The sequence below is a fragment of the Benincasa hispida genome, chromosome 9 (genome assembly GCF_009727055.1).
Source record: "Benincasa hispida cultivar B227 chromosome 9, ASM972705v1, whole genome shotgun sequence".
Classification (NCBI taxonomy): domain Eukaryota; kingdom Viridiplantae; phylum Streptophyta; class Magnoliopsida; order Cucurbitales; family Cucurbitaceae; genus Benincasa; species Benincasa hispida.
In genome coordinates, this window is record NC_052357.1 from 18,611,005 (window position 1) to 18,681,932 (window position 70,928).

Genomic DNA, 70,928 nt, shown 5'->3' on the forward strand with positions numbered 1-70,928 from the left:
AATAGAATTGGATTCGCCATGACGTTGTTCTCATTTGGTGCTCCGTTTCCAAGCTGCTCCGCCATATCTTCTTTATCTGGTTGTTGTTGTTGGCGGCTGTTTCTGAGTCTTCGTCTGAAAGTCCTCTCAATCTCCAGGTCGTAATTCGCCAAAGATTGAGAGCTGCAAAGAAATCAGAAAAATTACCGTTAGCACATTGATTTGCCGAAGACCCCGACAACGGCGCCAAAAACTTGATGCGTTATTTTATGAGGTGGAATTATAGGTGAAATGTGATGATGAAAATGGGTTGAGCAATCAAGTTTTCTCAGTGGAATCTAAGTGTAAATCCCACTGAGTTCCTGGTAAGTCCAGGGTCGAACTCAAGGACTTGGGAAAGCAATATGCATTGGTAATTTCTCAGAAGATTTGCGGTAACCAAATAAATCAATAATTGTTGGGATTGTTGTTTGCGGTAATAAAAATAAACAAATGCGGCAGAGTTTCGAAAAGATTTGATAAAACGAAAGATGTGATGAGCATGCGGTGAACGGGTTGAGAAGGGTTCGGCTAACACTTCCTAGGATGCGTTCATGTTATGCGACCATGGTACATACATACAATAGCAAACCATCTCTCGATGCGAATGCTACAGCTTCTAAGGCTAGAACGCATGTGATATATGCGATGAGTCTATAGAACCTACACATAAGCCTCTATTCTTATCCATGCGATGAAAAAATGACACACACACAAATAAGGCGACCACATAATATCATAACCTATCTCTAGGGTCCAAATAGAGCTTATTTCTAAGTCCCTATCTCTTGTTTATGCAGATCTAATCTTGCTCTCTCGAGTCTAGATTCTAATCTAGCTCTCTCAAGTCTTAGGTTCTTTCTTTAGACTCTCTCTCTCGAGTAGCTCTAAAAGGATGTTGGGCACGACATAAAACAAGATAATCGCAAGTAATAAATATCCTAGGTCATGTTAGCTCAGTTTTTCTCAACTCATTCGACAAGTTTAGCCACTCATGTGTGCTAAGAGAGTGAACAGATGTACAATAAGAACTTCCATTGTATAAATATAAAGTTGAAGTAAAAAATAACAATACAAGGAGAAAATAAAGAGCCTGGTACCAATCTCTTGCTTCTCAGGCTTTTACACTGTCTTTTCTACACTTGTTTAAAAGATAATTTCGGTCTCGTGAGAGTCGGCCTGCTCTCTACTTTCTACGCCTCCGGGTTCTCTCTGAGTTGCCCTGAGCGATCTTCCGGCATCTCTACTCTTGTCTCGCTCCGCCTTAAAAATAAAAGAAAACTATGAACATGGCTAAAGCTATGAATTGCTGAACTGGTTGAACCGAACCCCTTTTCTGAAGGATGCATTCGGTATTTATAGAGCTTCCAGGGTGAATAGTGGCTTCTCTCTTACGATTGCACAAATGGGATGGCTTTAATTCTCTGATTGATGCGCCGAATATTTGTCATCGAAAAGCTAAGTGTACTTGTTATCGGCTTGTCAACTTAATTCGGATTTGACTGTCATCAAGCTTTCTGTCCTATCGTGATTAATTATGCTTTTTTCACCAGATGTGCCCACCAAGTTGCGTCGGCTCTATGCAGCAATCCTTCTTGAGCAGATGTTTGCGAACACAAATCACCGCAAAGCCTTACGGTAATGCTGCGTTCGACCGTTGATTTCTTGTGATCGCGCTTTTCGCCTTGCATCAACGCATATTCTGCATAAAAATACAAAAATTAACTGTTTCTATGCGATGAACGCATATGATCGCAATGTTATAAACTTAATGCTTTTTGGACGAAATCTAACATATTTTATCAATGAAAATCTTCATTGTTTAATAACTTAGCACTGTAATAACGTGCATTTCTGCCCGTTATCAGTCTTCCAACTTAAGAGTTTGAGATCAACATATAGTAGTGTAAGTTTGCTTGCTTCCCAAAGAAATACTTCCCCGATCTTTTATGCAGCAAGCATATTCCTAAAACATCCTTTTGCTTTTCTAAACATTCTTATCTTTCAAATTCAGAAATGCATTAGAAGGTTCACTCTTTCTAAAATCTCTTTTTCTAGTATGTTATTTCTTAATGTTCTTTCATTCGTCAATTCAGGTAAATCACCTTTATTTTGATTTTCCCCCAAGGGTGTCATGCGAACATCTAACTACGAGCAAGTAATCTTCACGATTAAACTCTTATCTAAGCTATATATTTTCTTTTTCCTTAGGCTTAGACATTGGAGTTTGGGATGTTCTTATGTTATTCTTAGCATTGGTCTTTATTACCTACCTTCGTTTTGGCTTGCCCCTATGGGTATCATGCGGACATCTAACTATGAGTAAGTGCCATTCACAACTAAACTCATATCAAATTGGTTTTCCCTTGCACTGATAGCAAAGTTTGTTATTTTTAAATAAGTTTTTATATGTGTGAAATTATGAAAATAATCTTTATGAAAGTGAACGCATCAACTCGAACTTCTCCCCCCAAATTTTGTAGGCCAGCAAGGTTCTTATTGCTGAAAGAGAACTATAAGAATGCCTTAGAAAAATTTCAAAAAGAGGTTTGAGGTGAGGCTTGCACGCATGGAAAATCAAAGATATGTTTCTTAGAGAAGTTTCTAAACATAATTTTAACGCTTATCAAAATACCTTTTGAGTCATCTAACAATGGTATAGTCATCAAGGTATCAAGGCAGAATGCAAGACAAATAGCAACTAAGGCAGCATAAGGGAATTTTCAGTACAAACACAAATAGAAAAATATTGATAATGCATTCATAAAAGAGAGAATTGCATTCAATTCATAATATGATCATCAGATACAAAAGCGAGAACTGAAATTATAAAAGAAAGAAATAAACCCAACACCCTCAAATTTAATCACGAGGCGCTGCATTGTCCTTGCGTTCAAGAGCAGGGTCTTCATCCATAAAACCGAAGGGGATCAAGTAGATGTTGCAACAATAGAGAAGAGGCAAACATCCCCATCAGGACTTGACTGATGTATTTCATGGCAAAGTCAAGTTGGTCTTGATTTCTCTACGTCTGTCAGTGCAAATTAATGCAACATTCTAGCGCTGAAGGGTTGCTTGTTGTAGATGAAACGCTTCGAGCGATGCGACTATTGGTCTAAGTTGGTATTGGATGAACTTTTTAAGGTCATTTATGTTAGAGCTGGCGGCAGATGGTATTGAAAGATTTTGAGTGAAGCTCAAGTGTTTACTGCGACGTTCATACATCTTACCCACTAGATTTTGCGAATTATGGGTATTGTTGGTTCCAAGCCTAGTTGGTTCATAGATGGCTGCAAGGGGGTTAAATGTGGTTGCCAGAGAGTGGTGAGGCGAATGTAGAGAACTTACTATCTCACCAATTAGGTCCCTCTGTGTTTCATTATGGGCTTTTGGACCTATTGGCTCATAGACAGAAGGTAAGAGTTGGGTTTGGAGGTCTTGAGGTAGAAGAGGCAAGTTAAGGTCTTCTTCCTCGTGTTCAACTTTTTTAGGGAGTGAGGGAAGGCTCAGGTCCACAAATTTGGACTCTTTGTTCTCTAACGCAAGTTTAGCCTCAGATTCTTCATTAATGGAGGCTTCATTGCTTTGCTCCTCTTCTAATGTCTCAATTCATTTTCTTTTCCTTTCACGTTTTGAAGGTTGAGACTTAGAGGTCTTGGGTTTTGGTGGAAGGTCTGGTTGATGCAGCGATCCTCTTAACAAACACCAAATTAAATTCAAGTCCATTAGGCTTTCAACCTTTTCAAAGTCATCCTCCATAGGAATGCTAGCTTGCTCACACAATGCGAAAATCAACCACAAAAAATATAACTGGCTGCGTGGTTTACCCTTGACGCTCTTGAATTGTTCTGCTATGACCTGTCAACGTCAAGTGGGATGTGTTGCATGATGCAGTATGTGGCCAACACCCTTTCCCTCGACACTGTTTCATCATGCATGGTGGGCATAATTCTGTTCTTGACAACATATAGCCACATCTGTGTGTCTGGAATTAAGTATTTGTTAGCTAAAGTCATAACGCCCATTTGAGAAATTTGCCAGCTGCTTTCAAGCTTTACTATGACTCGGACCGCATGATCCAAGTGATGTGGAGTGGGTTGCTCAATGATGCGGTTTCCTTTAGTCTCTGGGTTATCTTTTTTGTTGAGCACTTCATTAATGATCCTAGGAGAGAAAAGAACTAGGGTGTCGCCAAAAACTTGATGCGTTGTGAATGTGATGAAATAATGGTGTATATTGCGATGGTGGTGTATGCATTGCACATGCAAGTTTTCCTAGTAAAATCCAAGTATAAATCCTACTAGGTTTCCTGGTAAGTCCAGGGTCGAACACAGGGACTACTGAGACAATATGCAACGGTAAATTTTGATTCCTTTGCAGTGACAAAAAAAACAATAAGTTGGTTAGTATGTTATGTAAAGTATAAATCCTATGCGATGGAATTGAGTAAAGAGTAAATGACAACGAAAGCTACAAGGAGTATGCAGGGAACGGGTTGAGAAGGGGTTTAGCTAATATTTCCTAAGATTGCATTCAAGTCAGGTGATCATGCTATACACACACAATAGCATGTCATCTCTCAATGCAAATGCTATAGTTTCTAATTTTAGGACGCATGCGATGTATACGATAATGTCTATAGGACTTATGTCTAAGCCTCTATTCTTGTCTATGTGATACACACATACACAAGGCAACCGCATACTATAATATCCTATTTTTAGGGTGCATGCGATGCATGATGGCAAACAGAACTTATCTCTAAGTTTCTATCTCTTGCTTATGCAGTTCTATTCGGACTTTCTCAAGCCTAGATTCTACCCTAACTCTCTCAAGTCTAGGTTTTTTCTTGAAACTACTCTCTCAAGTATATCTAAAGGGTGATGGATGCATACATAAGACAAGATGATCGCATAAAATGAAGATCTTAAGTCATGCTAGCTAAGTGCTTCTCAACCCATTCGAAAGTTTAGTTACTCATGCACATTGTGGAGAGATTGAACAGATGTAGAGATGCAAATTCCATTTTATAATTAAAATCAGAATACAAAACGACAATGGAAAGTAGGGATAGGGAGCCCAGTAGCAATGTCTTGCTTCCCGAGGCTTTTACACTGTGTTTTACTATACTCTGCCCAAGATAATGTTCTTGCTTTCGTAAGAGTCGGCCCTCTCTCCGTTCTTAGCGCTTCCCGACAGTCTCTCGAGCTAATCAGGAATGGTCTTTCGGCGTCTTCTCTCTTCACTCGCCTTCGCCTTCTAAGTATAAGAATTACAGGTTGAAGGCTATCTATGATCTATCTTCTATGTATGTGGCAAACTATGTATATATCGAATTAGCAAAACTAGAAATCCGAACTTCTTTAACGAAGGTGGCCTTCGGTATTTATAGAGCTTCAGGGTGAAGAGCTTTTCTCTCAAATGATTGCAATGATGGGAGGTCATTAAATTTATGTCTGATGTGTCGATTAATGATCACCAAAAAGTTGAATGTACTTGTTAAAGTGTGTCGTTAACGACTTATCAACTAAATTCGGATTTGACCATCATCAGCTTTCTGTCCCATCATGATTTATTAAGCTTTCACATTGATGCGTCATCTTTATGCGGCCACCTTCTTAAGCAGATCTTTGCGAGCGCATACGATCGCATAGCTTTGCGGTCGCAATCCTCTAATGTGCTCAGACGCTGAATTCCTTTGATCGCAATTCTACTTTGCACCAATGCATTTTCCTGCACAAAATAAGAAAATTAGCTATTTTAATACGATGGGCGCATGCGATCACAATATTCTCAACTTAATGCGACTTTGACTTACTTCAAGATCTTTATTGTAGCCAAGAAAATAAAACTATAAAGAAAGATGATGACATAGCTTAACTCTATCATATGATTAATTATATTATTAAATTTTCTTGATCTCATCGGATGTAGTTAAGGATTTTATTTTGTAATTTTGAAAATTATATTCATTTATAGTTTATGTATCTCAATAAAATTTCTATAATCCATGCAATATTTTACCATGCATACAATTTTTTTAACAATAAATATTTAGATCTCTTATACATTATTAAATTGTGTACCATTTCTTTGTTTTGTCAACTAGTTCAATATGCTTGTTCAATTTATATATCAATTACATTATACAAAACTTCATCTTAAGATGCAATCATGGACTTAAACCCTATTATTACCTAACAATTTATATATCAATCATGGATTGACTAGCGAACAAAATTATATTAAAAAAATATTTTTATTTAAAATCTTTTGATAAAACTGTTTTAAATGTAATTTGAAAGTGTTTCAAAAACTATTTTAAATACTTGCCAAATACTCAAATGTTTTTTCAAAATGATTTCTTTAAAAAATAAAGACTGAAAAAGTCAAACAAAATATATTCTAATTTTTCAAGACTAAATAACTCAATTCACGCACCAAGCACTTTCTTATTAATTCTTTATGAACAAAAAAAAAAAAGTCATAATTTGAAAATATACATATAATAGATACTATGAAAGTACCCAAAAAAATTTAACTCACTCTTGATCACGTGACAATATATATTTAATAATTAATATTATAAGCCATTACTTGTCTACTAGAAGCAACTCAATATTATGAGGATCTTTGGCCAAATTTTATTAAAAAGGAACTTAATATTGTATACATTAAATTTTTTACATAATTTTAAGTTCATATTTTCAAATTAGCCCAGAATTTTTTTAGTTAGAATTGAATTACCATGGGAATGAACGATTAATAAAATTAATCGAAAAATAAACTGCTAATATATTGTTTTCTATTTTCCAATATTGAAAAAAAAAAAAAAAAAACCGGTTCTAATACTTTAATGAGTTTGAACTTTGAAAAACTTTAAATCGAAATTATCGGAATTTTCTTTATTGACATTGAAACACATTATCCAAAATCGAAAGGGAAAGGGATATGATAAATTTTCCTTTTTAATTTAGAAAAAAGTTAAAATGTTTAAATTTATTTTCCTAGTAGGAAATTGATTCTCTCTACTATAAAAATAACTTTATGCCTTTCTCTAATATTCGTATTCGTTTGAATGAAAAATTTTGGTGGCTATTCTCTCTACCATTATTTTTCTCTGCCGTGATCGCTTTTTTCTTTTTTTCTTTTCGCCGACGAACTCCGCGAAGCACTCCGTTGAAGGTATAAACACTTATAACCCTAGATTATATTTTCTCATTGCATTCTTTAGTTTTCAGATTTGTTGATTGTTTTTTTTTTTTCCATTTGATTTTGATCATTGCAGGCATTGTTCTATATAAAACGAAGGGATAAATTCGTTTTGATTTGGAGATGTCTAATTGGAATCGAGTGAAGGTTTTGGGTAGAGGTTCTCATGGCACGGTGTTCTTAGCAGTGCCAATTAGTGCACCTTTTGATTTTGTTGCTCTTAAAGTAGTTTCGGTAGAATATGCTTATTCACTCATGATAGAAGAAACCATTTTGCTCAATTTTAATGGATGTCCCGAAATTATTCAACGCGTTGGGAGTGGTATCTGTTTTGAAGGGGACTCTCTTGATACTGTTACTTACAACCTTGCCTTGGAGTATGCTGCCGGAGGTAGTTTAACTGACTTGATTAGGCGACGGGAGAAATTGCCAGAGGTTGAGGTCAAAGAGTATCTCAAAATGATTTTAAGAGGCCTTTGTTGTATTCATGAGCGAGGGTATGTACATGGCGATATCAAACCAGATAATATTCTTGTGTTCCTTGATGATATTGGTAAAGTGAAGTTGAAGATAGCTGACTTTGGGCTTTCCAAGAAATGTGATGAGTTTGAGGAAGTGATGATATCCACTAATGCCAAACCAAGATTTAGAGGAACACCAAAATATATGTCGCCAGAATCCATTCTTTTCGGTAAGATCAACACTTCACTTGATATCTGGTCTTTAGGTTGTATTTTAATTGAAATGATTTCTGGAAAGCCGGTGTGGAGTGATTGTAAAACTCTGGGACAACTAGCAAAAAGAGTTGTGAATCAAATGGATTTACCAGCAGACATTCCAGATGAATTATCAAGAGAAGGAAGAGATTTTCTTTCAAAATGTATCGATCAAAAGTCTGAACAAAGATGGACGGCTAATATGCTACTCAAACATCCTTATCTTAGAGAAGAATATGAAGTTGATGAATTGCCTCCGACTCAGAATTTGCAAGATTTATCAGATATAGAATGGTTCAAAGAAGAGGATTTTTATGAAAGTTGTTTTGAGCTAAAGTCTCAAGATAAATGGATAAGTGACATTGACTTACTTCAAGATCTCTATCGTAGCCAAGAAAATAAAACTATAGAGAAAGATGACGACATAGATTAGCTCTATCATATGATCAATTATATTATTATAATTTTCTTGATCTAATTGGATTTAGTTAAGGATTTTGTTTTGTAATTTTGAATATTATATTCATTTATAGTTTATGTATTTCAATAAAATGTCCATGCAATATTTTACCATGTATACAATTTTTTTAACAATGATTCTTTATTAAACAATAAATATTTAGATCCCTTATACATTATTAAATTGCGTACCATTTCTTTGTTTTGTCAACTAGTTCAATATGCTTTGTTCAATTTATATATCAATTACATTATACAAAACTTCATCTTAAGATGCAATCATCGACTTAAACCCTATTTGCAATTATCATGTTTGGAGTACTTAAAAAATATTTTTTTTCATTCTCAACTTAAGTTCATTTGATCATTTCACATTTTGACATTTATTTTTGAAATAATTTATAGAATAAAGACTGGGTATAGGGACTGGAAGTGAAATTTGATAATGAGAAAAAAAACAATAAATTAAAAATACGATTAAAATCACACAATAGACGTAATGCAAAAACATATAAGAGAAAGATAATGAGGTACCATATATATTTTTCCTCATTGGTTCTATGAAATTTCTAATGTGGCAATGCGTTTAAAATTTGTTGGAAACGTGAGTACAATGAGATAAAATTACACATCAATTATAAGATGTTGGCTATATTTTAATTTTTTTCTGCATTTTTTGGGCAAATTCAATCATGAGTTATAATGAACGATATGATTTTTATGTTTGGAGTGCAAACTATTTTAGACTTGTATTAGTGCTATTTGAAGTTATGATCTTGAGCTTCTTCAATTTTTAGTTTATTCTTTGAAAGACGATTATTTTTAAAAAATCTAATCCATTGCTCGAGATAAAGTTTTTAGAAATCTTAGAAGGACTCTTGCCTTCTTCATATGCCATGCAAGTAAAAGACTTAAATTTCATTAATTTTGGAGTGTTGGTTTTCATTTGGACCTAAAATATAAAAGTGTGTAAAGTAAAAGGCGAATAAGATATATAAAAATCAGACGATATTTAAGGGGAGCTCCGTAGTCCGTACCCGCAATATCGGGTTCCAAGGGTTCCCGCCAAACAACGCCGCCGTGTTCGTTTCTCAGACATTTTCCCGCCACTCATTTTCTCACTCTAAATCCCAAAATCACTCCATTTTCTTCAATCCCCGAACGCCATCTCTCTCTCTTCCCTTCTTCGTCGCCTCGAGATTCATCGAAGAACAAAAATGTCATCATCTCGTCGATCCAGCAATGGCCGATCGCCGTTAGTTAACCAACAACGCCAAATCACTTCCTTCTTTACCAAAAAACCCGCCGGAGACAACTCCGCCGCGAAAACCCATTCTATTTCCAGCTTGAATCCAAGCCCTAGCCCTAACATTGATTCTCCTCCGTCAGTACAGTCCAAGCGGAAGAAACCTTTGTTGGTTATCGGCGGCGGCGCTGCACCTTCTTCGTCCTCTTCCGGTCCTTCTCCTATAGCTGCCGTGAAGGAGAAATCGCACGGCGATGGGGTCGTTGGGAAGAAGATAAAGGTTTATTGGCCGTTGGATAAGACCTGGTACGAGGGTCGTGTGAAAATGTTTGATGAGAAGGCTGGAAAACATCTAGTGCAGTATGACGATGCGGAGGAGGAGATGTTGGTGTTGAGGAATGAGAAGATTGAGTGGATTGAGGAAAGTGCGAAGAAGTTCAAGCGATTGCGGCGGGGTTCTTCATCGCCGGTGAGTGCTGCAGTGGTGGAAGATATGGAGGATTTTAATGATGGGGACGACAGCGATGACTCTAGAGATGAAGATTGGGGCAAGAATGTGGATAAAGAGGTGAGTGAAGAGGAGGATGTGGAGCTGGTGGAGGAAGACGAAGATGGGAGCGAGGAGGATGGAGTGGGAAAGTCAAGAAGGAAGCCGGGTGGGAAGGTGGAATCTAAAAAGCGTAAGATAAGCAATGGCGAGAAAGTTGGAAGTGCTCCAAAGAAGAGCAAGAGTAGCGGTGGAAGTGTGACTTCTGGAGGGTTCCAGCTTTCTTCAATGGAGACTAAGATTAAATCTGAGAGTGAGTGATGAACATAAAATGCTTTAAGTCATTTCTTGTTGCTACATTATGTAATGCTGTGTATAATTCCATGAAGTACTTTAAACTATTAGATAAGTGTCTCCACTTATTTCCTGAGCTGAACTTTGTGATCGTGTTTCATTTGGTAGCAGTTACTGCTCTTACAGCCAGACTGAAGTAATTGAGAAGAGAATTTGGAATTATGCAGTAGCCTATTTTAGTCTGTTGAAATTATGAACCTTCTTAAACTCTGATTTTCATATGAATATTGAAACTTGAAAGTATCTGTCTCCCTTTTGATTATTTATGTATTTAGTTAAATTGTTCTCTTCCGTTGCTTATCGTAGACCTTTTTCCCCCCTCACCTCTTCATAGGAGCAAATGTATTAAATGGAATGAATGAAATTTCAAGCGATGCCTTAGAAAGGTTCAATTTGCGAGAAGCTGAAAAGTTCCGATTTTTAAAGGAGTAAGCTGTCTATATATTTTTGTTTCTTACATCTACATCATTTTCCCCATTCTATTTTGAATATCTTTTACGTGATTAAGAAATAAGAAGAAAGTAAAGATTGGTTCTCGCTAATCATAAGACAACCTAAAGTTTCATATCGCAACTGAGTTTTTCCTGACCATTTTGGTCTGTGATACTCACTATTTCACATAATACCTGGATCCTGAAGCAGAGATAGGAAGGATGCAAACAAAAGACGTCCAGGAGATCCCGATTATGATCCAAGAACTTTGTATTTGCCTCCACATTTCTTGAAGAACTTATCAGATGGCCAGGTACTTTAGTGTCGAACTTCTTTCTCGAAGTTTCTGGATTTTCTTGGTAGGCATGAATTTCCGTGAGTTTCTTTCCTCATTAATATTGTGTGTGTAGAGACAATGGTGGGAGTTTAAGTCAAAACACATGGATAAAGTTCTGTTTTTCAAGGTTTGCCTCTATGCTTCACTAGTTAACTTGGTTCATGCTAACTCTGTTGGCTAGTAATGCTCTTCTCATATATATATATATATTCTTTTTCTGAAGCAGATGGGTAAATTTTATGAACTTTTTGAAATGGATGCACATGTAGGAGCTAAAGAACTTGATTTGCAATATATGAAGGTAAGACAATAAGTTATTTATCGGCGAAGTTACATATCAGTAACCAGTCAATGTAATTGTATCAGTATACGTGCTTTATGCATAGGTTGTATTTTCCTGAGGCATTTCTTGTATGAAGTAACCAATTTTCTTGCCCTCTTATGTGCATGATAAGATGTTTGCAATTGTTTCTCTAGTTACTAACTAACGTTTTTGTCTTAAAAAAATTGAAAGGGAGAACAACCTCATTGTGGCTTCCCCGAGAGGAATTTTTCACTTAATGTGGAGAAGTTGGCAAGGAAGGTTAGCTGTTTTTCCTCTTATTTGGGATTTATTTTTCCCGCTTATTGGTTTGATAAATCTTTTAAAAGCTTTATGTTCCCAAGGTGACATTTAACTTAGCCTGCCTTGGCAGAGCAGGGTTATCGAGTTCTTGTCATAGAGCAGACTGAAACTCCTGAACAGTTAGAGAGACGACGTAAGGAGAAAGGTTCTAAGGATAAGGCATGTATACATATCATAAGTTGCCTCATGTATTCAATTTAAGTAATTTCTTTCTATCCACAAAGAGTAAGAATCATGGACTCTCCCACCCCTTAGAAGTTTGATGCTAGGAATGAAACTCTTGAGGCGAGAATTGAGATCATAAGGCTATAATACTATTTGTTGTCTTGTCTGCAGGTAGTGAAACGTGAAATATGTGCAGTAGTCACAAAAGGAACACTAACTGAGGGCGAGATGCTATCTTTGAATCCTGATGCTTCATATCTGATGGCAGTAACTGAAAACTCCCATGGCTTGGAAAATCAACAAGCAGAACGGATTTTAGGGGTCTGTGTGGTTGATGCGGCCACCAGTAGGATTATCCTTGGGCAGGTAAAATGTTGAATAGAACTTAAGTTCTTCACCCTTGTTTGAGTTTTTCCCCCTTATACTGTGGAAGATAAGATTTGGTGCTACTTAACCAACATATATTTAGGCATTTTCTTTTAAGTAATAGAAGGGAATCTATTAGAAAACTACCTCTACCTGAAACTATATTGCAACATGAGAGATGAATTACAGAATGACAATAGCATTTTGAGAGGGCTATCTCTTTCTTAAAGTTCCACAATGGACAATACCCACCATCACCTCCTCTAAGATCCTTAACTCCTATTTATCACCAAGGCCTCCTAACTAATTACCACTATACAGCTTGTAATATCCTACTAATATTCCCGTTATATCTCTTACTAGTACTCTCACAGAATCGTGTCTTGACTTTTGACTTCTGAGACTATTGTGGGTCTTGATTAATTGAATGAGTTGTCTATTTTGTATCGGTGATTGTATGTGCATAGTATGGCTTTATCCTCTTTTATTTAGTAATTTCATGCTTTGGTGTCGCATGGTATTGCTAGCATTTTCACCAAGTGATGATATATGATAAGCAATGTGCAGCAGAGTACATCTAATCAAATTATACTTTTATTAATTTTCTGCTCTTTAATAGTTTGGAGATGACTCGGAGTGCAGTGCTTTGTGCTGTCTTTTGTCTGAGCTTAGACCAGTTGAAATTATTAAACCTGCCAAACTGCTAAGTCCTGAAACTGAGAGGGTGCTACTCACTCATACAAGAAATCCTTTAGTGAATGAGTTAGTTCCATTACTGGAATTCTGGGATGCTGAGAGAAGTGTTCAAGAAGTCGAGAGATTGTTTAAGGGCATTGCTAATCGATCAGTCTCTGGATCCTCAAGTGAAGCAAGTTTACTCAATGACGATGCTCCTGGAGAAAAAGATGGGTTGAGCTACTTGCCAGATGTTTTATCTGAACTAGTTAATGCACATGAAAATGGGTCTTGGGCACTTTCAGCTCTTGGAGGAATCCTATTCTATCTTAAGCAGGCTTTTCTGGATGAGACATTGCTTAAATTTGCAAAGTTTGAATTACTTCCTTGTTCTGGCTTCAGTGATGTTATTTCAAAACCCTACATGGTTCTTGATGCAGCTGCCTTGGAGAATCTAGAGATCTTTGAGAACAGCAGAAATGGGGACTCTTCTGGGTAGCCTTCTCTTTGACCACGTTCTTGAGTATTATCTATTATTGCTGTAAGCTTATTCTGAGAATTTTTCTCAAATCTCAATCTTGTTTTAGGACGCTCTATTCACAGTTGAACCACTGTGTGACTGCATTTGGGAAAAGATTACTTAAGACATGGCTTGCTAGACCTTTATATCACGTAGAATCAATTAAAGCTAGGCAAGGTGCTGTGGCAAGCCTACGGGTAGGTTTAATAATTACAGTAATGTAGCATTTCTTGTACAGTTGCTTCACTTTTATTTTCCTGAGGTGTAAAAGCATATCCGTTCTTATATTTAACTTTGGAGGAGATTTCCTTTTCTAATTTTCTATATTTTCTTTCTAGGGAGATAACTTATCTTTTTCTCTCGAGTTTCGGAAAGCATTAGCCAAACTCCCAGATATGGAGCGTTTACTTGCTCGCATTTTTGCTAATAGGTGAGGTCAAAGAACTGTTAGAAATTATAGTTTAGAGATGCAATACTTGTTAGGATAACTTTTGTTCAATGATTTTCTTAATAGTGAGGCAAATGGGAGGAATGCGAAAAATGTGGTTCTATATGAGGATGCAGCAAAAAAACAACTACAAGAGTTCATATCTGCTTTGCGCGGTTGTGAGCTCATGCTCCAAGCTTGTTCATCGCTCCGTGTCATTTTGTCAAATGTTGAATCAAGACGATTCGATTGCTTATTAACACCTGGTATTATAATTTGTGATCTGTTGTGTACTTAAAGGTTACTTCAACGGACTTATTTATTGGAATCTGATGCTTTATAAATTTCAGGTGAAGGTCTTCCGGATCTTCTTTCAGTTCTAAGTCATTTCAAGGATGCTTTTGATTGGGTTGAAGCCAATAGTTCAGGACGTATAATACCTCGTGAAGGTGTAGACATGGAGTATGACTCTGCCTGTGAAAAAATTAAGGAGATACAAGCTAGCTTGACAAAGCATTTAAAGGAACAGCGGAGATTACTTGGGGACACATCTGTGAGAAACCTTCTTGAATCACTTTTATCCTTATGGTACATACATAATACTTGGAAATTTCATTTTTGTTCATTTCTGTTTTTTTGTAGATCACTTATGTGACAGTTGGAAAAGAGACACATTTGTTGGAAGTGCCTGAAAGTTTGCAGGGTAACGTTCCTCAGACTTATGAGTTGCGATCATCTAAAAAGGTAGGTGAAGCTTTTTTAAGTTTTGTTTGTGCACTTACTTGAGTCAAATACCATGAGAATTGATGCACAAGTAGTTCTCCAATAGTCTTTTTATTAATATTTTAAAATTGTAGTTGGGAAAGTGTAATGTATTTTGTCGTCGAAACCATGTTGTGATTATGTGTATATTCCTTTGATGAAGAACCTAACATATCCTTCCTACTGTAAATATGTTCTTACATGTAATTTAGACGTTATTCTTCTTTCTGCAACACAAATTTATGAACAATTGGATTTGGTTGTTTAACTGGAACCCTATCAACCTTCGTCAGGTGAGTGTCAGTGTCATTACAACAGCACAGATCACTTATTTATTCTTTAGTTGGTGAGCAAGAAGAATCACAAAGGAATTCCAACCACTTTCACTTTGTAGTTGGATTTGCACTATTTCTAGTTTAAACTGAAAGCTCTATCTTTCTTAGAATTTATTTTAGTCTATTATTATTATTCTTTAATTATCAGATTTATATTCATATCATATGTCAACCGCGAGATAAACTCATTCTTCTTGTCAAATGCTCACCGTTTCTCTTCAAAAAAGAGGACTTAGTTCTAGTAATTGATAACAACCTAAAACTAACTTGACCTTTATTGCCGTAAAATAACTTCGGTAAATCTAAATGGATTTTCACATTTTTCAATGATGCACCCAGGGCTTCTTCCGGTACTGGACTCCTAATATTAAGAAGTTGTTAGCGGAGCTTTCTCTAGCTGAATCTGAGAAGGAGTCCTCACTGAAAAGCATTTTGCAAAGGTTAATTGGAAAATTCTGTGAACATCATCTCCAATGGAGACAATTAGTCTCTGCAATTGCTGGTAGGTAGTTAATACTTTCTTATTAATAGATTGAAAATATTTTTGTGGTTACTAGTTAGCGTTGCATATCTAAGAGAACTATAATGATTATGATGACCTCACATGTAAAATATTATCTTTATCTATCATACAAGGGTAATCAGGTTTACTGATTAAAAAATGCCTCAATTTACTCTCTCCTTTATGTCTTTATATCCTGGATTTGTGTGTGGGCCTTTTCTTTTTACCCTATAAAATACAGTGCTATGTTTTCAAGGTTTATTATATTTTGTAATGTTTAGCTGGAGTGATTTTCTTTACCATATCAAGTCCAAAATGTTTCATGGTTGATGTTGGGGAAACTTCTTGCAGAACTTGATGTTTTGATCAGCCTAGCAATTGCAAGCGATTATTATGAGGGACACACATGCCAACCACTTTTCTCAAAGTCACAGTGTCAGAATGAAGTGCCACGTTTTAATGCAAAAAACTTAGGACATCCTATTCTTAGAAGTGATTCGTTGGGTGAGGGTACATTTGTCCCCAATGACATCACTCTTGGTGGCTTAGGAGCCAACTTCATTCTTCTGACTGGCCCTAACATGGGTGGAAAGTCGACTCTTCTTCGACAAGTTTGCTTGTCTGTTATTCTGGCTCAGGTAATTTATTTCCTTATTTTTAAATTTTAATCTCAAAAGTCTTGTTGTCTTCAATTTTTTCTGAAACAATGGTTCTGCAGATAGGTGCAGATGTTCCTGCAGAAAGTTTTGAGTTAGCTCCTGTTGATCGAATTTTTGTTCGGATGGGTGCTAAGGATCAGATTATGTCTGGTCAAAGTACATTTTTGACAGAACTATCAGAAACTGCACTGATGCTGGTAGGACATTGTTGCATTACAGATCATTTCAGTTACTTTGCAGGTTCAAGCGATTTAAGTTGTGTTCCCCCTACGGGCCTAAGCTGGCTGAAGTTTTTAAATTTCTGAGGGAGTTCTGAGGATGAGAGGGCCTTTTAACTGCCTAGGATTTTTGTGAATTTTCTTTTCCTGACGACTTGATGTCCTAGTTATTAAATTTCCAAAAAAATCTGCGTATAAGTTTTATCCTTGGCTTAATTGTTCGTTATCTTGCAGTTATCTTGTAAAAGGTCTTTTACCTCATGTCACCAAAACTTCTGGACCTTTTCATGATACATTCTTTTCAAGGTATTTCTGCTTTCTTTATTGTTTGACTAAAAGCATTCGTTGAATTGGTTAATGCAGTCATCAGCTACCCGTAATTCATTGGTGATCTTGGATGAACTTGGACGTGGGACAGCAACTTCAGATGGACAGGCAATTGCGTAAGTGTTTAGTTTATTCAGATTCATTATAGCATTTGGTTTTTCATTCATTTATGCTCGATGATTATCTTTACTTAATATTCACCTGTTTTTCTGCCATCAACAGGGAATCAGTTCTTGAACATTTTGTTAGCAAGGTGCAGTGCAGGGGAGTATTCTCAACTCATTATCACCGATTGGCCTTGGCTTATTATAAAGATCCTAGGGTATTGTTCGTCTGCAAAGGATTTGGGATTCTTTCACAGTTTCACGCATTAAAACACGTTTGCATATTGTTGTATATTTAACCATTAATACATTGCATCATACCCTATAGGGATGTTATGCTTCATTAAGCTTAAGTTAGTAGTACCACCGTAATCCGAGTTTTCCACTATGGAAAGACATCTCAATGATTTTCTTGGGATAATTGGTTCTGTTTGTTAACTAGAGGCTCTTCTACAGGTTTCATTATACCATATGGCATGCCGAGTTGGAGAGGGGAATAATGGTTTAGAAGAAGTTACATTTCTCTATCGTTTGACTCCTGGCACATGCCCCAAAAGTTATGGCGTGAATGTTGCACGGTTAGCTGGTAAGACTTTCTTTTTCCTTCTCTTGAAATTTGTACAATATACCTCACTTGTTTTTGGTACTAGAATGCCTTAATTTTGATTTCAAGTTCGTTTGAGATGTTTGATTCACAGATTAAATAAGTCAGAGCTTGTTAAGTTTGTGATGGGTGGATTTGCCCGGGTTTGTTAAGATGCTACACAAAAATGAGTTTCAAGAAATTTAAATTTATGTAACCTATATTTGGCTATTGGGTTTCATAATTTAAAAAACTTGGTATAAGTATTAAGAAGTGGATTTAAGCCGAGGTTTATGTAACTTAAGTTCAGCTGATCCATAGCTTGGAATATGCAAACCCACCCACTAAATATTGGCTTGATTTCTTATTTTGGATTACACGTATTTGACTAATGTCCAAGCACTCTGAGTTATGTAAATACTGAAGCTATTCATTCTAGCCTGGTCCCTTGTTTATCAAAAATGCTATCTGAAGTTAACCAGAAATAATAAATCAAGACTCTAGCTAGATGAGAACCGTAGCACAGGAAAACTCTTAAGCATCATATCTATCAAGTATTTGTGTTTTACGTGGTTGGCCTTTTGACCATGGATTCTGGTCGTATTCTAACGGGCAAATGGTTCAAGAATTTAAACTAACTCTGATTTTCTAGGACTCCCAAATTGCGTCTTGACCGAGGCTGCGGCTAAGTCAATGGAATTTGAGGCTACATATGGCATGGTTAGAGAAGAATCTGAAGATAACTTGTGCAATCATGCTTGGGTAGATGATACAGTAACTTTGATTCAAAAGTTAATAAGCCTGGAATCAACCATGAGATGCAATGATGAAACTGAGAAGAATGGTATTGGTTCCTTGGAACAGCTTCAACAAGAAGCAAGAATACTTGTACAGCAAGGTTGACTCAATGCTTGGAACATTAGTCGGTGACCGACGTTTTGCAGTATACATCGGGGTGCTGCAGTTCATCCCATTTTGGCCATTGCTTTCATCAGGAGCATCATGAACTGGGACTGGGTGCAAATCACCATCACAACAGAACGTTCAATATATAAGATCCAGCTTCTCACCTTGATTTAACAAGATTTGCTTACAGAATGAACTCGCGACAGCAGCCGACATTTTTTGAGAAGCAATTTTGGAGGACTGATCGCTTATCTTGATTCTTCAATGGAAGAAGAAATTGCTTTTGATCTTTTGTGTAAATTGTTAATAGTTAACAGTCATTACAAGGTTTGTAAATTATTGTTGAACTAACTCCGAGGGTTCGGTCACCATACCCAAGTTGGTAAAGCTTTCTAGCTTCTTTTTTATTCGGCTATTTAGTCTCTTTGATTTTTATTCTTCTTTTGAGTTCACGAGTTCCCGGTCTATGCCTAAAACATTTGAACTATGTTTCGGTTAGTTCGACGGTCAAATTAAGTTATTCTATGTGGAAGATTGATTTTTGGTTAGTTGAGAGTTATTTGTCCATAATGACTCAATTTGAAACTATGATTTTGAATCACCATAGACCATTATAAAATGTATTGAAACATTATTCTATAGTCTCAATAGCATAATAATATTTAATCTTCTTGGTAACATAATAATATTTAGCCTAAGTGAATTTATCTCAATTTTTTTCTTTAAAAATTGGAGATTAATCTGGAGATATGCTCACTGTCTAGAATGTTTAGGTGTTGTCTGTGACTCTGTCTTCACTAAACTTATCGCTATACAGTCTATGTTACAATTTTTATAAAAAAATATTATTTTTTTATATTTTATATTTTGTGTGTAAAGAAAATGGGAACAGTTGACTTTTGTATAATATATGATAAATGAAAAAAATATGTATATATAAAAATTAAAACATACATTAAAATTCCCCGAAATATACATTGGAAAAATAAAGGAGAAAATTCCATTTCCAATACTTATTTCCTAGGTGCGAATTTTTCTCTCTCTAGCCTGCCCTTCTGCTGAGGATTCTCCTCTCAATCCGAGTGACACAACCCAAACAATAGGCGAGCTCGTTGTTGCTGGTGGCGACTCTGATCGATTCTCCGATCCCCTTTTTTCATCGGCATCCTCGATTATGTTTCTTGTCGACTGGTTCTATGGCGTCTTGGCCTCCCTTGGTCTCTGGCAGAAAGAGGCCAAGATCCTGTTTCTTGGCCTCGATAATGCCGGAAAGACCACCTTGCTCCATATGTTGAAAGATGAGGTCTCTCTTCTCTCTCTCGTCATTCTTTTTCTCTCTGGGTTGTTATTTTATGCAACTTAGCTTCCTTTACCGTTGAATTATTATGTTCTTTTTTTCTTTCTGAAAAATTGTTGATCGGTGTGATGAGGTCAGAAATTGAAGAGTTATGTTTGATTTTTTAGTAAGTCTAGAGAGAATACTATAGGTCGAATTTCTTAGTAGATTTGTATCTTTCTACTGGTTCATGAGGCAGAACAATTCGATTACACGAGCTGAAATTTGTTCATAGCTTTCTTCTGGTGTTCGGTTTCGACGCACAAATCTTATTTGTTATTTGTGATTTTTTTTATCCTTTGTCCTTTTTTTTATTGGGTCCTTGAATTGGTCTGCTGTAATGACGCCGTTTCTTATATGCTTCAGAGGTTAGTACAACATCAGCCAACACAGTATCCTACATCAGAGGAGTTGAGCATCGGGAAGATTAAGTTTAAGGCGTTTGATTTAGGAGGCCACCAGATTGCTCGTAGAGTTTGGAAGGACTACTATGCTAAGGCAAGTCAATTAGTGAATGCTCTTTATCTCTCTTATGTCAATGGGGTGTATGTTTTAAAGGAAGTTTAAAAAATATATTCATTTCAGATAATTATCCACATGAATTAGATGCAAATTGACATGAACATTTGCTGACTAAACTAGTAAGGGCCTTGGGTCCTGTGGTTTTGTAGTTTCATTCAGTATGGGATTTTTTTTTTTTTTTTTGGAAGGATATTAAACATTTAGTTAAGTTTTCGGCATTTTACTGCACAATTTGAGAATTCTTCTGTGTTTATCAAGCAAGATAAAATCATGTGGTAACTTTTTTCCTCATGAAGTTTGAAGATGAAAATATAACATTGTTTGATAATTATTTTTGTTTCTCATTTATTATTTCAAGAAAAAACTTGAATATCAAGAAAAGCACCGATTTAATCAATATTCTTTTTGATAAAATATATTTTGTATTTCCTTTCATTCTTAAATTTTAAGTTTTATACGAACCTTGAAATAGGAAACTTGGAAGCATATTCTTTTATATCCAAGATTTAAACTAGAGGTTCTTGACTGATGCTTTTTCACCTAGGACTAGGAGTCTCCTGTATTTCAACCATAACCATACCAATTCTAACTCTTTCCTATTGTTTTGTACTTTTGTGCTAAATGTCTCTACTGCATTTTGTATCTGCCGATCTCCCTTCAATTTATTATCCAATACACATTCCTTTTATGAAGTGATCAATTTTTATGTTCTAGACAAAAGAAGTGTAAAAATCTCTCTGGGAGAGCTTTAATAGAACATACAGCTGGACCATTTGACTAGAGAGAAATAGGAAGATTTTCTTGGATGAGAATCTTCCCTATCATTGTTTTATTTGATTCTTCCCTTTTTCACTACTATAGCTATTCCTCCCTCTTCTCCAATTGGAGAGGTCTTTTGTAATCTGCCACATGGGGTTTTCCTCATTTGTAATACCATACTATCAATGAAATTGTTTCTTATCTAATTATTATTATTATTATTATTATTTTTTATTATTTTTTATTTTTATGTTCTAGACAATCTAGTCTAGTCCATAGAAATCTGATCATAACAACAATGATGGCAAATAGTAATAGCTAAACTAAGAATGACTAACCAATTCAGTAGGATTGAACATAAGTAACTTCTTTTAGAATAGAGGAGAGAAAAGGGAATCCCACTTTTGTATTATGTTGGAATGGTTACAGCTGAAATGGCTCAGAACAGCTACTGGAAAGCGATTGCAACCATTGGAATTAAAATGTTTCAGGAAGACGAGATGGGAAGGGGGATCAATATGATTTAAGAAACTTTCTAACAAAAGAGGGTGAGCTTAAAATTTTTACTTCGTCAAATTAATGTGAGAGGAGAAGCTTGATAATTCCAGCTGGACAAAATCACAATGGATGGATTGGAGTTCCTTTCTTTGATGGGGCTCTTCTTGTTTGGCTACACACTTGTATATTCTTTCATGCTTCTCTATGAAAGCCTGGTTTTCCGGTTAGTAAAAAGGAAGGTAGAAGTCTTTGTTGAAATTATTGGATGAGTCCCTCTCTATTTCTTAACGTAAATGAAAGGATGAGATTGTAAATGAAGGTATTTAATCATATGTTGATGTGTAAAGGGAAGAGGAAAGATATTGTCTGGAGTAGGAGGTATGATAGGGTGACCTAGGAGAGATCAATTATTCTTACCAATTTATGTTTCCACAATCATTGGTATTTGGTTTGATATTTTGAAAGTGTAGTAGAAAATTACTAATGAGAATTGTTTGCTAGACTTTTAAACCCATTCCAGCCAGATGAGACCTTGCTTTGGTGTGCTAGTGTAGATAGAACTCTGTGCAGCAGTGGAGGCTTGCCTCAAGAGTGGACAAGTTTTTATGCCAATTGCAAGTGGCGGGATAGGTATAAACATGGTAGAGCCGAGATGGTTCCATTCTTGGTGGCTGGATTAAACTTGGGAAGCTACCCACTGTCAATGATGGGAAATAAATGTGTGGGTTCAATATTTGAGAGGCTTGCGGTGAAGCAACAGAACTATTCTGGATTCATTCTTGCGGAAATTAAGGGAGTAGTTGCTGGTGGTTGTGTTCTTAATGTTCCACAGTGGTGCCCCTTTCCTCTAGGTCACTTCCGATAAGGAGATTGCTGAAAGTTCAAGATGTTCTTCAAAGGAAGCTGCGGTCAGGTTGTATGATCCCAATGAGTGCCCTTGTCCAATAGACAATGCTAGATTGAGCTGGATTAAAGATTCAGGAAAATTGGAAATTATGAAAAAACTGATGATAGCAAGGAGTAAAACAGAGTACAAGCCACTGATTTCAAAATTGAAGGAAACAGTCAACAACTTAGTGTAATTTCAGTTAGTTCGGTTCATTGATAGTTAAATTTACGATATTTTGTTAGCCTATAAATAGCCACACCTTGGATTTCTGTGTCAAATAGGAGAAAGGAGAGATATCAGGCTAAAGGAAAGGGTGTTTGTATCTTTATGGAGTTGTTAAGTTGGACTATAACTTATAAGGGTGTATGTGTGGGGGAGAGAAGGAAAAAAAGATTCATCCAGAGTACTATAGGAAATATAAGCATGAGAAGTGACTGAAGGGTTATGAAATCACTTTGAAGTCGGACAAATGTTGGGCGGCCAAAGGTAGAGGGCATGCAGATGATTGAGAGGGATCTTAACCTTGTGGAGTGAAAAAGAAAGTCGTTCAGTGGTTTTGTAAAAGGGCTGCTTGACTTTGACCAACTTCTCCATTATTATAAACGGTAGACCTAGGGGTAAGATCTTCGCGAATAGAGGGTTGCGGCAAGGAGACCCCCTTGCCCCTTTCCTTTTTACAATTGTGGGAGATTCCCTCTGTAGACTCATCCATTACTACAATGAAAGAAAGGTAGGTTTCTCCTTTAGTAACATATCTTCTGAGCTGACCCATCTTTAGTATGCTGATGACACCCTTTTGTTTTGTTCTTGGGAGGATGGAAATGTGTGGGCTTGGTGGTTTTTGATTAATCTATTTCTCTTGGGCTTTGGGTTATCCCTTAACTCCTCCAAAACCACCCTCATTGGTATTAACTTGAATAGTGAAAAGATGGATACCTTTGCTTTGAGACTCAGCTGTAGGGTTGAAACCTTCCCGTTCGTTTACCTGGGCAGTCTTAAATAGCCTCCTTTGCTACTTTTTCTCTGTGATGCAAGCTTCGGTGAAGACTATCAATAGGTTGGAAAAGACTGTTAAGAGATTTTGTTTGGGATGGAGGCTTCTCTCGACCGCTTTCTCACCTTGTTAAGTGGACTTGGGCTCCTCTCCCTACTATATATGGTGGCCTCGGGATTGGCTCCTTTCGCCAAAAGAACACTGTCTTACTTATGAAGTGGCTCTGAAGATTCTGTCATGAGGAAAATGCTATTTGGAGACATGTGATTGTGGCTATTTATGGGAAGGAGGATCAGGGCTGGTTCATTAAGCCTCCTAAGAAGGGAAGAACTTATAGACTTTGGGCTGGCATTTTAAAACATAAAGATCAATTTGAGCACTTTACCGACTTTGTTTTGGGGGATGGCAAAGCTATTAGCTTTTGGGAAGATAATTGGTGTAACTCTCAAACCCCTTGCTCTCAAGTTTCCCAATATTTATGCTCTGTCTTACAAGAAGGAGGCGATGGTGGCGGATTGCTAGTGTGCTTCAAATCAATCGTGGGATTTGGGCCTCAGAAGCAACATTTTTTATAGAGAGTTAGATGAGGTGGCTGCACTCTTACAGGTTCTTCACTCTTGGATTCTGTAGGGGGCCTTGACAGACTTGAGTGGAAGATCAATGTTTCTGTGAAGTTTACCACTAAGCTATCTTTTTAAAGATGACGAAACACCTCCCCCACACCACCTTTCCATTGATTAATCTTGTGTTAAGCTGAAAATTCCCAAAAAAGTGAGATTCTTCCTTTCGTCTCTTGCATATAGAAGTCTCAATACTCATGACAAGTTGCAAAGTAAGCTTAAAATGAGCTCTCTCTCTCCCTTTATCTGTAGCCTCTGTATGAGAGAAGAAGAGTCCTTGGACCATCTTTTCTTGCACTGTGATTTTGCCTCTAAGGGGTGGTCCAATGTCTTTAGCATTTTTTGGTGGATTTGCTGTCTTCCGGAAAAGGTTGATGTCTGGCCTCTGGAAGGTCTTGACAGCCATGCTTTTAGTGATAGAGGGAAGATTCTTTGGAGATGTGCCACTCGAGTTCTTCTTTGGTGTCTTTGGAATGAAAGCAATAGCAAAATTTTTTAAGATAAGTTTTCTTCTTTCGATTCTTTTTGGGCTTGTGTTCAACATGCAGCCTCTTGGTGGTGCATTAATTACACCAACTTCTTTGGTAATTACAGCCATTTGATGATTTTTAATAATTGGAAGGACCTCTTGTATTTGCCTCCAGAAGGGGTCACCTCAACCCTTTACCCTTAGGCTGTCTTTTCTTTTCGGTTGAATATACTTGTTTGTTTCCTATTAAAAAAATAATAATAAATTAAACAATGGTTCAAAATGTGTTTGATACTATATATTAATAAATCATAAAACTAGTTATAGTTCACGTACCGTTGGAGCTTCAAGCTACAGGTCCATGAGGTCCCCTCGGTAGCTCAACGGGATTGAATGAGAATCAGTTTTTGGATTAATTTGAATTGTTCAAATTACTTGAGGGAATTAATTATATCAGATATAACAAATTAAATAAAATTTATATATGATACATTAAAATATATTGTAGTCTTCCACTATAATTAATAATAAAAATAAAAAATATATAATTATTATTTTGTAATATTATATAATTTATAATACATATTATATTTTTAAGAAATAAATTGAGTTTATAACATGATATATTGTACTAATGTTCTCTTCTCTATTTAATATAATTCTACATTGTAAAAATTTAAAATTTAAAATTTGGATGCAATGAGAACATAAAAATGTTGTTTTCAGAATTTGCACTGTTTGGATTACAAAATCTGAAAACAGTTTTAGAAATAAAATCTAAATTGTCTTCCAAACGCATATTTGCTTAACTCAGTAATTTTGAAAATATAAAACAGAATCAAGATTTTCTACTAAGTAGGCCCTTATAAGTCGATTTTTATAACTTAAAAGGAGTCTGGCTCTGAAGTTTGAGAAATTGATGATGAACTTCATCTAGGATAATAACAAAGGAAGACAATTACCAATTTAGTAAGGTGGGTAATGAGATCATTACCAGCAGAAATGGGAGGGACTGGGAGTGGGAAATATTAGTAAAAGAAGTATAGCACTTGTGTGTGGTGTGTGGATTTGTGAAAGTGAAACCTAGTCCTTGGTGGAATATTACTCAACTAAAACTGATGTTCTAGATGTTCTCAACAATAAGAGTAGGCAGTGAAAAACCCCTCTTTGGGAGGATAAGATTTAAGAGGATTAATTTTCAAACACTAGTTATTCCCTAATTTTGTTATACTGTATCCTCCTTTAAACTCAATTTTAAGAGTTCTAATTTATTTTGAAGTAAGAAATCATAAATTTTTTGTACTCCACTAATTCTCTACAACCAGAAATTCTTTCTTTGCCAGCCGACTTTAAAGGTGCTTTCGGCATACCACTCACATCACAAACAAAAGGAAAAAAGAAATTAAGAATAAAGAAAAGCATGGCACTATACACACTTGGAGCCCATTATTTAGGCTGGTTTGCCTTTTTTTCCTCCTTGATATGTATTAGGTGACAATGGCATCTTATGTGGGACCTTCAACGTCAAAACCTTTCTTTATAACCTAACCGTTGCCGTACCATATGATTTGATTTTGGACGTTACAGGTCGATGCCGTGGTATACTTGGTGGATGCCTATGATAAGGAGAGATTTGCAGAATCCAAAAAAGAACTTGATGCCCTCCTTTCAGACGAATCACTTGCAAACGTCCCATTTCTCGTGTTGGGGAACAAGATCGACATACCCTATGCTGCCTCAGAGGATGAATTGCGATACCACCTCGGCCTAACGAACTTCACCACTGGAAAGGGGAAGGTAAACCTAGCAGACACCAACGTTCGCCCGTTGGAGGTGTTCATGTGCAGCATCGTCCGCAAAATGGGGTATGGTGATGGCTTCAAGTGGCTTTCTCAATATATCAAGTAGATGATAGAGTCTCCTTATGCATTACAGGTCATGATTGCCATGGCACACTCCATACTAGCCAGAAGATGCATTAAGTGCACATGTACTGTTGGGTTCCATGTGGGATGGAGGTTGATACCTCTTATCACCTGTCTGTAAAATTTGTGTATCAATAGTTTGTTTATTGGCCATTCCATCAGATTGGTATATGTATGCATTTCTTTTCTAGATTCAGCCGGCAGGATTTTCCTTTTTCTAGAAAATGTAAGACCTGAAGCAATACAGCCTATATCGTTTGTTTTGGGTATAAAATATTTGGTTTTTGAATGTGTAAGCCAGGAGGATCTGCACAACTCTTCTGTTTATCGTCCTACCGTTTCTTCTTCGTCTCGTCCTGTCCCGGTTTTGTCTTAACCGATTAGTGTTGTGAAGATAACTTATAGTGAAGTGAAATGTCTAGAATCCTTCTATCTCTTCCTCGTCTCGCCTCGATTTCATCATAACCAATCGCTTTTGTGATATGGAGCTCTTTCTAAGCTTACCAGAAACTATCCTTCACTATTTTTAGGCGAAGGAGAGAAGTAGTTTCATTACTACTATGGAATACTAAAAATTCGAAGTTATTATTCATTAATTTCTCAATATCATACAAACCAAACTTGTTACTAAAATCTCGATTAATAACGACGTTGTTCTCTGTTTTCATTTTTTTAAATTTATGTTTGTTTTTTATTGACTTTTCAATATGGTTTTTAACTTCGCTCAAGAAACACTTGAAAACAAAAGTAAGTTTTTCTACATTTTTTTAGTTTTTAGAACTTGACTTACTTTCTAAACCATTAATTTTGAAAAGACATAATTCTGAAATGGGTCTAAATAGTTCATGATTTAGCATTAGTTATGGAGTCCAAAATAGGATTGGAATTTAAGAAGGGTAAAAAACCTCCCTCCAACATGCACCAAACTGCACAATTTTTCAACCCATGTGGTCAACACTATCCAATTTCCAAACAAATTCAATACTAAAAACGTTTTCTCCCCAATGAAAACCCAGAAGACAACAAACAGGGACCAGTGTCAGACATTATATATATATATATTTTCAAAAAACGCAAACCATTTCTCAGAACATCAAACGTGTTGATTGAAAGGTCAAATAGATTTTATGATTGGTAGAGTTTGGAAATGGTAGTCAATATCATGATCAAATGGGCCAACTCATTTTCAATTTTCTGTAGCAAAAATAAAACAATAAAAAAAAGAAAGTTGGGTCAGCTCCACTTTCTCCCTGTTTCTGTGGCCACAATGATCCAACAAAGATGACGCCTTTATTTACGTTACAAAAATTAAAAAGCTCTCATTTTCAATTCTCAACCCTTTTAAGACCTCTTCTTTAACACTCATTTTACAGTACTTAGCCGCGTTTCTTACACTTACCATCTCTCTTAAACTATATATTCGAGTTTCATAACTTCATTCTTTCATCAATCATCACTGACCCAAAACCAAATACATCTCTCTTAATCTCTCTGAAATTTCTCTCTCTTTCTTTAGAAACCATTCAAATGGGTTGTTTTTCTGCTTGTTTCTCTTTGAAATCAACAAACACAGCAAAGCTTCTAGACATTGATGGAGGTCTGATCGGAAAAGTCAGGCTTCCGGTGAAAGCGGCGGAGCTGATGCTGGAGAGGCCTGGCCAGGTTATCTCTCCGGTGGATGTGCTCCGGCGAACTCGTCGGATTTCGGCTTTGAAAGCCGATGACGAGCTTGTGGGTGGGAAGATATATGTGGTGGTGGCTGTGGGAAGAATTGGGTCTAAAGTTTCGATGACGGAATTGGAGAATTTTGAGTTGGGTTGCAAGAATAGGGTGAAGAAGAACGGATCGAAGGTGCAGCCGGCGGCGGCAACGGCGGCAACGGCGGCGGAGGAAGGTTCTGATCAGTTGAGTTGTGTTCGTGGAAATTATAAGCGGTGGAATCCCAATTTAGAATCGATTTCTGAGGATTTTTCACTCTCTTTTAGAGAGAAACATTAGAAGGATTAGGGGTTTTGGTTGATTTAATAGAACAGAGTGTAGACTAATTGTATCATAAAATTTATGGTAAAATTATACTTTTGATTCTCGAAAAGTTATCGATTATGTTCTTGAACAAATTAAAGATTTCAAGTGAAATACTTCTACAAACAAGGAAATCAAGCTAAATAGCTATTCTAAAGAATTCTTAGTAGTGTGAAAAGAACTACCAAGTAGAAAATTACCAACCTAACGTGGAGCAGTCAAATCAAGGAGTTTAATGCTTCGACTTAAGATATATAATAAATAATAATGGTTTTTTGTCACGTGCCATTTATGTGGTTAAAGAGAGATAAACGGACTAAATCAAGTCTCCAATTGATCGTTTGGTTTCACGTTTCTCTTCGGTCGAAGTCGGTTTGACCGTTATGTAAACCAACCATGATCGATTTTATTGGAAAACTAACTTCGACCAATCGATGCTCACCTCTAGTGTTAGATAATTCAAGGAGTTGTTGGCTTGAGAATCATGTTGAAGATCTTATTCCTTCTCATTTCAAGAAGGTTTGGTTGGTGGATGAAAAGAAAAAGAGGGAGATCGGAGAATTTGGGGGAGTTGGGTTTGAGATATGAAAGAGTATTGACTACTATAATTTAACCTAGTTATAGATAAACACTACTTAAATAAGAAATGATTTAGAGACAATAAGTTCAAGTTACAATGACTATCTTAGAGTTGTTTTGACAACTAAATATAGTAGGACTAGATGATTGTGTTGTGAAAATAGTCGAAGTGCGGACAAATTGACTTAGACATTCATAAATGAAAAAAAAAATAGTGAAAGTGAGTGAGAGATTATTATTTTTTCTTTTTGAAATGTCAAGGGGAGAAAGATTGTGGATACTAAAGTTTGTAACTTATTAAATGTAGTGTGTTTATTAATTAATAAAAAAGGATCTTGCTTCAGCATTAATTTTCCATTAAATAATATACATTTTCATTCAATAATATACATGATTGAAGCTAAGGTTGTTAGAAAATACCACTATGTATGTGTTGACATATGCTAGTATTTGAGTAAGGATGAGTTGTCTCATGTTGATGAAATTATTGATATGCATCTATTTTAGAGTGTTTATGTAAAGATAGACCTACAAAATTTGTATACAGTATAAAATTTATATAAGGTGAATATATGATTTATTTATCATTTCTTTGTAGCGTTGATAAGAAAAGATATAAATGTATCTCATTAAGATGCATGTCAATTCTTGTCATTTTGAATGTAGTCTCTTGGGGGAGTAACAAGGGCCTCGTCATAAGTTTAATAAACTAATTAAACTTAATATTCTAGGGACTTAGTCAAACAAAGTTAAAGAATATTACTTTACAAGATAAACTATGTTTATGAAAAGTAAAATGAGTGACAGTGTCGAAGTGTTGGTACAAATTTTCGATTAAAACTTCAATCTTTGATTGATTTAAGGGATATGTGTGTTCATAATTAGATCGTTGGTGTACTATTCATTATAGAATCTCAAAGAGTAAAATGATAAACTAATATGTTCGTAATTATGAATAATTTAGGAGTGATAGCAAATGTGTAAAAGTTATAACCATATCCAACTGTTTCATAACTCAACGGTCAAAAAACATGAATAACATTCTCTATAAGTCAAACTTTCGACATTTCAACTCCACATTTTTAATGCTATATATTAAAAGAGAGAAAAACTTTAGGTTGAATTAAAAATAATGTACTAAATAGATAATTAAGGCATCATTCGGTAACCATTTTTTTTTTTTTTTTGAAAATTAAGTTTACATATGCTACTTCCACCTTCAAATTTCTTCTTTTGTTATCTTCTTTAGCCAATGATTTAAAAAAAAAAAAAACAAATTAGAATTTGAAAACTAAAAAAGTAGTTTTTAAAAACTTGTTTTTGTTTTTAGAATTTGACTAAGAATTCAACTATTATACTTATGAAAGATGCAAATCATGGAAAGAAATGAGAAAAAAATAGGCTTAATTTTAGAAACTAAAAATAAAAAAACAAAATGGTTATCGAACAAGACCTAATTAATTAGGATTGATTGATCACAAGAATGTATAGGCTCCATTATTGAAAGAGGCTGAAGCCCAATAAAAGGCATAGGGTGCTTTATGGAGCCCAACTATGGATCTTGAACAGTATAAGGTCCAAAGCCATCCATTTGGGCCTAACAAGGCCCTAGCATTTTTCTTTCATACGTGCGTTTCGAAATTTTAAATTCTAATCTTTTTAATCGATGGTATATATTAATTATTAGCTAATGTAATTTTGAGAAACAATTAAAATAAACTCTCCATTTTTTTCTAAAAAACTTCATCTTTGTCTAGTCATGTTTAGAGGATTTTTTTTTCTATTCTTTTCCTTTCTGAAAATAGTATAGGAGAATCAAACCTCTAATTTTGAAGTTGATAATACATATTTTATGACTGTTGAACTATGCTCATTTTTGGGTTAGTTTTATTTCGTTACCATGTATCTGACCCACAAAGAAATTTCTAATTTTAATATTATTTTTAAGAAAAATAATTTTAATATGCCTAGGTATTGAAATAATTATTTATGCTTTTGTGATAAATTAGTATTTGTATTTTATCAATAATTTAATAGAAAAACGTTATGCATGGTGAATAATTTACTCCCAATCCCCATTTTAAAATATATATTTTTCTTCTCCCATACCCAAACTTGTTTAAAATAGGGATTCTTGGACTTATGAGCATGTAGATATTGGACTTTTCAAATCTCTTGACTTTTTTTTTTATTAAGAATGTATGTCTAAACAGTTAATTGATCGAATTATGCTTAGATTGACAATCTCCTAATCATGTTCTAGTAAAATTCTCCCTTTTTAATTTTATAACAATATAAAATTCGATGTATATATCCTTATTTGAAAGAAGCATCTAAAAAGGGTAATTAATTTTGGCATGACATAATATAATAATTTTTTTAAAAAAAAAAAACACAAAAAACAAGTGAACTAAACTACTAGTCCACCCAAATCCCTTTTACTCCACTCACCACATTTAAGGATAAATTATTAGGAATTATCATCATAATATCAACTAACATGGAAATTTCGATCAAAATCCAACATTAATTAGATAAGAGGATGATCTTAAATTTATAAGAGAGGACGATTATCGATCTTAAAAAGTATGGAATTTTTTGAATGAAACCAAAAGTAAAGTTATAAAAACTTGTGTCCAAATAATATCATAGAGATATGTGAAGGTTTGCAGACCCTAATAATAGCTCTATATATAGTAATTAACCTTTACTTCTTGATTCTTTCATTAAAGTTGGAAGTTCAAATCTTACCATAATAAAATGAACATTATTTCAACCTAACTCAAATTATATAATTAATTATAGAAAGAAAACATTTTTGAATTGCATAAAAAGGGGTGACTTAATTGATTGGTTAAATTTAAAAATAGAAAATGATTTAGTTAATATAGTTATTGTAATAGTTGAACTATCTCTTGACTTTAGTTAAATTTTCCACCAAATCCCTTTGTTGTTGACCAGATCTCAAGAAACCAACATGATCATCATCATCATCATCATTCCTTCCTTCCTTTCTCTTCAACAAAACAAACTTGCTTTAAACTCAAACCCCAACCACTCAGATCATCCAAATTTTCACCACCATTATCACCAAAATAAGCCTTCCCCATTATAATTAATGGAGCTGTTCAACAAACTCCTTTCCCACCTCTAACATTCCTCTTCTTATTCCTTCCTCTCCTTTCTCTCCTCCTCACCTCACCTTCCGATCATTCTCCGATGGGCAACGTCACCTTCGTCTCCGGCATTGGGAGAGTTGTTCTCTCCGACGGTTCCATTCAAAAATTCAACGAACCGTTCACAGCGGCCGAGCTGATGCTCGAACACCCACGACAAGTTGTCGTTGAGATCTGCAAAAGTACCATCATAAGAAAACGGCTAACTCCATTGCCAGCCGACGAAAAGCTCGATTCAAAGAAGGTCGGTTAAATCATTACTGAACTCAAAAGTTTAATAGTGTGATAGATTATTTTTCTCTCTTTCAACTTGATAAGTCAATTAGTTTTTCTTTAGATTTTAGATGTTTGTATTCATTGTTTATTGTACCTTTTGTGTCGGACAAAACATGCTTATTATTAAAGTATGCCAAACAATTGCTTTCTTTACATCTAGAAGGTAATTTCTAGTTTTTTTTAATGCTAATGTATTTTAAATAATGAGAAAAATAAGTACCTAAAGAGTGCTATAGATGCATTAAGCTTCATTCACTTAAGTTTAACTATGCCTTTTAATTTGCAAAAAAAACTTCTTATTTTAATTTTTATATGGAATTAGAATTATTACCTTAAAGTGGATAACATACAATATGATGAATCATTTACATTTCATATTGTCAACAAGGTTTATATGATGCTACCTATAAGAGGAGGCAAGCCAGCATCATTGTCGTCGGAGGAAATCCGCCGTGTTCTTCTATGTGCCAACTCGGCGTTAAGGTCGCGCTCTCTCCTTCTTTCGTCTTCTAAGGTTCTTCCTTGGTTTGCTAGGGCTGCGACGTCTGCGACAATAACGACAACGAGAGAGGTCCAAGTGGAGATTAAAAAGGAAGATCTTGTGAAGATCGAAGGAGAGGAAGATCGATGGGAAACGGAGATGGCGGCGGAGGGGAGGCCGGAGTATTTGAGCAGACAGTTATCTGGTAGAGGTTGGAAGCCAAGCTTGGATACAATTAAGGAGAAGAAATTTGAGAAGAAATATTCTCATTGGTTGTTCAACTTTTGAAGGCATTGGGAAACATATGTTATATGTGCTTTATTATTATTAAGAAGGTTTCATATATAATGAAAATATTTGGAAAAAAAAAATAGAGTTAATATAGAATGTTACACAAGTGTTTTTTCTTTTTTTTTTTGGGGTGTGTTGTTATGTTTATATTGATTGTTAGAAGGATTACTCAATATGATATATAAACCTGAACAAAATGATATACATGTTATTGACTTTTTTAAATGTCAGTTTTAAAAAACGAACTATTAGGAGTGATGCATGAACAATTTTTAAAGAAAAATCTAGCTAAAAATTTGAAAGTCTAGAAGTTTAATTGCTATAATTATAAGTTTCACACGATGTTTTACTAAATGGAACAAGGTGTAAATTGATATATTTATAAAAGTTTATGGTTTAAATTAGAAAAATTGGAGAAAATGACAAAATTCAGGAGTCCTTTAAATTTATGTCAAAAACCAGAAATAATAAGAATTTTGGCAAAACATGTGTTGTTCATGTAGTATCTACTTTTATAACACCAAATTTGGCCCTAGTATGGTTGGCTAACAACATTATTGAATACAGTGTAATTGTTATAGCGGGTATCGAATAGAAATACATGTAAATGGGAAGCATCGATTATGAGATTCCAACCAAATGAATTCAAGAGAAAAAGGTAGCATATTTTTTTGGTCAATTTGAATTTCAAATGGGTAGTTTAATATCAGATCTGATTTGATATAACCATTTTTCAAATTTATTCAAAATGAATCAATCTTTGATTTGTATATCTTCATTTTTATTTTAATTTATACTAGATCTTCAAATTTTACATTACCTTATTATTTCAAATTTGTATTGGTATATTGGATTATGACTAAAATTTTATTCATTTTTTTATACATATTATCATCAAATAAACAGTATATTTCATTTAAATTTTCTCATTTTCTCATTTTTATTACATTTTATCACTTATCATCTTAATACATTATTACATCATTTAAAAAAATTTTATACACACTTCGTTTTATCAATATCTCAAAAAAAGTCTTATCTTTTTATACAAATAAGTTAAGTAGTCATTGTTTCAATCTTTTTATTTTTGCTATGGATCTACATTGAGTAAGAATTATTTTTTACGATAGATGGAAATGAAAGTTTACACTATCATGATTATCATGTTATTGAAACTTATATTCCATCAAATTCGTCTTTCCCATAAATTGTTGATTATATTCAAGGTAAGCTTTTTCAGTCTTCCAATATCTATGTACTCGTTTGACATTGTACTTACAAAGTATTTAAATAGTGAGTCATCTCGTCCTTACTATTGATAATAATTCGGTCTTTGTTTGCTTTTTTTTTTCACTAGTCATTCTAGCAGTCCTCAATCTTTCACTACTCTTGTTCTTCATTCATTTTTCTCTTTTTTTATAATTTTAATCCTTGTTCAAATGAATTTAAAGGGTTGATTATTTTTAAACTTATTCGTTAAAAAATGGCAAATAATGTATAGAACAGATCAAAGTGCATGGCAAAAAGAAAGATTGTAGGAAGTTTTGATTTTCCTATATGTGAAAAACTCGTGGTATTATCGTGAAAAAACCCGGTGGTATTATTGATTTTCTTCTCCCACGATAGAGATTGATTGGACTCATCCTTCCGCTTGCAGAAGGATCAATTTTAGAGTTCCTTGCAATAGGATCAGTTTCGATGTCCCTTAAATGGGTAAACAAGGGTTAGAGAAGAATATACATGAGAAGGTGAAATTTTTGTTCACGATTTGCAATCACTTACCTTGCAACAATGGAAGGGATTTCTCCAGCCTATTTGCTAGTGTAGCCATAATGGAAGGGATTCTCCTCATGATGGGCAGGGAGATTTTGTGATGTGTCGCCTGAGCAAAGAGGTTTTGTGACTGGTCGGCCAAACAGAGTGATTTTGTTCTTCACGCTTTCGGTGTGTCTTGATTTCGATTGAGGAAAGTCGAAAATCTCTACTTTCTTTTATTGTGGAATTAGAGTTCTTTGTGTTTTTGGGTTTTTTTTTTTTTTTTAATGCACGCCTTGATTTGTGTAGCAATCATATCATGTAGGTGTAGATTTGAGGTTTGTAGGCTGCATCCGTTTAGAAACTCTCCGACTTCAATATGTGAACGTTGGACCTTTTATTTTAAGTGAGGGTAGTTTTGATAAATTTTTCATTATTATTTTTTTATTATTTAATTCAATTTTGCCATTTTCACAATTTTTAAAATATTTTGTTATTCCAAATGAAACTTTAAATTTAATCATTTATCTAGGCAGCCTTTTAAATTAATACAATTGTATTTCAAAGTTTTAATTGATGCAACCCTCACAATTATTTAGGAGAATAATGTGATATGTTTTCCCTTAGTTTATGAATTTTTAGATTAAAATACCATTTCGGTTCCTATATTTTGAGAGTTTCTTTATTTCATCTTTATGTTTTTAAATGTGTAAATTTAAATTTTATGTGCTTTCAAAAAATCTTAAAATATTACCAAATTTTATAAAAATCTAACTTTAAAATAACAATAAGCACAATATTTAAATTTAATTCAAAGTACATAAACTTTTGAGGATTTTTTATTATTATTATTAAATTGAATCTACCACTTGAGTTACACGGTGAGAGGAGTATCGATAGTCTCGCTATAAAATGTTCCAATTAAGTATCAACATGAGAATAATTCAATCGGACATAAGACATATGCTTTCCATCCCTACATTGATATAAATAAAATATATTATTGTCTCAAAATCAAGTTTTTCTCATTAGATAAAAAGTACAATAAAAATATTCAATGATGACAAATAATCAAACAAATCCATGTCATACATTAATAATTTCTCTTTCTCTTACCATTCAATAAAAATGAGGATGGTGGTTGCTTGCAGTAATATTTGGATTGACATATTTAATAAGATAAATTCTTATAAATAGAAAAATCTAAAAAATATTTAGATTTTATAACAAAAATTTTTTTGAAATTTATTGCTATAAAGTATAAATGTTTTTAAATATTTTTTATATTTAAAAAAATCCCTATTAATAATTTAATTTCATATTAATTAAAGATTATTTAATATTATTAATGAACTCTAATTTGAGTCATAGATCTTTTGATCGTTAAAATATGTTAGATTGAACTATGCCACTTTAATCACTATAAAGATTATTCTTACACTATACCATTCAAGTTAGTAATTCAACCATTAATTGTTGTCATATATTTCTAATAAACTCATTAATAACTGAAAGTTACTCATTAATGATACCAATATGAGCATAGCACTATATAATAAGATATTATTATTGTTATAATTATTATTATTATAAATTGAAGGTGGGATCTCCACACCAAACATTTGTTCAACTTAAAAAAATGGTGAAAAATATGTTTTTTGGTCCCTAAATTTTGAATCTAGTTTTTATTTAGTCCACAGGTTTCAAAATGTTACACATTTAGTTCTTTAGCTTTGAGTTTGATTTCAATTTAGTCCCTAAATTTTGAAATGCTACAATTTTTACCCATGACATTTGAGTTTTGCTTCAATGTGGTCATTATGTTTGAAGATTTACACTTGTAACCTCGATTTTTCACTAAATACTTATTTTCCGTCTTTAGAGTTAATTTATGTTAATAAATTAAAATTTGCTAAAAGAAGTATAATTAATTAAGCTTTACTATTTTTATCATTTTTAAAATTAAATTTAAAACTTCACTTCATCAATATTGTTAATTAAATAGACATTGTTGTCAATAATTGAAAATGATAATTGAATAAAAAATTAAGGTTAAAAATGTAAAATCTTGAAACCTATGGACCAAATTGAAACAAAACTGAAATCTTAAGGGTAAAATTGTAACATTTTGAAACTTAGGGACTAAATTGAAACAAATTTCAAAACTTAAGGACTAAAGATGTAACATTTTAAAACCTAGAGATTAAGTTAAAAACTAGAGCCAAAACCTAGGGACAAAAAATGTATTATTTTCTATAAAAAAAAATTAAAATGATTTTTGTTATTTTGACAAATCAATAAATAATTTTTAATTACATTTATCCCTTGTTTGTCTCATGTAGATTTTTGCATGTCTAATTTAAGATCAATATTTAATTATAATTTGCATTGGTAGGAAAAAGAATATTTGAAGTTTTTATAAAATTTCTGTTTCCAAAACACTTTAAATCCAAAAGAATTGTGATACCAAGTGGTAACCAACTTCACCAATATCATTATTATAGATTCATAACACATCAACTAACTTATCTCAATAATAATAATAAATCAACAAACATTGTACTTTGTCTCTAAAATCTAGCTAATCACCAACCAATGAAAATCATGAGGCTGTTGGGAGAAAATTGATGCTTAAAATCTTTCTCCAATTTTATGGGTTTAAATTTTATTAATTAACACTCCTAATTTCCAAAGATATTTCATATAAAAGATTTTATATTCACTTTAAATAAAAATATTTTCTATGCATTCATTTGTAAAGATGAGAAACACTTTTTTTAACCACTTAGGATGTGTTTGGTATGTGATAAAAGTAGAGAGTTGAGTTGAGTTAGTTAAATTATCTAGGGAGTTAAATTGTCTGTGTTTGTTTGCAGAGTTGAGTTGAGTTAGTAATTATTGTCTGTGTTTGTTGTGAGCTGAGTTGAGTTGAAGGATCTAATGCAGTTTTTTTTGTAAATGAGATTAATTATATTTTTTTCTGTTTATTTTTTTATTTCATTTTTTTATTTTTTAGTTTTATGCTTTGCTATTGTTGATTAATTTTCAAATATACACGTATTTTCTCAAATCATTTATGACATAAACTGGACAATCTCATTTTTTTTCTCAATTTGTAGAACATAATATATTATTTTTCATATATTCTTTTCAAAAACTGTAATAATTCTAATTCTCTTCAATCGATAAAACATATCAACAAAATATATTTCATATTACTGCTTAATTAATTGGTATATTATATATTGTATGTATATATATTGAACGTAATTATCCCAATTACTAATTGGTATATTGTATGTATATATATTGAATCTTGCTAACTTAATTTTATTATTTCACATATATATAATATGGATAGTATATTTTGGGGATCCAAACGGCAAAAATGAGGGAAGAGAGAAAGAAATGAAAATAGAATCCAAAGGTTTGACGATAAAAAAAAATAATAATAATAGGGAAGAGAGAAAAATGAAAATATATTGATTTTTAGGGTTAGTTTTGAGGAAAAAAAGGGGGAGTTTTGAGTAGGTAAAAAATGGGTTTTAATAACCCATAGGTTTGACGATTAAAAAAAAAAAAAAAAATCTATATCCAAACGACAAAGATGAGGGAAGAGAGAAAGAAATGAAAATATATTGATTTTTAGGATTAGTTTTGAGAGGATAAAAAAAAAAGAAGTTTTGAGTGGGTAAAAAAGGGTTTTAATAACCCATAGGTTTTCTTGATAGGCTTAACAAACATGTAATAAATACACACCCAACCCAAAAACTCATACTTATTTATCAAACACCTCCTTAAGTAATTGAGAAAAACCATCATCTCTCATATTTATGCTACTTAAGTTTAATTAAATATTAGTTTTATCTCATATAAAATTTTGTTTGTCCTCATTGTCATTAAAATTTTGGTATTAACGTGCATTTAACAAAAGTTTTATACTCATATGTCAAAGGACTATAGTTCAATTGAAATATAAATACGCTAGTAACCACAAGATCTATGGTTTTAATTTCTCTACCCCAATTATACTAAAAAAAAGAAAGTTTTATACTTTTTATGGTAATTTAACAACATATAGACAAAAAAAAATATTATATATAAAAGCTCAAAGATTAATTTCAGGTGTTAGATAAATAAAAAGACCATGAAATAGAACAAAAAAAAATTGGGTCTACACTTATAATTAATCAACTATTTATTAAGGTTTCTTTCCCACACTCAAAAGATGGCATATCAACAAAAATCAATAGACTATATCATTCCATCTTCATTCTCACTTTACATTATTATTCATTTAGCATCTAAGATAACTTTTTCCTCTCTATAAAGTGAATGTGATTGATAAACATATTTGCGTAAAAAGGATATCCAAAAAGTAACTCTAAAACTGATTTCAACCTAATTATTTGTCTTCATCGTATAGATAAATTTATATCTTTACTTCATAAAATTATATATGATAAACATATATGTAATTTTTTTAGTAAAAAGTAAAACAAATATAGGGTCCTTCCCTTTTGGAACATAAATGATTGTGAGAAAAATATATAATAAGATCGACATAGTCGATCATAGAAACATGTCTATCCATCTCAAGATTCGTCTAGAACGATTCATATATTGATACTTCAATTTTTATAGAATGAATGTCATAATATTATGTACTCAATTGAGGTATGTTGTTATGGTATTTTAAGTTCATTTTAATCTCAAATTAAAATTGTGGGAATTTAAAAGATTGAGAATTTTTTTAATAAAATATCTTTAATGGTAGTAGGTTAAAGTATAGTTCACTTTATTTGGAAAGTTATGTTTAATAAATAAAATAAAATAAAAAATTGCACAAAGGTAATTTCATCTTAAAAAGGGCAATGGAAAGAAACCACCAAGCACACATTCCAAGACTCTACTGAAAAATGGAAGGAGACAAAATCATATCATATGCCTTATGCAAATGCACCCCCAATCCCTTATGGGCACCCCTTATTATTATGTACACTTTCTAACAAGAATATTCCATACTTGCATTATATATATATATATATATATATATATATATATGCCTTTTTCTTTTTAGGTTGACGGTTCAAATCTTCATACCTTCGTTTGTTATATTGAAAAAATTCATCTAAAATTCAGAGATTTGAATTTCATTATCATACAATGTTGAACTAAAAAAAAGAAAAAACTTTTAAATGAGAATCTGAGATTTTGGGTGTGTTTGGTTTAACTTTTCAAGTGTTAAATTTTAAAAATGTGTTACTTTGAAAATTTTTTGAGTGTTTGACAACAACTCAAAATAGTTTTTGAAATACTTTTTAAGGTGTATTTTATTATTATTATTTTTTTTATCAAACGAGTTTAAATAAAAATGAGTTTTTTTTTAAAAAAATATTTTTTCTATGGTCATTCCAAATAGACCCTTCATGTCATTCTTGTAAATAAAATATTGTTTAATTAAAGAGTGATATAACATGTCTACTCACCAAATTGTCGAATGATTGGATGAAAAATAGAGTTTTGCAAACTATATTTCATTTAAAAAAATATGATATCTATATATTAGATCTATAACCACTCCAAATTTGAAGTTAGGGCGTAACTCCTCACACATAAAACTATATATATATAACTTTGTTTATATTTGCTATATGATTCTATTTATCCCAAGCAATAAATTTGTTAACCATAAATTTAGATTTAGATATTATAAACTCAATCCCCAAAAAATAAGACTACAAATTGACCTTTTTAAAAACATAATCTTTTTTTTTTTTTTTTGTATAATTCATCATAAACTTCCCCTTCAAATCCTTTGTTGGGAGAAAGGAAGTTAGTATTTTTGTCAAGAACTTAAAGGATAAAATGGTTATGTAATGTTTATTTATTTATTTTGGTGATTTGATGTGAAAATGGCAATGTCCATGGCATCTAAAATATTATTTGTAATGTGCATTATTAATTATTATTATTTCTTTTCAACAGCCCCAGCAGCATGGGCTTCCATTTGTCTCTCTTGCATTGCAAGCTAAGTTAATCCATTATAATAAAGCCTCCATATATTACATTTTCTTTTTATGGCTTTCAAAGGAATTCATAAGCTTCATCTAAAATCTAAGTTCTAGTTTAAAAAATCGATCAAATTATTAGAATTGGGTTAGTTTTAGTATTATAATAATTAGCAAGGTTGATCTAGGAATGTATAACTTAAAATTTTAAAAAAGAGATCAATTTGAGCGATCCAAAAAAAAAAAAAAAAAAAATTTTCAAATAAAACTACGCTGTCAGCACAAGGGAAAATCCCAACCTGATAAGAGGTAAGTCATGAAAGAAAAAAAAAAAATCTTTTTTTTTTTTTTTTTTGGTAAATGAGCAAACGGTTGGAAATGACTTTTGAACTTAAGCTCATAAGAAAAATTAAGGGGAGTGGAACGTTTTGTCCCGCATAGATAGATTTAAAACTGCCTAGAGGATATAAATACCAAGACATTCCATATGAGAATGCAAAGTGTGTTGGTGGCAGAAGTATAACCTTTTTACCACACGCGTATGCTACTCTTGTTAGGGATATAAATATAATATGATTATATTTATTTTTTTTAATTTAACAATTATGGGATAAGTGTTGTCGGTTTTTTCTCCGTAACCGAATGAAATAGTGGGAGGTTGCAATCAGTTTTCGTAACTAAAGGACAAAATGAAAATGGTTTTCATTTTGCAAAGAAATCAAATATTTGCTCACTGATTGAGTACACTGCCCATCGCCTAGCAAACCGAGAGCATACACGACAGCTCAAAGTTTACTAAACGATCGTGTACATGCGCGCTCGAGTGTTTTACTAAACGATCGTTTATACGACCAGCCCCAGTTTACTACACGATCGTGTACTTTTTTCTAAACGATCAAGCAGTCATCTATACAATACACTTCCGATATCTCCCACTTTCTTGTTCATGGTAAACGATCGTTCCTTCCTCATTCCCTCTACCAAATCCAACAGAGTCCACACCTCCTGGATTCTCACTATGAGAATACCGAGGTTTCTGAATGGTTGTGTCCTCCAGTTGCCTTGTTTGTGAGGAGTTTGTTCGTGGGTAGACGACAGCGAGATTTGGTGGACGATTGGTTTGGCTTGCACAGCGATAGCGAGATGTGCAGTCCTTTGATGAGAGCGAGATTGAAAAGCAAAGAAGAGTTCTTCAACTGGTATGTATCTCGTTCCTTTGTTGTTTAAAGTTCAAAGCATGTTGTAATTTGTTGTTAAATGCATAACTTGTATATTTGATTGTGAATGCGGTATTTGTCATAATGAGTTTGGAACGATCTTGCTTCTGCTCAGAGATGCTCTTTGATAAGAGTTCCTTCATTTAGTTGGACGGGTGAGTTCGAGTAATCGTACTTGTGCAAAAAAGAACAATTTTTTTTATTACTTATCTTTTTAACTATTTTTTAATAGAATTTTTATTAAATCTTTTTATATGGATTTTGTTAACTGTTCATTCATTTTTTTACCCTTTAATTTGTTTATGACCGTTTGTTTTGTGACCATTCATTTGTGACAATTTGTTTCAGACCGTTCATGTCCTCCCTTCCACTGTTATTTAACATAGATCAAACCTGAGAGAGGAGACACAATAACTCGATTTCCTTCTTCTGTTTTCTTCTAAATTCTTCTTTTGTTCTGAGCATTCTTCTCATTGGTTCTACTCCATTTTTCGACGAGTGCACGTCTGAATTTGGAGACTGCATTAACCTTGGGGAGCAACCGACATAGCGATTAGCACCGAGGTCCTTGATCATGAACACTCGAATACAACAACCTCGAACGCTCGTCCAACACAATCGCTACACTGCACGAACACCACACACTCAAACTCAGCGATCGCATCGATAACGAACACCCCAACAGCATGAACAGCCTCTATAGAATCTCGACGATATCGAGTTGAGTATGACACCACCAAGAAGGCTACCTTGGTATTCTCAGTGTGAGAATCCAGAGGGTGGGCTCTGTGTAGACTTAGTTCGAGGCAAAACAACGGAGGAAACAACAATCGTGTAAATGATCGAGCAAGTGGGAGATGGCAAAACCTATCATATATGTCGATGCCCAATCGTTTAGCAAAAGCTAAGCGATCGTCTAGCAAAAGTTATGCGATTGTTTAGCTCATCACTTAGCAAAACGTCTGTCGCCTACAAACACTGTACGATCGTTTACCTTAGTCCAAGCTGTCGCTTAGTAAATCCAATTTACTTGACAACTTCCGTGAGATTCTGAGAGAGAAAAATCTCAAATTCAACAATTTTCAACCTTATTAAAATTAGGAAAACAATTTTCCTTTTATCTCACGGTTACCATGAAACCACCAATAACCTCCCACTCAATTAGTTATTAGAGAAAAATAGTTAATTATCCAATCATTAATATTATTATAAATATAAATGATAACCAACTTATCATACTATATTTATAACCTATAGTTTTAATATTTCATCTCATGAAACATATAAACTATAACTTTTTTTCTATTCCATGGTATTTAATGTAAATCTCATTTACATTAATCCTCCACTAGATGTATCTCATACACCATACTGATCATATCATATACAGTCGAAATACCTCTTGTGAATTTGAATATTTCAAATCAACACCAAGAACTGATCCTCAACTGAATCCATTGAGCTACCAAGGGGACCTTATGGACCTGTAGCTCGAAGCTCCAACGGTACGTGAATAACTAACTACACTCTTTAGTCACGAGATCCACTATCTATTAACTGCCAGGTACTCCACTAAAGACTGACAACTGAACTCTCCTTACCACAGATATATTATGTGTCCATCTTAACCAATCAACAGTATGACAAACCTTCATAAATCGCTCGTAAGTACAACTCGACCAATAACCATTATGCCCCTGTAGTTACAACCAGTTCCTTAAGTACCACTGATCTCTCTAATGAACATAAGTTATAGTCCTACTATGATTGGGTCCTCTCTTCCAAAGAGAAGTTGTGGCCACTATGTTCAAGCCCTAGAATCAGCCCTTAAGGGAACAATCTCTCTACTTATCCCTGCTTCGGGAAAGAAGTGAATTCCATCTTGTGGATTGAGTTCCCAGCTCTCAAATCAGACAAGTCCTAAAAAAGGTAGGCATGTTAAGTTGGCAATCTAGCCACTCTCACGCCTACTAATCAAAAGACCTTCCTCAAATGTAGGAGTTCTCAAAACACTCAGGATTGAGGTCATGTCACCTATGGTCGTTTAGATGAGATGTAAGTTTCTAGTGTCAACGACATTATATATAGAGTCTAGTCATCTCGTGGTTCGGTCTTATACAAACTCTTTATATAGACACCCCCACTCGCATGTCTCCGCATGAATGGTTAGGATCTACCATCTGTAGTAGTTTACAACACTTGCAAACCTCTATAAAGTGGGCCGCATCCATAGTGTCACCAGGATTAAGGTGGGATCAGGTATCCCACCTTAATCCTTATACTACAGACCTATTTAGGTTATCACTTAATGCATGATCCACTTGTATATCACATATACATGCTTAAGTTTACATAAGATAACCATGGAGCTTTGTTTATTAGATATGAGTAAATGCCAGAATGAAATAACAGTTATTTTATTCATCAAACAATGTGCATCATTACAAACAACGAGACTCCGAGAGAATTAGGATACCAATCCCAATATGTCTCTGATCCAAAATCCTCCAAACAACCTCTTGATTTTTCTGATCAATCAAAACAGTCCTCTGCGATTGACCCTGATAAGTACGAGAAAGATGACAAAACAGTCTGTGGTCATCTGCTGAATCATATGACACATTCGATTTTCGATTTGTTCATGGTCTAAAAGTCCACAAGGGTAATTTAAAGTACATTGGAGTCCCAATATGGAGGAGATGATGCTAGTCGCAAAATGTACATTGTTGGTAAATGGCTACAATTTCAAATGACGGACGAGAAACTAGTTGTGGAGCAGATACATGAATATCGAAATTTGGTGACCAATGTTCTGGCCGAGGGCATGAAAATGTGTGAGGTTCTCCAAGAAAATGCACTGGATCTTCCTCTCCAGGACTTCGAAAAGGTACTTTTGAAACACCATCCTAGACACTCTAAGATCCTTTTTCAAATCTCCTGGTCCGTTTGAGAAATTTTCACCATCCTGGAGCGACTACAGAAATCATTTAAAATACAAAAAAAAAAATGATCTAACACTCTAGGAGTTTATAAGTCACATGCGCACGGAAGAAGCCAATAGGCTAAAAGATAAACTAATTTATGGAAATCTAAATTCAATTAATGCTAACTTGGTTGAATTTTCTGCTATTAACAAAGATAGGTCCAAAAATCATAAGAAGAAATCTAGAAAGAATAGTTCTTCTAAGAAGAATGGACATCACAAAACAGCTGGTGGGAATATTGAAAAGAAAAAAATTGATTTGCTATATCTGTGAAAAACTTAGGCACAAGTCCTACCAATGCAGTCAAAGGAAAGTAAGACCAAATCAACAACCTATACCACGAGCTAATCTTACTGAACAAGATGATGTAATCGTTGTTATTGTGGAAGTAAACCTGGTGAAAGACAAAATTGGCTGGATACTGAACACTGGAGCTTCGAGAACATTTCTGTTCAAATCGGGAGCTCTTCCATGACTAAGAGGACACTGTTGATGGAGAATGTGTGTTCATGGGCAACTCAGCCATAGCAGAAGTGCTTGGAAAAGGAAAGGTTCTTTTAAAATTAACCTCTGGATAAACTTTATCCTTAAGTAATGTATTGTATGTACCTTCCCTACGTAGGAACTTGGTATTTGGGAGTCTATTGAATCGGGTTGGGCTTAAGGTGTCCTCACCGAAAATGGAGACTTTGTTGGTAAGGGATATCTTGCTGATGGTCTTTTTGTACTAAATACTGTCCCTGTTACAAATATGATGAATACAAGTGCTTCTAATTCTGCTTACATAGTTGAGTCTTTTGATATGTGGCATGGTAGACTAGGTCATGTGAATTTTGCATCAGTTAATAAACTTAAGGATTTAAAATTGATTAATGCATCCGAAACACATGAAACTAGTAAATGTCCTATTTGTGTAGAAAAAAATGTATCAAGAAACCTTTTAAACCTGTCACATCTAAAAGTACAGAATTACTAGAACTGTTTCATTCTGATTTAGTTGATTTAAAAAACACCACAAGTAAAGGTGGGAAAAATTACTATATTTCTTTTGTTGGTGATTTTTCTAGATACCAAAATCTATCTTTTAAAGACAAAAGATGAAGCTGGTAGAATGTTTTTGAAATATAAAGTAGAAGTAGAGAATCGATTAGATAAGAAGATTAAAAGGTTAAGATCAGATAGAGGTGGTGAATACAGTGATAATACACTTAAAGAATTTTTTAATCAAATGAAATTATTCATGAATTTACTACACCTTATTCACCACAACAAAATGGTATAGCAGAACATAAAAATAGAACTCTTAAGGAGATGATGAATGCTATGTTGTTACGTTCTGGATTGTCTGATAACATGTGGGGGGAAGCTGTGCGTTCTACCTGTTTTATTCTTAACAGAGTACCTCACAAGAAACTGGATAAGACACCTTACGAACTCTAGAGAGGATATGCATCTAATAATATATTACCTAAGGGTGTGGGAATGTTTGGCTAAGGTACCATATCCTACATTCAAGAAACCTAAGGTAAGATATAAAACTTTTGATTGTGTGTTTTTTGGTTATGCACAAGATAGTGCTGCATATAGATTTATGTGCTTGAATGATAGATCCATGTGAATATAGGGATGCAAAAATTTTTTAGAATGTTTTTCCATTGAGAAAGGGAAACATTAAATCTGTTAGAATGACTAATTGTGAGAATGGTTCTGTTTTCATGACTTCCTTGTCTAATAGTATGCATGAAACAAGAAATAATATAACTTCTAGTAGTAAGTCTAACATTGTAGATATTAGCACCACGGATAGAATGCTAGATATAAAACCTAAAAGAAGTAAGAGACAGAAAACTGAGAAAAATTTTGGTCCTGATTTTTTAACTACTTTTAGAGAGGTCAAATAATATAGATTATCAATTTGCATATATGTATCTAATAGATGAGGATCCTAAAGTTTACTAAGAAGCCTTAAGTTATGTAGACTCTAACTTACAAAAGGAAGCTATTAAGAGTGAACTGGATTCTCTAATCATGATCAAACTTGGAACTTAGTAAATCTTCCAAAAGAAAGTAAGCCTATTAACTGCAAGTGGGTTTTCAAAAGGAAAATGAGGCCAGATGGTACAATTGAAAGATACAAGGCTAGATTGGTATGAGTAGGGTATACACTATTGGGGTTGATGCCCTAAATCTCGTTGGGTCCAATAGTTTGTAAACACCTGTATGAACAAACATTATGTGATGTAATAATATGAGATATTTTCTTCACTATAGTCTTTGATATATGATATATTTAGTTGCATTAACCACAAACCAATAAACTAAGATACCTAGTTATCTTTGTAACTTAAGCATGTACGTGATTGTTAGGGTTGATGCCCTAAAGTCGTATATCCTGTAGTTTGTAAACAGTTTGTACGAACGCTTGTGATATATAATATATGATATTTACTTCACTTCTTTATTTTACTCATCTGGATGTTTTATTTGCTTTACCACAAACCAATAAACTAAAATCCCTGGTTGTCTTTATGTAACTTAAATATGTATGTGGTGACATACAAGTGGATCATGTCTTAAATGATAACCAAAATGGTCTGTAGTATATGGATATAGAAGGGAAACCTTATCCTGGTAATGTTACAGATGCGGCCCGCTTTGTAGTTACAAGTGTTGTGACTTGTCACAGATGGTCTGATCCTGATCATTCGTGTAGAGGACATGCGAGCGGAGACGTCTTATACTAAGAATTTGTATAAGACCTAACCACGAAGTGTTAACGTCTCGTTATATAACACCGTTCATGACAGAGACTTCACTTCACTAGGATGACCATAGGTAACATGCTTCAATCCTGAGTAGTTGGGAACTTCTGCTATTGAAGGCGGTCTTTGATTACATGTGTTGCGAGTGGCCAGTTCGTCAGACTCAAACCTACCACTTTGCGGATTCGTCTGATTTGGAGCTGGAACTCAGCTACACAAGATGGAATTCACTCTTCCCCGAAGCAGGGTAAGTAGATAGATAGCTCCCTTAGAGCTGATTCCAAGGGCTTGAACGATGTGGCGCCACACACCTTCTTTTTAGCCTTAGAGGTGTTCATACATAGTTGGACTATGTTGTATGTTCATTAGAGGGATCAGTAGTACTTAAGAAGTGAGATGTAATTATAGGGGAAAAACGATAAATTGGTCTTGTTGCACTTACGAGCATCTATGAAGGTGCATCGTACTCATTGATTGGTTATATTCGATGGACACAGAAATTTCAATATGTGGTAGAAGAGATTCAGCTGTCGGTCTTTAGTGGAATGCATGAATAGTTATGACATGGTGAATATCTCGTGGCTAAAGAGTTTAGTCAGCTATTCACATACTGTTAGAGCTTTGAGCCATAGGTCCATAAGGTCCCCTTGATAGCTTAGGTACAAGTTGAGAATCAGTTTTTGGGTCAGTTTGAAATGTTCAAATCTGACAAGAGGGAAGTTTCTGAAATCTATATGTTAATATGATTATAAATTGATACTGCTTAATCTATATATACTAATGATTGACTAAATGTATGTGATACATTATTTTGGAGGAAATTGGATATAAATATGATTTATATCAAGTAGAGAAAAAAAAAACACTAAAGTTGATAATGATATCAAACTATAGGTTAAGAATATAATATGATTATATTCATTATTTAATTAATTGGGTGGTTATGAGATAATTGGTCGAAGTTTTCTCTAGATTTATGCGAAAGTGAAGTTGAATTCAGTTCTTATAACTAAAGAATAAAATGCAAATTATTTTCATTTTGCAAGAGATCTGAAAATTCGCTCACGATGTGAAAAGATTCTATCGCTTAGTATCGAGAGCATATATGATAGCGGCCACGTAATTAAACGATCGCTTACCTTTGCTAGACGATCGCTTAGTGCGTTAAACGGAACTGAACGATCACTTATTTTATGTTAGATGATTGTTTAGTATATACTACACGATCGTATACCCCGACCTAGACGATCAAACACCCAGCTATATGATAGTCTTTCCTTTCACACACTTGCTTGTTCGTAGTACACGGTTTCTTTTCCTCCTCCCCTCTACTAATTCCATCAAAGTCCACCATTTGGATTCTCACTCTAAGAATACTGAGGGTTTCTAGTGATGGTATCATCCCTGATTGCTTGTTGTTCATGCGTTGATGATCGTGTAGACGATCGTTGATTACATGTTGGACGAGAAAGAGTGAGAGGAGTTCGCTCATGTTGGACTGAGTTCTTGTGAAGACTGTCTTTAACTAGTAAGTCTCTCGGTCTTTTGTATTTATCTTTTAAAGCATGCCATTAATTAGTGTTTTCAATGCATATATGTATATTAGAATGTGTGTGTGAAAATTTTGTCATAAATGAAATCAGAAAGATCCACTTCCACCCATAGATACTCTTATATAAGAGTTCCTTCAGTGATGACATACAAGGGGATCATGCTTTAAGTGATAACCTAAATGGTCTGTAGTATATGGATAAAATAGGGAAACCTTATCCTGTTGATGCTACAAGTGTGGCCCGCTTTGTAGATATTATAAGTGTTGTAAAATGCTACAAATAGTCTGATCCTGACCATTCATATATTAGTCATGCGAGCAGGGATGCTCTACACAAAATAGTTTGTATAAGGCCAAACCACGAAATGTTTAGTCTCGTTATATAACATCGTTCATGACAGAGACTTTCATTTCATTAAGATGACCATAGGTAACATGACCTTAATCCTGAGTGAGTTGGGAACTTCTGCCTATGAGGGCGGTTCTTTGATTTGTATGGGTGCGAGTGGCCAGATTGTCGACTCAAATCTACCATCTTAGGGATTCGTCTGATTGGGGAGCTGGAAACTCAACTACACAAGACGGAATTCAGTCCTTCCTCAATTTAAGGGTAAGTAGATAAATTGCTCTCTTAAAGGCTGATTCTGAGACTTGAACATTGTGGCACCACACCTTCTCTTGACCCGAGAAGGATTTACTCATAGTAGGACTATGACGTATTGTTCATTAGAAGAATCAGTGGTACTTAAGAAGTTAGATGTAATTACATAAGCAAAATGGTAAATTGGCCCGACTATACTTACGAGCGATTTTTGAAGGGTCATCGTACTGTTGATTGGTTATATCCAATGGACATGAAAATATACCTATAGTGCAAAAAGTGCAATTGTCGGTCTTTAGTGGAGTGTTCGACAGTTAACGGATGGTGGATATCGTGATTAAAGAGTTTAATCAGTTATTCACGTACCGTTGGAGCTTCAAGCTACAAGTCAATGAGGTTCCCTTGGTAGCTAAATGGATTCAAGTTGAGAATCAGTTTTTTTTTGTTAGTTTGATGTGTTCAAATTAATAAGAGGAAATTTGATTATATATGATGTAATTAAATTGCATCAATTATATGAGATATAATTGACTTAATGTATTAGATACATTAAATGGAGGAATTATTATTAAATGCTATAAGGGAGAAAAGGAACTATGGTTTATATATTGCATGAGATGTAGTATGAAAACTATAGGTTATGAATATATTATTTATATTTTTAATTAAATTAATTATAGGATAATTGGTTACGGTTTTTTCTCCCAATAACCAACTTAGTGGGAAGTTGTGATCAGTTATGGTAACTACTGGATAAAATAAAAATCATTTTCATTTTTACAAAAGGCAATCATTAAGCGATTGAGAATCGTGCGATCAAAAGATATAGCTATACGATAGCTTGAGAGCATACACGATCGTGCAATGAGTTTTCTATATGATAGTCACTTGTTTATTAAACGATCGAGTACTCTGTCTATACGATAGACTTTAGTTATCTCCCACTTACTCGATCATCTATACGATCTATAAAATTCCTCCTACCCTCTACCAAATCCTACAGAGCTCACAACTCTTGGATTCTCACTCTGAGAATACCAAGGTAGCCTTTTGGTGGTGTCTACTTCCTGTTCGAGGGTCGAATGAGATTTGTTATTGTTCGAGGAGATAGTTGAGGCGTGACATTCGTGTTGGCAAACGATCGTGCAGTAAGATGAGGGAAAGAGAAGAAAAGTTCTTCAAGGGTGAGTTATCTTGATCTTTAGTATTTCCCTTTTATAGCATGCTGTAATTTAATTTTTTTTCATAACTATTATCGTTTGAATGTAAATGTGTATATTCTATCACAATGGGGTTTAGAACGATCTCACTTCCGCTCATTGGTCTCTTTGATAAGAGTTCCTTCATACACAAAAACAAGGTATTGACTACTTTTTACACATATTCCCCTGTAACAAAAATAGCTACTATTAGAGTCTTGATTGCACTAGCTGCTATCCACGGACTTTTAATTCACCAAGTGGATGTAAAAACGGCATTCCTCAATGGTGATCTGCAAGAAGAAATATATATGGTACAGCCTGAAGGCTTTACAATAGCCGTCAGGAAAACAAAGAATGTAAACTAAAAAAATCTCTTTATGGTCTTAAACAAGCTCCCAAACAATGATATGAAAAATTCAATGATACTTTGATAAACAATGCGATTAAGGTAAACTCCTCAGATATATGTATTTATTCAAAGTTGTTTGGAGTTGAGTGTGTGATTATATGTTTGTATGTTGATGATATGCTCATTTTTGGAACAAACATAAAGACTTATACGTAATACCAAATTGCTATTATCTTCCTATTTCGAAATAAAAAATTTAGGGGAAGCTGACGTAATACTTAGTGTTAAGATAAGAAAAACTGAAAATGGTTTTTCTCTCTGTTAATCACACTACATTAGAAAATTACTAAAGTAGTTTGACTGTTTTGATGATCCTCTTGTAAGAACTCCTTATGATGCTAAAAGTCTTAAGAAAAATAAAAGTGATTGTGTATCTCAATCTGAATATGCAAAGATTATAAGTAGTGTTATGTTTTTAACTAAACCTGATACTGCATATGTTTGAGTAGATTAAGTAGATATACACATAATCGTGATAACGGATCATTGGAGTGCTCTTCGTCGTCTGTTAAGATATCTTAAGGGAACTATGAACTATTGTTTGCATTTTAACAAATTCCATATTGTATTATAAGGTTATTGTGATGCAAATTGGGTATATGATAATGGCGAGGTCGGTTATACAAGTGGATATGTATTCTTACTCGGATGAGGAGCAATATCATGGAAGTCTGCAAAATAGACTTCCATAACTAGATCCACTATGGAATCTGAATTTATTGCTCTAGAACTAGTAGGATAGGAGGCTAAATGGCTTAGAAGCCTACTAGGAGATGTACCATTGTGAGGGACATTAGTACTAGTCTCTGTGCATTGTGATTCATAGGCTACCATAGGTATTGCCAAGAATAGTATATATAATGGCAAAAGGAGACATATACGTCTTAGGCATGGAGTTGTGAAACAATTGTTAAAAGGAGGAATTATTTCCTTGGAATTTGTGACGTCTGAGAAAATTTTGGTTGATCCTTTAACCAAAGTCCTAGCAATTAAAATAATTTGATGAAAATCCAAAGTGCGTTGGTGGTAGAAGTATAAACCTTTCACTACACGCACACGCCGTACTTGTGCGAAAAAAAACTAAATTTTTATTACTTATCTTTTTAATTATTTTTAATAAATTTTTTATTAAATCTTTTTATTAGTATTTTGTTGATTGTTCATTCATTTTTTTACTGTTCATTTATGACCGTTTGTTTTGTGACTATTTGTTTTGTGACCATTTGTTTGTGATCGTTTATTTTGTGATAATTTGTTTGTGAGCGTTTGTTTCAAATCGTTCGAGTCTTCTGACCGTTCATGTTCTCCTTTCCACTGCTATTTAACACGGATCATACCTGAGAGAGAAGACACAACAACTCGATTTTCTTCTAGATTCTTCTTTTGTTCTGAGCATTCTTCTTATCGGTTCTAGTCGATTTTTCGACGAGTGCACATCTAAATTTGGAGATTGCGTTAATCTTGGGGAACAATCGGCATGGCGATTAGCATGGAGGTTACGTCGTAATTGCTTTCAAATAGTGGTTTCTCCATGATGCAACAATCTTTCGTGACATCTATCCTAAAACAAACAACCTAACAACCGTAACAAACAACCTAATATAAATAAAGATATCACAATTATGTTTAGCGAATAAGTTATCTTTTAAAGGCTCTAATTGACTCTACATATACTTAAGCAATTGTTAATTTAATAGGCTACATAGTCTCACGTTAAATAAATCTGAGTCTATATACTTGTATACTATTTATTAATAATAATACTCACACATTCTAAACTACTCAACCAAATATAATAACTTGACCCAACAAATTTTTAAAAAAATGCAAAATTTAAACTTGTATAACTTAATTAAATTTGATTTTTATGGTGAATTATATTAGAATTTTAAAAAGAATATGAAAGTGAGTTTTAATTTTAAAAATATTGAAAAATATTTTTTAAAAAAATATTGATAAAGAAATTGAAAATTAGTGAAGGATGAGTTTTAATGGAGAATAATATGACCCCACATGGTGGGACCATTCCGAGACATGTGGATGACGTGTAGGAAAAAGAAGTAGATTGCACCGTTCTCAGACAAAAGTCCATCATATCAGATTTTTGACCCCACATGGTGGGACCCATCACGGATATGACGTGTCAGCCATCCTTCCCCTTCATTGCCTCACAACTTTCAATTAACCCCAAGTTAACATCTCGTGCTTTTTAGCTTTGATTTTCTTTTTTTTTTTTATCATATTTTTAAATTGGTGAATAAAGTTGTTATAGATTTTAATTTTCTCTCATACTAATTCTTTGATTTAAAAATATATTTTTTCAGATAGTATTCTCTCTCGTGATGATCTGATTAAAAAACAGATGTTTTATGATATTATTATTTGTTTTCTAAGAAAAAAAAATAGCATGAATTTTTAAATATATTTTGGATATGAAAATTGGGAGTATAGTACTAGAAATTTGTTCAATTAATACATACAAGAAACGAAATATGCATTGACATCATTATATTAATGGTTCATTATTATCATGAAATGAGTCTTTTTTTTAGTTCAAATATGTATGGAAGATAATAGCAATTGAAACCTTAAAAAGTTACCCTTTTGATCCTCAACTTTTAAAGAATATATGTGTTTGGTTCCTAAGTTTTAAAAATGTAACTTTTTTGTCTAGATTTATAAGAATAAATCCATTTGGTCTATGAGTTTTCAAAATGTACTTTTTTAGTCCCTGCATTTTTTAAAATAGATTTAAAGAGTCTCTCAAATAATTTTATATATTATTTTGAATAATTATATTACATTTTAAATTAGAAGAATAATTTTTAAAAATCACATCCTCACTAAAACTATTTTTTCTAAATTAAATATCATATAATTATTTTTAAAAAATCAAACAAAAAAGACTTCAACGACCTTTTAAACCTATTTTTATAAACTCGAGAACTAAAAAGTTCTATCTTGAAAACTCAAACACCAAATAGATCTACCTTTATAAACTTGAGAAATAAAAAGTTACATTTTTAAAACTAAGTGATTATCAAATATTCTTTAAAATTTGAGAACTAAAAAGCTACATTTTTAAAATTCAGGGGTAAAATACACATAGAACTTAGAGACTAAAATGATAATTTTCCCTTAAATTTTTTAATTACAAATCCTATATTTTGTTATAATTTAGTTAAACTCCCCAATTCACCTTTTAATGTTGTAATTAATGTATAGAATATTTAATAATGACTAACATGAGTGTAGCTTAATTGACATCGTACTTATACAATCAACCTTGAGGTTAGAGATTGATTCCTCCCCCTTCTTAGAATACAATACCTTTGCGAAAAAGAAAAAAAAAAATTTGACAACGGGGGTTCAGGTGTGATTTTTATTTGGTTGAGTGTTAATTAACCCATATGCATATGTAGAAAATATGTACTTTCAAGTGTTTCTTTCTTTCTTTCTTTTTTAAGTTTAACCATATATAAAAATTGATAAATTTCATAATTTTCATTTATTATTCAAGTAAAAAACATAAATCTTAATTAATTGAACTAGGTTCAAATTCACATATCAAACTAAAATGAGATACTACGAACTAAATTAATAATTTACTAATAATTGTAAGATAATCTCTCTTTTTCAAACTTTGAGTTTGGTCCTATTCTAGAAAAAAAATCTTTGAGTTTGGTGTGTTTTTTCACTTTTGTGTACCCAACCGGAAAAAAAAAAATCCGACCACCAACTTTCACTTGATTTGAAAGAAAATTTCACCCTAAAAAAATGCCTTTCTTTTTTAATTTTTATATTTTTTTTTTTTTAAAAAAAACCCATCTTTTTAATTTTCTTCTAATTTGTGTAATATATTATATATATGGTTTGGCCACTAAAGCCACTTTTCACAACCAGTTCTCTAATCCAAACATGGCTTCCGCCGCCGCCGCTCCCTCAGCCCATCGGAGCATTCTAATACTCATCGTTCTCTTTACAATGTTCCGGCACGGCGGCGCGGCTCGGGAGCCATTTGCTTGCGACCCAAAAGACGCGGCGGCGAGTGGATATCCGTTCTGCAGGGCGGCGGTGCCGATTCCCGAGAGGGTAAAGGATTTGATCGGACGGCTGACATTGCAAGAGAAAGTGCGGCTGTTGGTGAACAATGCGGCGGCGGTGCCTCGGCTGGGGATTAAAGGTTACGAGTGGTGGTCGGAGGCCCTTCACGGCGTATCAAATGTCGGGCCCGGTACTAAGTTCGGCGGCGATTTTCCCGGCGCCACCAGTTTTCCTCAGGTCATTACCACCGTTGCTTCTTTCAATGCGTCCCTTTGGGAAGCTATTGGACGGGTAATTCTCTCTCTTTCTCAAGGATTTTTAATAATTTTGAAGGTTAATTAAAAAAAAATCTTCGAGTTTGAAATTTTACTTTGGTCCCTCAATTTTTAAAAAGGTTGTTTCATCTTATCCGAACTTTTCTATTTTACTTGAGTTTATATTACACATTCTACATTAATTGCAAATGATAAATATTTAGTTTTCAAACAAAAAAATTGCATATATTTTTTTTTTTTTTTTTTTTTTTTGTCGTGTCAATATGGTTTTAGAATAAAAATAGCCTTTTCCCCTTTGTTAACACCTTAAAAGCTACTTTAGCAATGCAAATATGCTATTTCTAAGAAAAAAAAATCCTTATCCAATGATGAAAAAACCTTATAATTAATAATTTCATAATCTCTTTCTTTGTCATTCCCCAAGTCCCACCAGCTTTGAAGTACTTTCAACTTTATACCTTCCTTCAAAACTAATTATTTTCAGATTTATTTCAAATTTGATAATTAAAGTGAAGTGTATTCATCAATTGATGTTCGAGATTTAGTTAGAGTATCATATTTTTATTTTTAATTTATTGCTTAATTTTTTTAAAAAAAAAAAATCTATAAATTCAACTAGCACATTTTATATTCGGTCGATTGCATCGAAGTTTAGAGTGAAATAAAAAGAAAATAAAAATGAGAATTTTAAAATGATTGATGAATTTAACTTGTTAATTAAGATAAAAAATTTCAAAATTAAACCTCCAAATCATATATATGGGATAAAATGAGAATTTTAAGATCAATCAAAACATATGCTTAAACTAAATTATAAAAAATAATTAAAATAACAAAAGTGAAACTAAAGCTCTTGACGTAACGAATTAACCAGATTTCAATGTTGTACCTTTTAACTCAATCTCATGTAAGTTTTCTAACACATATATTAGGGTCATTTTATAGGTTGTTTCAGATGAAGCAAGGGCGATGTACAACGGTGGAGCAGCAGGTCTGACATACTGGAGTCCAAATGTGAACATATTTCGAGATCCACGATGGGGTCGTGGTCAAGAAACTCCAGGCGAAGATCCAGTGGTCGCCGGTGAGTACGCCGCTAGCTACGTCAAAGGCCTTCAAGGCAACAACGGTGACCACCTCAAAGTCGCTGCCTGCTGCAAACACTTCACAGCTTACGACCTCGACAAGTGGAATGACACCGATCGCTTTCATTTCAATGCCAAGGTACATAAAGTATAATTGTATAAGTAAAAACTTGTTTTATCACTTTTTTTCCCAATTTAATATCTTATGAGTAATTAAGGAATAATTAATTTGAATGTGTTGTTATAGGTTACAAGACAAGATATTGTAGATACATTTGATGTGCCATTTAGGAAATGTGTGAAAGAAGGAAAAGTGGCGAGTGTTATGTGCTCTTATAATCAAGTTAATGGTGTCCCGACATGTGCTGACCCTAATTTGCTTAAGGGAACTATACGCAACCAATGGGGCCTCAGTGGGTGAGTTTCTTATTTGGCCAATGATATTCTTCTTCTTCTAATTCTATATTATTTTTTCTAAAACAAAATAAAGCATGAATTAACCACTACTATATACTTTAAGTTGATATTATACACAATATTATTTTTTCAATTTCATCATACCTCAATTAATCTTATATATATCTTCCATCAAGAAGTAACGTAGTTGAACTATAAAAAATCAAAATTTTAATCATCATTCAACATTCGTTTAAACTAGAGGGAATTAGACAAACCGTTCTTGGAATTATGTCATTTGTTACAATGATCCCCTAAACTTTTAATTTAATCAATCATCTATTCAACTTTTTGGTTTGTTTCAATTATACCACTAAACTTTTACTTTGATAGTTTTTTTTAATGTTTTGAACTTTTTCTCTCCCTTTATTGAAGTAACTTTGATGAAATTTCATGAAGAAAAAAAAAATAACTAAAATGTAGGATTAAAATTGAAATTTTCTAATTAACAATAATTTAAAATAAATTTAGAAATTAAGATTAAAAGTTTCAAATGTGGTTTTATTTATTATCTTTTTTATAAATTTATAAACAAATTCTTGACACGTTTTATCAAGAAAATTTGAACTATTATTTAATTATAAAATTTTTCGTTTTACTTTATTTCATTTCATTTTATCAAATTTCTTTTTGAATTTAACTTTCATCAAATGTTGCTCCACTAAAAACAAAAATATTTGAACAAAGCTAATTGCAAATTATTAAAATTTCTAAATCTTTTTTAAATTATTATTGAAATAAAAATTTTCAATTTCATTCTTATGTTCTAGTTCGATTTTTTTTTTCAATTTTCTATATAGGTTTTAAATTTGATCGAATGTTATTTAAATTAAAAATATTTTTATAAATATAAAATTTTAGATCTCATTTGCTATTTGCGTTTTAGTTTTTGTTTTTTAAAACTAAACTTATTTCATCTACATTTTTTCCCATGATTTACATTTCAACTTAACTAAATTTAAAAAACAAAAGCTACTTTTTGAAAACTATTTTTAGTTCGCAAAATTTGTCTTGATTTTTTAAACTATTGGTAGAATATAAATAACAAAATAATAAATTTGGAGATAAGAATAGTATCCATAAATTTAATTTTTAAAAGCAAAAATAAAATAATAAAATAATTACAAACAGAACTTTAATAAACCATAAGAGATTGATTGCAATCAATAACAAATTATATGGAACTAATGGATCAAATTATAAGTTTAAAAGTATAATGATAAAAAACTACCGATTATGAATTGAATAATTATAATAAACCATCCCAACAAATGTAAAATCAAATTGAAAGATGAATTCTTTACTGAATTTGGGGATTTTGCAGCTACATTGTGTCGGACTGCGACTCCGTTGGAGTATTCTATGACAACCAACACTACACATCCACGGCGGAGGAGGCGGCGGCGGACGCCATTAAAGCAGGCTTAGACTTAGACTGTGGGCCATTTCTAGCAGTCCACACAGAAGACGCTCTGAAAAAAGGATTATTAACTCAAACTCACATCAACAACGCTCTCACCAACACAATCACCGTTCAAATGAGACTCGGAATGTTCGACGGAGCGCCGTCGTCTCACCCCTACGGCAAATTAGGCCCCAAAGACGTTTGTTCTCCGCCCCACCAACAGCTCGCCCTCGACGCCGCCCGACAAGGCATCGTTTTGCTCGAGAATCGCCGCTCCGCTCTGCCGTTATCCGCCCATCACCACCGTACCGTCGCCGTTATTGGGCCGAACTCCGATGTCAATGTCACCATGATTGGCAACTATGCTGGTAAGTTCTGAGGGATGAATCTAGACCGTTGGATCTTATCTTATTTTGATGGGTTCGATTATTTAAATTAATGAATTAATATATATTTTGATGTTAATCTCTTTTAAATTAATTAATATATATTTTTTAATATTGATGAATTGTTGACAATTTAGGTGTAGCATGTGGGTATGTAACACCAGTAGAAGGAATAAGGAAGTACACAATGGTGGTCCACCGGAAAGGTTGCGATGACGTGGCATGCACAAATGAGGACTCATTTAGCGATGTTGTTGCCGCCGCGAGCACCGCCGATGCGACAATTTTGGTGATGGGGCTAGACCAATCAGTGGAGGCAGAGACTAAAGATAGAGACGGACTTTTACTACCAGGACGACAACAAGACCTTGTTTCTAAAGCTGCGGCAGCTTCTCGAGGGCCGACGGTGCTGATTTTAATGTCCGGAGGGCCCATTGATATCTCTTTTGCCAAGAATGATCCTCGAATTTCTGCCATCTTGTGGGTTGGCTACCCTGGCCAAGCTGGTGGAGCTGCCATTGCTGATGTTCTCTTTGGAACAACTAACCCAGGTATAAGTTTATTCTAATCCATCTACTTAGAATTTCCAATTGATTGGTGGTTTAACAATTGAGAAGAAAATGTCATTACTTCAAGATGGTAGTTACCATTCTTGTGAAAGGAGTAACTCATGTATGTTTTTAAATATGGTGAGGTTACTGAATATGTCCCTTTTAGAATTAATACTATGTTATTTGAAAATTCTAGGATAAATTCGTGATTTGTTTTGTTATTTTATAGGTGGAAAGTTGCCAATGACATGGTACCCACAATCCTACATTTCAAACTTACCAATGACAAATATGGCAATGAGATCAACTTCATCATACCCCGGACGAACATATCGTTTCTACGCTGGTCCAATGGTCTACCAATTCGGCCACGGTTTGAGTTACACTGATTTCATCCACACAATTGTCAAAGCCCCTAGCATCATCTCTGTTCCTCTCTCTGGCCACCGCCATACTCACTCCGCTTCTACCTTGTCTGGTAAGGCCATTCGGGTCACCCATGCCAAATGCCAAAAACTTTCTCTAGTCATACACGTTGATGTAGCAAACAAAGGCGATAGAGATGGGTCCCACACTGTGCTAGTGTTTTCCACCCCACCTACTGGTGGCTCCACATGGGTACCACGCAAGCAGTTGGTGGCCTTTGAGAAGTTGTATCTTGTTGCTGGAGCACAACGACGTGTGCAAGTCCACGTTCATGTTTGCAAGTATTTGAGTGTTGTGGATAAGTCAGGGGTGAGGAGAATTCCATTGGGAGAACATGATATTCATATTGGCGACATTAAGCATACAGTATCGCTTCAAGCTGCCACATTAGGAGTGATCAAGACATAGAGAACAAGAAATCGTATTGTGAGACTAAAACAATATGGCTGATGATTCTATACCATTTATATAATTTTAGAGAATAATTTGGTGAGTTTTTTTTTTTTTTTTTTTTTATCAATAGCTTTTGTTGTATGGAGTATATAGGGAGGGTTTATTGTTATGTTGAATATTAGAAAAAGATGATGGTAAAAAACTGATAATGGGTTTGACTCTCTAAAAGAGAGGGTTAAATTTAGGTCTAAAAGAATACTTTACTTTCACCAATGCCAAAGGGCATTTTGGTGGGAGAAGTTGGAATAAACTTTTTCTTGTCCTCTCTTCATCAAAAGGTGTAATCCAATCCATCTATTCAAATAGCTACAAAAATTACTTACATTATCCAAAGTTTTTAGAATATTAGTTTATATCAATACTCAAAAGTACAAGGATTGCTTATGATTTCAATGATCTTGGTGCATTTACACATTGGTTAGCCAAGTTCTTATTTCCAAACAATATTATAATTCTAACAAAAGAGCAAGAATTTAAGTTTTAACAATTTACCAAAAACTCCAAGAATCTTTTCTAAATTGATATTGAAAAGTAGCCCAAGGAAAGTCCATAGGGAGCCCATATCACATCATAGTTGGTCCACAATGGCTGGCAGGCTATATAGGACAAGGCCCATTAAGAAGCCTATTCACTTGTACCTCTCCAACCATACAAAAATTGATGAAATTTCAAAATAATATTTTAGGAAGAAAAACACTTTTTTTAAATCATATTTCCTAAAATTAATTGATAAAAATAGTGAACTTCAATTATTTAAATAAAAGGTTAAAAGAGAAGAATTAGTGACAAAAACTTTGTTGTTCATTGACATCATTGGAATAACAAACTTCTTTTTGCATTATTTCTACATTATTTATAATATTGTCTGTTCTAACTTCTGAGTCTAGAATCACATAAAATTGCTTATGGACTCCATCCAAAAACTCAATCATAATGAAGAGTTTGTACTTGTGAAAAACAGTTCATATAGTGAAAGTTTCAAAAACTTTTTCAATTTCAGAATAGTTCTTAAATTGATTACAACTTTGGAGTACAAACAAAAATACAAAAACAATAATAAGAATAATAGTAATAAATATCAAAATTCGATCCAAATGAGTTTAGCTCAACAATAATTGACATGTTCTCTTGTCCTAAAAGTTGGAGGTTCGATCACTCATCCCTTAAGTTGTACTAAAAATATATATATATATATATCAAAACTACAAATCTTTCCGTACTTCTACCTTAGTCAAATTTTAAAATGTCAATGGATATTTAAGAAAAAATAAATAAATAATTGTAAATAGATATCCTACATTTTTAAAAATAAATTAAAATATTTATTATTTATACTATATTCACAAATTAATGACATTTTGTGAATTTTTTGACAATATGATGGAAATATTAGTTCAATACTCACGTCAATGTTGAACCCATAAAAATGTGAAAATATGATAAAAATCTCAACATGATGAAAATTTAATATCACGACAGTAATAGGGTATTATCAATTTTGGGCCTAAATCCACTAGATTTAACTCAATTGATATATTTTTCTTTTATAATTCAATAATTGTCGGGATGAGAAATTGAATCGACTCTTGAGATGGTAATCGGTATCAAATCCATCATGGTTAGTTACATAGAAATATGGTGAGAGAAAAGTTGAAAAATAAAAAACCCTAAAAAATAGGCAATTGAAAGGAAAAAGATGGAGTGTTTGATGAAGAGTAAAAGAAAATGAGGATGAATTGCAATCCAAAGTACAATTATCAATGATAAGAAAACAGTTGCCTAAAGGAGAAAGTATATCCAAAAATAGGAAGGGCCTCAATAATTGGGAAATCCCCCTGGTGCCTGCCCAACTCACCAGGCCCTTTTCTTTTTCCCCCATGTGCCCTTCACTCATCACCCACACACCCACCATGTGCATCCCATTACCAATTTTTCAATAACATCATATTTATCATCACTCTTTGTTTGTGTATGTATGTTTTTCTCTTTGCCATTTTTGTTCTTTATATGGGTGTGTCTTCGATTCTTTACGGTTTCATATTTTTTAAATCCGTCATCATTTTGTGTTTGTATGGACCTAAGGTGTCAAACCCACGATGAAAAGAAAAACTAGGGATAAAATTGAGATGAAACACAGTTGTACCGACCATAACTAAGAACAATAGTCATTTGAATCCCAAAAACTAATCTAGATCCAATTGAACCCTGAGGAAGAAGAAAATTGGGACAAAGGCTTGATAGCCCGACTCAACTAGGGCTAAGGTGATCGAGGTTGAGATCTTATCCAAGAGGGAAACTGAAAATCTTAGGTCAACCCTCAAATGGATATGTTATTTTGACCATTCGAAGGACACTTCTTTCTTATTATCAAAATCCTAAAGTTTATTATATTTTTTACTTTGATTTTTTACTTAAACATCGAATACAGTGTGACAGGCACCACATCAATATGCAAATTTTCCTTTTAACATCTCACCTCTTTTTCAAATAAAAGAGTTTAACTCTAAAGCATGTGTAGATCAAGTGCGAGCAATCTCTCTGGTCCAATTTTTACTTAAATAAAGTGTATGAAAATAATTTTTCTCTTTAATTATACACTTATAATCAAATTCAATTCAATTAAAAACAATAATGCAAATATATATTAAACGTTTTAATTAAACTTTCCCCACATTGAAAAGAGCTCTAAAACAACCAAATATTTTTCTTTTATCCCATAAAACGCCACGTGGTATCCCCCTATTTGTGCACCAAACTTTCCTTCCAAGCAAAGGAGTTGACGAAAAAGCAATAACAGTTACCCATACCTTTCCCGGCCTATATATATATATATATATAAATAAATAAAAATAATAATAATAATTACATTAATTCCCCAAATAATTAATTAATTTAGAAAATGCGTGCCTTTCGCAATAAGGCTGACTTAGAGGGGTGGGCTCGAAAAAAATTCTCGATCAAATTGGAAATAAAACATATATAAAAATAAACAAATGAAAATGATCGGATCAGAGCAGCCATAGGCTTTGCAAAGCCTGCTTATATAATCACACGTTTTTATCCTATTTCGTATTTCCCCCTTAACTTTTTACCTATTTACGCTTCTATCCCGGGTTCTGGGGTGGGATTCTCTACACTCGAGTTTATTGTACCATCAGTGTGAAATGGGATCAGAAGGTCCAAAAGTGCGGTGATCGTAACGGTCGACTTTTATGGATCTTAAATTTCCAGTTTGACTTTTGAATAATGATTGGATGTGGTCAAAGATTGAGGTCTTTTCTGCTGGACTATTTAAAACTAAACGGTTCGTGCTATAAAAGGATACTGTTTAATATGGTATATAAATAAAATCCATTGATTTAATTGGAAATATGAGTATTTGAATAATTTTCAATACATGGATTTATTATTTCTCGAATAAAATAAGATTTTTTACAAAGGAAATAAAAATAAAATTTGGTCAAAATAAAAGATGAATCAAACTATCAATCTAAGATTAATGAAAAATTAGCATTAAGATTGTTTTTTCTTTATTATTGTAAAAGCTCGTTTTGTTACGGTTTCGTTTTTAGTTTTCGATTATGGTTTTCACTTCTTTTTTTTTTTTTTTAAGAAGACTCTACTTCTAACTAAATTCAAAAGATTAAATAAGTTTTTGGAAACTACTTTTTTCATATAAAAAATTGGGTTGGTTTTTAAAAATATTAATAGAATGTGATTACAAAACATAGAAATTTATGAATAAAAATAATATTTATAGATTTAGTTTTAAAATATCAAATAGGTATCCAACGAAACCTAATTAAACCCAAACAAAGACTTAGTTTGAAGTTATTAGAGTTTTTATTGATATAGTTGGACCGTTGGAAGTGGTTTTAAAATTTCTAGAATTTATAAAAATAATTAATTTGATATTTGTCCCAATATTATGAGAGTTTTAAATTGTCTAAAGATTTTTTTTTTTTTAAATGTAAACTCCAATGAAACTCACACTTATTATTGATAGTTCATTTAGTTGTTTTTTTTCTTTTTTTTTTTCTTTTTTAGGATATGAATGGTACTATTTTTCATTCTAAAAAATCAGTGAAATTCCATTTAGATATTTCCTCTTAAATTTTTTATATTCCATTTAATCTAGAACCCTTTTTCTTCCTCCCCTAAACTCGAAGAATTTGATACATGTTTATTTAATCCATAAATTTTAAAAAGTGTAAAACAACTTATTAATTTTGTATCAAATAAATCTTAAATTTTCAATAATTTAGGTGAATAAATCAACCTTAATCTCTTTGAATTTAGTTTAAAATTCACGAATCTAGTAGACATAAAATCAAAAGTTTGATTTGTATGTGTGAGATTAAAATTTTTTTTGAGAATTTTGAGACTTATTAAATTATTAGATTTATTTCAAAAAAAAATCTATTAGAAAAAAATTAGAAAAAAAAATTGTTATTTAAGTTTAACATTTCTATGAAAGCTATGGCTAATTGTAAAGTTTTAAAAAAAAAAAAAAAAAAAAATCAATCATTGTATAGCCTAGATTATAGAATAAAGTTGAAATGTTGAAAATGTATAGAATGAAAGTCCCATCACACCTCATTAGAAGGGGTGGACACATCATCTATTAACTTGATGACACGTGGAATCCACGTAAGAAAAAGAAAAATAAAACCCACCAATTAAAATATATAAGTTTATATTATCAAAGTATTAATTAATACTAATGATTCCATTGTGGGCAGACATGAGACAGGTAGTACATGAATCCTTCCCAATTTTCTTAATTTCAATTATTATATATATATTTTTCAAATGCTTAAATCTTAATCTTATTACTGATGAAGCAGCATTTTCAAGAGGATTACAGGTTACTAAATCAGATTTTTTTTTTTTTTTTTAATAAAAAGGTAAAATCTTGAAGGAGATCAGGTTCAAGAAGTTGTTATCTTTTCCCATCAATAAAAACAAAACAAGTTTATATAATTAATCTTTAATTAATTAAATTTATTAAGATATCCCTCATTGAATTAAACTATATTAAGGTGTGTGGTTTCTGTAGACATTTTAACCATAGGATTCATGAATCACACCATTTTTAATTTATTTTTATTGTAATATAATAATCCTCATTTCATGGAGTAATAGTATCGTTTCATTAACGTGTATAATACATTAAATCATTATTTATTGAATGTATCATTTGATTACTAGCAATTTTTAATACATATGATCCCACATTATTTATTTTAAATCTAAAATTCTAGTGTATTTTTTTTAAAAAAAAAAAAAAAAAAAAAATCATTGATATGAAAATGACATTTTTTAAAATATTGAAAAAATTTAGATCCGAGAGGCAAATGTAATGAAAAATAAATTTTAATATTTTGGCCATGAAAATATTATTATGAAAAGATGGGAAATGCAATTCAAGAATATGATTGATTTGATAAAATAACTTAAAGAGAGCCTCCACATTCACCCTTCTTTATTTTATTTTATTTTATTTATTTCTAATGTTTATATCTTGATCCTTTCAAAAATATATATATGATAAAAATGGGCATCTTAGTGTTTTATTATTTTTAAAATATAATTATTGGCAAGAACAACACCATTCATTTTGGTAGAGTACCATTTTCATATTTTTCGAGGTGACAATTAATTTTGGCCCCTTCCTCTAAATGAATGGCTAGTTTTTCCTTTTTTTTTTTGGGTGAATAAATGGCCAATTATTTACCATGTAAAACAACAACAAATCAACCTCGATTGGTTGTGGGGTGCATTTTTTTTTTTAATTTTATTTTTTCTCTCTCTGATTCTTATTAGGTCATTTTCATTTCACATCAAACTCTTTTTTCCCGCCCTAATTTTCCCCAAATAATTATGCATTAATTACACAACCATGGATCTTAAAAACTCCCTTTCTAACCCCAATTGCACCAATTTAATGAATACAATCAGAATCTTAAAGAAGAAAGAAAAACTAACACACACACACACACACACATATATATGTAAATAATCTATGTGATTTTAAAATTTAGAATTTAGTCATTATGAATTGACAATACCTCATAAATAGTATATATAGTTCAATAAAATTCTCATAACTACTTTCTATGTAGGAATTATTCACATAGACTAAATCTAATTATAAACCATAAAGATAAAATTCTAATTTTTCTCAAACCACCAAATTTACAATTTAACCAAAAAAAAAAACTCTTAAACTTTGTCCATTGTTTAAAAAATGTCTCTATTCTTTCGAAAAATACAATATCATCCTTGACCTTTTCATAGATATTTCAAAAATATCCTTAGAATTGGAATATAAAAATTGAGATATGAACTGAACACCACCACATATCTACTTCATGTCTCAATTTGTAAAGATCTTCACTTCACGTATCTTATGAAATCAACAAGCAAAGTAAACAACAGATAAGTCAATGGGTTGACTCACGCTGCAGACAGTAGCACTTAGACAAGGTAAATGATTGCTCAATCAAGTAGATGATAGGTAGCAAATGACAGTGGCAAGCCAAGTTTTCCTTTATGATTTCTTGTATTTGACACTATGTGGTTTACTAATAGTAATATGTGAGCTACGTCTACAAGCAAATAGAGGGATCAATTTTATTAGCAGAAAGAAAATATTATATTAAAAATTCAGAGATAACAGTAGAGTTAGAGGATTTATATATAATGCACTTTTCTAAACCCTAAAATCAAATTCGTAAATAACATAACACCCATAGATAAAATGTAGTCGAGGGGATCTTGTATCTAGTCATTCGAAATACGATAAGAAATCTAAAGTATTCCAACCGCGTATAAAATTTAAGAATATATGTTTAGAAATCCAAGAGTTGAAAGAGTTAGGAGGAAAGGCTGCAAGAAAAAGGAAAGGGAAGAGCACATGGGAAATGGAGAGTGGAAAAAAAAAATGGATAGAGGCACGTGAAGGGGGATCGGGGAGCACGTGGGAGAGGAGCAGAAAAAAGTGGAGGGCATCGGAGGGAAGTTTTGAAGAGATGAGAGGATGATGATTGGGAGAAATGGAGTTTGTATAATATAAGAGTTTAGAAGGGAGAGTGTGACGTAAAAATGAAAGGAAGAAAAAGATAGAGAGAGGGGTTTGAGATTAGGGTATAATTTAGGGCATCGTGCAGAGTGAAGGAGAGGCCACATACATTTATATATGTGGAATTAAACCTTATCCAAAATGGCGTCTCTCATCTTTTTTAATAGGGGAATCTTTAGGACTTGTTGATGCCTTTCTTATTGCCCCCTTCCTTACAAACATGTCTAGTTTTTAGAGAGAGAAGACTAAATTTCTCCATTTTCCTATAAAAATATATTCTCTCTCATTTCTACGAATTTATATATTGGTATCATCGTAATGAGTTTTCATTGATAGATCAAATGTAATGTACTATCATCCCCATGTTTATTTATAATTATGAATATGTCACAATGTATTTTTTGTCTCTAATACTGACTTCAAACGACTATCTAATTGATTTGACATTCTTGATGCACTTGCTGAATCTTCAATTCAACCTTTCGAGTTCTTTTTTGCCTATCTCATCTAATTACACGCATAAGATGTAGCTCTTAATAAAGACGATAACAAAACCTCCACCTATCTCAAGAATAGTATAAGGCATTTTGGGGTGAAGTCAAAAGTAGAAGCGTGAGTGTTTATGCCAATGTGAACAATATTATACTATTTTGATGATGAGTGGGGGTTTGGTTGACTTATATAAGGAGAGAGATATTTGTCAACTTGAACATAGCTTAACTAGTTAAGATATATATATAAAGAAGTCAAAGATAAATTTTTTTAAAAAAAAAAAATAGAATTTTTTTGTTAAATTACTAATTTAGTCCCCATGATTTTGAAATTAGTTCAAAAGAGTCAAAATGTAGTCCTAGAATTTGAAAACTCAAGGGCTATTTATTAGAACTAGTAAAGACACACGCGTGAAATCTTGTCATTTTAATTAAAAAAAATTGAATATATTAGTTTTCTTAGCATGTAATAAATAAATAATATATATGTTTATTTTTAAAAATTTTAATTACTACCCCACTTAAAACTTAGATAATGTAACAAATTTTAATTACTTTTGAATAGATCATCACGTTGTGGTAATTAGATTTAGCATTTTGTAGACTCTTTGCATGATTTACATCATAGAGGAGCAACCCGAGGTTTTTCCTTTATTAATCACAATTGCAATTCCATCACTCACAAACTTGCTACACATATCCACACACATCAAATGTTTTAAGATCACCCACCATTGGTAGATTTCCTTTTAAAATTTGATCATTGTTTTTCCTAATTTGTTGTTTCTTGTCGGTTTTTGTAAAAAAAAAAAAAAAAAATAAATAAAATAATAATAATAATAATAATAATAATAATAATGTACAAATTTTGATATACATAATTAAGTTATCAAATGAATATATTTACAATTTGATATTTTAATATACACAATGCAACAATTGTTACATATATGTAGATATAGTCACTCTCATACACAAAAGCAATAAGTATCGTCATACATATATAAGTATACGTGAAATCTTATCATTCTAATTTAAAGTGAGTAAAGAGTATTCGTTTTTGTTTTAAGATTACTTATGTCATAGATACATATAATTTAAACCTTATTTTCATAAAAGATATTATTCATTACATTTAAATTGTTAAAAGAAAAATCCGTTCATAACTCTTTTTTTCCCATAGATTATGAAATCCTAATTTGATAATTTATATTTTTATTTAAAATAAAAAAAATATTGTCCTTATTATTTTCATAAAATAAGTTTTTTTTTCTTTAAACATTTTCAATAGGTTCGGTTAAAAACTTTTTTTGTTTAGAAAAAATAGTCTTATTTATCTGTCTTATTCAATGTAATAATTAAAAATTGAGATAGTTATTCTTTTGGTTTCAAAGGTTTTGTTGATTTTATAAACTATGAAAAAAAAATCATTTTGAAAAATGAACACAATCTTATTATTATTAAAAAAAAAAAGTTAACAATTTTGTATATATATTTCAAATATTAAAATAGATACATCACAATATAAAGTAATATATATATATATATATTTGCCACAAATCTCAACACTCTAATTTTAATATTTATGTCAATATTTTATAATTTGAAAACAATAATTTTTAAAATAATTAGAGTGGTTAAGTTTTTTATTTCAAATATTTTGTTTGTTCTATAAAATTATTAAAAAAAAACATTTTTTTAAAGGAACAAAGCTAAAAATTACAATTTCAATATTTATGTAAATATTTTATGATCATAAAAAAACGTATATTTTATTACTATTATTTATAAATCAATCTTGTTATTTTTAAGATAATATTTTATTCTATTTCCTTCATTGACCAAATGGAGGTTAGAGTTAACTTACCTACTATTAGTTATAGTTATAAATTTATGATGTCATGAAAAAATACAAAGAAAATTAAAACTAAGAGGAAAATAAATATAAAATATCAACCACAATGCCATTTGAAGATATAGTTTTTAAGATTGAGATGAAATTAAAATTAGGAAGTCAAATTTTAGAATCTTACTAATATTCTCCCCATATCTCATTTCCCTAATTTTTTTCAAATTGATCCTCCTCTCCCCAATTTCCTCGTGTGGATTTAGAAAAAATAAAATAGGCTAAAGAAGTACTTACATTTTTTTAGAATATTCTGAATGTTTCCTCCAATATCTTCTTATTCCCTAATTTTCTTAAATTGACTTTCTCACATTATCATAACACGTTTTTCTCTATCAAAATAGAAAATACATTTTTTATTTTAGAAAAAAATATTCAGAAGATTCTCAAGTACTCCTCTTTCATATTTTCTCACGTTAATCTCATCTCTCAAATTTTCTCATTTTCTCCATCAAAATAAAACTCTTAATTTAAATTAAATTCTAAAAATAAACCCATAATGTGAATTAAAAGAAAAAAAATGAATTACATCAAGGATGACTTGCATTTTTTTTTTTTGTTTGATAATGCTTTTTTCAGGATGCTGAGAGAAAAATGTAGG

The 70,928-nt window shown here is 32.8% G+C and overlaps 6 protein-coding genes across 7 annotated transcripts; all 6 read left to right on the forward strand.

Annotated features, from left to right (window-relative positions):
• The first annotated feature begins 7,353 nt into the window (after positions 1-7,353).
• LOC120084592 (mitogen-activated protein kinase kinase kinase 17-like) lies at positions 7,354-8,075 on the forward strand. Its single transcript, XM_039040400.1, has 2 exons — positions 7,354-7,992; positions 8,034-8,075. Exons 1-2 carry the CDS (start codon positions 7,354-7,356, stop codon positions 8,073-8,075), a joined length of 681 nt encoding a protein of 226 aa, XP_038896328.1.
• Positions 8,076-9,404: 1,329 nt separating this feature from the next.
• Positions 9,405-18,842, forward strand: LOC120086934 (DNA mismatch repair protein MSH6). 2 transcript variants are annotated; one of them, XM_039043741.1, is made up of 21 exons: positions 9,405-10,451; positions 10,827-10,920; positions 11,132-11,237; positions 11,335-11,388; positions 11,488-11,562; positions 11,776-11,844; positions 11,962-12,045; positions 12,223-12,417; positions 13,037-13,587; positions 13,680-13,809; positions 13,951-14,042; positions 14,127-14,305; positions 14,390-14,592; positions 14,682-14,783; positions 15,476-15,638; positions 15,990-16,276; positions 16,357-16,494; positions 16,879-16,958; positions 17,065-17,164; positions 17,403-17,532; positions 18,182-18,842. In XM_039043741.1, the coding sequence occupies exons 1-21, from the start codon at positions 9,623-9,625 to the stop codon at positions 18,430-18,432; spliced, it is 3,912 nt and encodes a 1,303-aa protein (XP_038899669.1). In that variant the 5' UTR covers positions 9,405-9,622; the 3' UTR covers positions 18,433-18,842. The 2 variants fall into 2 exon arrangements, with proteins under 2 accessions (XP_038899669.1, XP_038899670.1); XM_039043742.1 differs by having other exon boundaries at positions 11,135-11,237.
• Positions 18,843-19,415: 573 nt separating this feature from the next.
• On the forward strand, positions 19,416-26,762 carry LOC120086936 (GTP-binding protein SAR1A). The gene is made up of 3 exons (XM_039043743.1): positions 19,416-19,738; positions 20,138-20,269; positions 26,110-26,762. The coding sequence occupies exons 1-3, from the start codon at positions 19,610-19,612 to the stop codon at positions 26,428-26,430; spliced, it is 582 nt and encodes a 193-aa protein (XP_038899671.1). The 5' UTR covers positions 19,416-19,609; the 3' UTR covers positions 26,431-26,762.
• Positions 26,763-27,826: 1,064 nt separating this feature from the next.
• On the forward strand, positions 27,827-28,750 carry LOC120086461. Its single transcript, XM_039043133.1, has one exon. The coding sequence runs from the start codon at positions 27,975-27,977 to the stop codon at positions 28,443-28,445; it is 471 nt and encodes a 156-aa protein (XP_038899061.1). The 5' UTR covers positions 27,827-27,974; the 3' UTR covers positions 28,446-28,750.
• Positions 28,751-32,039: 3,289 nt separating this feature from the next.
• On the forward strand, positions 32,040-33,453 carry LOC120086875. The gene is made up of 2 exons (XM_039043689.1): positions 32,040-32,468; positions 32,889-33,453. The coding sequence occupies exons 1-2, from the start codon at positions 32,268-32,270 to the stop codon at positions 33,267-33,269; spliced, it is 582 nt and encodes a 193-aa protein (XP_038899617.1). The 5' UTR covers positions 32,040-32,267; the 3' UTR covers positions 33,270-33,453.
• Positions 33,454-55,676: 22,223 nt separating this feature from the next.
• On the forward strand, positions 55,677-60,975 carry LOC120086540 (probable beta-D-xylosidase 2). Its single transcript, XM_039043241.1, has 6 exons — positions 55,677-56,100; positions 57,030-57,308; positions 57,417-57,586; positions 58,950-59,398; positions 59,554-59,967; positions 60,197-60,975. The coding sequence occupies exons 1-6, from the start codon at positions 55,684-55,686 to the stop codon at positions 60,799-60,801; spliced, it is 2,334 nt and encodes a 777-aa protein (XP_038899169.1). The 5' UTR covers positions 55,677-55,683; the 3' UTR covers positions 60,802-60,975.
• The last annotated feature ends 9,953 nt before the right edge of the window (positions 60,976-70,928 follow it).

Bases quoted from the DNA above. Each gene is read 5' to 3' on its own strand.
- LOC120086540 (XM_039043241.1), top strand. From the start codon at position 55,684: ATGGCTTCCGCCGCCGCCGCTCCCTCAGCCCATCGGAGCATTCTAATA. The intron at 57,587-58,949 runs GTGAGTTTCTTA...GGGATTTTGCAG, and splicing joins AACCAATGGGGCCTCAGTGG to CTACATTGTGTCGGACTGCG. The intron at 59,968-60,196 runs GTATAAGTTTAT...GTTATTTTATAG, and splicing joins CTTTGGAACAACTAACCCAG to GTGGAAAGTTGCCAATGACA.
- LOC120084592 (XM_039040400.1), top strand. From the start codon at position 7,354: ATGTCTAATTGGAATCGAGTGAAGGTTTTGGGTAGAGGTTCTCATGGC. The intron at 7,993-8,033 runs GTGTGGAGTGAT...ACTAGCAAAAAG, and splicing joins AAATGATTTCTGGAAAGCCG to AGTTGTGAATCAAATGGATT.
- LOC120086461 (XM_039043133.1), top strand. From the start codon at position 27,975: ATGGGTTGTTTTTCTGCTTGTTTCTCTTTGAAATCAACAAACACAGCA.
- LOC120086934 (XM_039043741.1), top strand. From the start codon at position 9,623: ATGTCATCATCTCGTCGATCCAGCAATGGCCGATCGCCGTTAGTTAAC. The intron at 14,593-14,681 runs GTGAGAAACCTT...GTTTTTTTGTAG, and splicing joins GATTACTTGGGGACACATCT to ATCACTTATGTGACAGTTGG. The intron at 14,784-15,475 runs GTAGGTGAAGCT...TGATGCACCCAG, and splicing joins AGTTGCGATCATCTAAAAAG to GGCTTCTTCCGGTACTGGAC.
- LOC120086875 (XM_039043689.1), top strand. From the start codon at position 32,268: ATGGGCAACGTCACCTTCGTCTCCGGCATTGGGAGAGTTGTTCTCTCC. The intron at 32,469-32,888 runs GTCGGTTAAATC...ATTGTCAACAAG, and splicing joins AAAAGCTCGATTCAAAGAAG to GTTTATATGATGCTACCTAT.
- LOC120086936 (XM_039043743.1), top strand. From the start codon at position 19,610: ATGTTTCTTGTCGACTGGTTCTATGGCGTCTTGGCCTCCCTTGGTCTC. The intron at 19,739-20,137 runs GTCTCTCTTCTC...TATATGCTTCAG, and splicing joins TCCATATGTTGAAAGATGAG to AGGTTAGTACAACATCAGCC. The intron at 20,270-26,109 runs GCAAGTCAATTA...TGGACGTTACAG, and splicing joins GGAAGGACTACTATGCTAAG to GTCGATGCCGTGGTATACTT.